At 46.6% G+C, this 72,089-nt stretch overlaps 1 protein-coding gene across 1 annotated transcript; it reads left to right on the forward strand.

The window, feature by feature from the left end:
* The first annotated feature begins 1,738 nt into the window (after window positions 1-1,738).
* Window positions 1,739-24,450, forward strand: LOC144768209 (uncharacterized). Its single transcript, XM_078651703.1, has 2 exons — window positions 1,739-3,017; window positions 23,447-24,450. The coding sequence occupies exons 1-2, from the start codon at window positions 1,739-1,741 to the stop codon at window positions 24,298-24,300; spliced, it is 2,133 nt and encodes a 710-aa protein (XP_078507829.1). The 3' UTR covers window positions 24,301-24,450.
* Window positions 24,451-72,089: the final 47,639 nt, after the last annotated feature.

The following is a 72,089-nucleotide window of genomic DNA, read 5'->3' on the forward strand; positions in this document are numbered from 1 at the left end:
ACACTAGGGCATGATTTCGGCCATCACACAATACAAAGACAGTGCCTCTACCGATTATGGATGAGCTGAAATGGGAGCAGGAGCCAACGCTTTGTTCTCATTAGATCTCTCTGCTGACGTCCCACAGTTGAGTACTCCATCTTGGGGAATCATGTTGAGGCTTTGGGCTTCGGGTGCTAGGCGCTAAAGTGGTTCACATCATTCTTTACAGGCTGAACATGTATCGCCAGATTGGTCAACTTTTCGTCCAACATATTGCATAAATTCCAGAGTGACTCGTGAGTCCTCTATCTCGCCCCATTTGTTCACCAGCTATGTAATCCCACTTGCTGAAGCTTTACTTGAGAGAGGTGTTAGAGCACTTATCTGTTCTGATGACACCCAGATCTTGCTGTGTTTAGACAGTTAAATCTCCCCTCACCTCACATTCCAAGAAACAATGCCTGTCCTACAGCAGTTGCTGGGTTGTAATAAACTAAAGTGAAACGCTGAGAAGACAAAAGTTCTGCTTGTTAATGGCCATAATGACTAATGGCTTGATGCCTACTAGCCTTCGGAGATGGGCACTCTTCCTCTCTTTGCTCAAAATGTGCAGTGCTTGAAAGTAAAGATCAACAGTTCTTTCTCGGTCTGGCTAGGTCTGTGAGTCGTGTCTTTGTGCATGTATCATATTAAACGCCAGAAAGAGATTGCCCCTTATTTGACACTAGAAAACAGGCGCCTTGTAGCAGCAACATAGGTTTGGTCCAGTTTGGACTAGTAGAACATCCTCTACTTACAGTTTCCTACACTCCACAAGAATGCTTATTTTGAGAGCCCAAAACATGGCCAAGGCATCCTTCTCAGTAGTGGAATGTCTACATTCAGCCTCCAGCAAAGCCCCAGATGCAAAGGCAATCATGACTTTCTTTCCGATCATGCCGCTGTTTCAGTTCCATCCTGGGCCCTTGTCTCTGGCGTCCGTAACAACGCAATGGGGCAAAACTATGCAGACTGTGAGCATTCACAAGACTCTCCTTAACATCTGCAAATTCTTCTCGTATTCCCTACTCCACACATAGTCTGCACCCTTCCTCAGCACGACTCACATGGCAAAAGTTTATGGGTCTAGGCATTTCCTGTGTGGCTTTAATTGATTCATCTTTGGGGCAGACCACATCCGCAGAGATTATGTGACCTAGGTAGCTCAATACCTGACCAGCAAATTTGTATTTTTATCTGGGAATTTAAATCTATTATTCCTCAGGGCTCAATTTCATAGAGAATATCTATTATGGTAATGCGTACCAAATTTTAATTAAAAAAAATATAGAATTACTAAAACGTAATAAGTCCGTTAAATTATAGGGTTAGGTTTGATGAGGTCATACTGATACATTTTGAAGCTTAACAGATCAGCTCTGGATAGGGAGTCCTCTCTGGCAGGGCAGAGTGACCTGCATGAAATCTCACCATATCACGTAAGGGCAACACTGAGCGGGGTTTAGATGTGTAGCACTGTAACTCCTGATGTCCTCGAGGACAGCCGGATCTTGAACAGGGTAGATCCTCTCCAGCTTTTGAGACAATTTAGTTCTTTGAGCCATTAGCTGGACTGAATAATTTTTATTTAAAGCTTAAACAACGTTTGGTGTGACAGGAAGGAGTAATTTGACCTAATTGTCCTGTGATAATGTGTTGTCTTTTCTACTTCTTTCCCTTCACAGACACCTGAGGACTTGAACATCAGAATTTCAGAATGGAGAAAAGGCAGGTTCCAAGACGAAAAGGAGAAGTGCAGTATTCACCTGAACCTGTAAGATCCACACTCCCATCTTCTCCTATCCATAATGTGCCTTCTTCAAGAACCCAAACTGATGCTCAGAGGGACTGTGAAATGGAACCTCTATCAGGGAACCTGCCTAACATGATCCTTTTATCTATGTTGGAGCAGTTGGAAGCCAAACTGGATAACTTGCAGAATACCCTAGAGTACGTGCCGTCAAGAGTCGCTGGGCTTATGGAGCAAATCTGGATAGCAAAGGGTCTGGATTACCTTGTAAATGGGGCTGTGTCTTTGGAGATGGCCAGTCCGGTGGTGGTTAGAGATTATCCTCTCAGCAGGTCCCCTCCGATCAATTTTTCAGTCGGGGCCAAGGAGGTGAACCAATGCCTTCAATCTACATCTCCCCCTGGTCGTGATCCACAGCCAAATCAGTGTCTTCAACCTTTGTCTCCTCATGGGCATGAAGCAAAGCAGAGCCAGTGCCTCCAACCTCTGTCTCTGGCTAGCCCTGGACCACGGCAGGATGGTACTGGCTCCAGGTGCCCTCCTCCAGATGTTCAAGTCATCCCAGGTGAGTCAAGCCTTCGTCTTCCAGCAAGGTTTGATGATGGGCAGGAACCACAGCAGGACCAGTGCATACAACGAGAACCAGAGGAACACGAACAAGAGGAGCACCTGAAGAAAGAACCATTGTATGCAGATAGTTGGGACGCACAACAGAACGTCTGCATGCAGCCACTGTTTCATGAGGGACATGAGCTACAGCGAAACCACTGCAGACAACCAGTGCTCCCAGATGGGGAGGGACCAAGTGAACAACTGAAGCAAGAGTTGTTGTGGTTTGATGGTGAGGGTCAACCTCAAAACCTGTGCAGACAACCAGCATTTCAAGAGGACCAGAGTCTGCAGCTCAACACATGCCTGCAGCAGGTGCTTTCTGATACACATGAACCACATCAGAACTGCAAGACCAAACCAATGCACCTTCAGGCACTCAGTCCAGATCGCGGATATAAGCTAGAACCACTGAGTCCTGAGGACTACGATCAGAACTACAAGCAAGAACTACTGCACCTTGAGAACCGAGATGAGAACTCTGACCTACAACTAACATGTGCTGATGCGCAGGGCCCATCTGAAGCTTCATCCTTCCTGCCACAGAATGCTGCTCATACTGATGGAGCTATCGCTAGAGACCCACTGGAGAGAGGAAATACAGACGCAGATGGATTGCTGCTCAAAGCCATCCCAGGTATTGGTTTTGTACTGAATGACCATGCAGAATGGCGAGTAACTTGTACAGTTCTGAGGGAATGTAGCATAAAATATCACCAAAGTGAATCCTTCCAGATTTTTAATAAGACCTGCAGGGGGCCAAATCTGAGTTGTGTGGATGGGTATCTTTTGGGGGGCCTTGAGTACACCAGAAGCGGTTATGTACCTAGTATCACCTTTATTTTCGCAAAGGAGTTTCTCCTTCCTGTTCAGTGATAGGCTAATAATTGGGACTCTGCACATGAAAAATGACCTGCATTCTGGTCCGTGCATGAGACGCCCCATTCCGGGCTCAGGACCTCTGAGGAATTACGTGGCAGAATCTGTGATTTCAATCCAAGCACCGCGATACTCACCATCCCCTAAGTGTGAGGTGAAAGTGAGGTGTTATTCACCGAGAGTAACATTGCCCTTTTTTGTTGCTAGAGCAAACTAAAGCACTTTAGAGATCGGGCTGGGTCTATGGGATGCAGTGTGAAGAAGACAAGTAATCTGTAAGTCAGGTCTGTAGTGGTGGAATGGGTAAGGGTAAGAACCACGGCACCCAAGAGCATTCGATAAGAAGTGGTAGTTTTTCTGCTGGGGCCTGCAGGTCAGAGAGGGCCAGTTTTATTATAACATACTACAGCATGTAGAAAAACGTACAAGGTCAAGGGAGGTTCAAGATTATGTGTGGTCTGTAGGGTTAGGTGCACAGTACAAGGTGGTCTGAATATCAATGGGTTAGTTGTATTACCGTATACAGGATTGGGTGATATATTTTGTTATGTTTATTTTATCTAATATGGGCCCCATTATAAGGCCTCAACTGTGTCTCCATAATGTCTCCTATGACATTTCCCTCACTCATTCCTCCCTTTAAGTCAGCAATATCAGCGATTAAAGAAACTCTGCTGGAGGGTGGGTGAAGTAAATGGTGATTGCTCTGAGATATGTGGAATTAATGTGGAAATTTGGCATCTGATTCCCCCAGTAATTCCAGAGTACTATGATTGCATAAGATTATTATCTCTGTGATTATGTTTGTGCGAACAATAGCTTTACAATATCACATTTATCTTTTGAAGCCCAATTCATCTTTCTTCCTTCTTTATATAGCTATTGTGTCTCAGCCCCTCTTTAGACATTTCAGTGCACATTACACGGTCCAAATCATGCAAATGTCCGCCTCTCTGCACAAAATGGTGCAGTGCAGTGTGTTGTGATAAGCTGAAAGCATAGCCCTTGCAGCATCTTCCACTTTGATACCGGCCATGAAAAATCCTGATTGACCAATCTGTTCATCCTCTCTGCTTGGCCATTAGTCTGTGGGAGATGACGACTAGCACATTTATCTTAATACCAGTTTCATCCAAATACTGCTTCATCTCGAACAAGACAAACTGCACACCATTATCCGATACCAATTCACACAGAAAACCCTTACTTCCATGTACAAACCATACTTTCAACCAATTTGACATGTACTCCCCAAGCACAATGGCATATTTCTGATGCACAGGAAGCATCTGAAACAGACCTAAAAAATCATTACATTCATTGGCCCGCACTCTGTCAGGAAAACCCACTTCTGTTATAAGCAGAACTCTGTATATCATCATTTTACAAACAACTGGTAACTCTCTCTAATGAGTTTTTCCACATCCCTGTCCATGGCAAGCGACCAGCATTGCATTGTCAGTCGTTTGTTGCTAGATATCACACCTAAATTTCCTTCATGGCTCCCCTCTGACAGAATGAACTTGGCCATCGGTCTGCAGTTCACACAACAAATCGTTTTTCATTTGGCCATTCTTTCCTCGTGAAATGAATCATTTTCAGTAAAATAGAATCTTCATCCAATGTCATTCTATACTTTTGCCCCCACACACACACACACACACACACCCACACAGTCTTTACCCGGCCAACAAATACTTGCTTCAATACATTCCACATCCTCACAGTCATTCTTTTTGTTCTTATGTTCCACATCTTCCTGCCCTCAGGGCAGTCGGGGCAAGCAATCAGTATTTTTGTTCCTCTCTCCTGCAGTGTGTTCGACCTTAAAATGATGTTTCAAAAGTTTTGAACGTAACCTCACCAAGTTGGCAGTAGCCTGCTGGTGTTCACATTATTACCATTCAAAAGAGATTGATTATCAGTTCATATTCTGAACTTGTTCCCACACAACGATGACTTAAACTTTTCAGTTGCCCACGCACAGTCCTACATCCCAAGCTCACTGGTCGAGTGTTTACGTTCATGTGGTCGCAGTGTGTGTGATGCCATTGCACATTCCTCATTTCCTTTGCCTTGAGTCACTACAGCAAAAACAACAAGTGATGGACTGAATGTGGATCAATGTCACACACTCCCCCAGTCAAAAGATCTGGGCCCAAATCCATCGTTTTTTTGAGTCACTACAGCGCCATTGCCAATGCTACCAGTATCATCAGTGATAGAGCCCTCATTGCCTGGTAGATATGGACTCAGAAGTGCTGCATTGAGCAGTTTTCCCCTAATCTCTGCAAATGCAACGTCCTGTCCCCAACCCCAGACAAATCAAACCTTCTTATTGAAAAGGTTGTGAAGTGGTTCAGCAATCACTGCAACATTTTCAGTACATTTTGAATAAAATTCATACATTCCTGTGAGGAGGACCCCGAGAGTAGGGCCCTGAACCCCCGTTACCCGTCATGGAAACTGGAGATACCACGGAAAACCAGGGGGCGGCAAGGGTTAACCTGTTGCTCCAGACCTCACCTTGCAGGAAGAAGGAGGTGGCTTTACGGAGAAGGACCAATCAGGAAGGCCGACAAGAAAAGAAAAGGCAGAGACGGAAGACGCGGAGAGACCCAATGAGGAGATGGCTTTACGGAGAAGGACCAATCAGGAAGGCCAACAAGAAAAGAAAAGGCTGAGATGGAAGACGCGGAGAGACCCAATGAGGAGGTGGCTTTATGGAGAAGGAGGTGGCTTTACAGAGAAGGACCAATCAGGAAGGCCGACAAGAAAAGAAAAGGCAGAGACTGAAGACGCGGAGAGACCCAATGAGGAGGAGGCCGGAGTGTGCATCGAGTTGTAGCAGCAGGATGCCAGAGGAGAGAAGAGGGAAGAGACGTTGAGAAAACGGGACGACGACGGCAATGATAAACCGTACGAAGTAGAGGAGTGGAGCGAGGATTGGCGGATTCCCCCCTCCCCCAGGAGGTGCGAAAATGCCGCCGCAGCTCAGGAGAGCTGCGGCCAGGACAGTGAGCGATCCGGGCGAAGTGAGGGCACCAAGCTAGAAGGGGAGAGCATATTGAGGTACAGGGAGGAAGTCAAGGGGTGGTTGTACTGCACCAAGATAGAAGGGGAGAGCATATTGAGGCACAGGGAGGAAGTCAAAGGGTGGTTGTACTGCACCAAGCTAGAAGGGGAGGGCATATTGAGGCACAGGGAGGAAGTCAAAAGGTGGTTGTACTGCACCAAGCTAGAAGGGGAGAGCATATTGTATTGTATTGTACTGCACCAAAGTAAGCCACATATTGGACCAGATGTAGGTAATTCCTATTTACCGACTCTTAAATACCGACTCATACCGAATCGGTATTTAAGAGTCGGTAAATAGGAAGGAGGCAGATGTAGGTAAAAAATTACTGATTCTGTAAGAGTCGGTATTTACCGAATCTGTAAATACCGATTCGGTATTTGACATGGATTCCTATGGGCCTTGAAGCCCATAGGAATCGGTAATCGGTAAATACCGAATCCTGCAAGGGTTGCAAAGGGTGTCACTTTGACACCCTCTAGCACCCCAAGTACAGGCATGTGTGCCATGTGGCACACATACATGCCCTAAGGGCATGTCTGTGTGTTACATGGCACAGGTGTGCATGCACAGATGTGCATGCACACATGAATTCGGTATTTTACCACCCAATAGGATTGGGTGGTAAAATACCGACTCTTAAGGGCCTGTGGCACTCTTAGGAGTGTCACCTACATATGGATTTACAAAATCGGTATATTTACCGATTCGGTAAAATACCGAAGTGGTAAATTTACCGAATCGGTAAATATACCGATTCTGTAAATTCAGACCCACCTACATCTCAAAAGCCAAATACCGGTCGGTAACGGCCGAAATCGGCCGTTACCGATCGGTATTTGGCGACCTACATCTGGTGATGAATAGTTATCAAAGACCCCCTGATTACAATGGATTTGGGATTCCTAGGTCAGGGAAAAGCAATTAATCAATAAATAACAACCTAGGCAATCATGATAAATAGTTCACGATCAACATAAGATTTTAAAAGGAAAAAAGAGCTACTAATGAATTCAAATTCTGATATTTATTTACACATGTATTAAAAAGTTAACACAAAATTATATATACATAAAATAAATAAGCAATAGAACATAGAAAAGAATTTATAAACATCATACATAATTCACAACTCATTGTGAAAATTCATTAAAACAATAGAAATGGCCTAATAATTCTCGACGCGCGTTTCGGCGACCAGCGCCTTCTTCTGGAGAAGCCAAATCTGTTACTTCAAAACGAACACATAGGCTGAAAAACGGGGCTGCCTCAAAAGATTTCCTTTCTTTAGAGTATTTCATTCATTTGATCAAAAATATTCAAAGCGAAGGGCAACTAATTGGACACCTGAATTGATGTCTACTTTGAATATCAGGACTCAGTAAATAAGAGGAGCACGGGTTTGTTCTGATATAAAGGTTTGTATTAAATTTGTAGTTGTTCTTTGGAGCCGGGTCTGGTGGAGTTGATAGAACGACTTTCGTTTCTCGCCGTCAACAGGGTTAAAAACACTGAGTACGATGTGTGCCTTTGTAGGTCCCTGTATGGGTATCGATGTAACTTTAAATATGCAACCTCTCCTGATGTGGGGAAGTTCCTTTCTTTTAGTTTCCTGAAGGGGCTACTAGCGCAGTTTTCGGTGAGGCTTAACAGTCTGACGGCGAGAAACGAGGTCCCAGCGGCTCCAATCGTCAAAAAGCTTTTTGACGATTGGAAAGTCGTTCTATCAGTTCTTGAGGAGCCGCGACCACGTCAGCAGGGCTCAGGGTGTTCCACGAAGGTCTTTAGCGTTCAGGGATGAACCGCGACGAGGTCAACAGGGCTCCGATGTTCCAGTTCCTTCTTCACGAGGATGAGCCGCAACAGCGTCAGCAGGGCTCGATAAGTTCGAAGTTTCAGTTCTCCCCAAGGGTTAAGCCGCGATCAGATCAGCAGGGCTCTCTTGTCCAGGATACAACTGCCCGCTAGTTCTGGGGCGGGCCTTGATATAGTCCAGGGGCCCTTTGATGTCCGGACCCTCGCAAGCGGAGGTCTCATGCCTCGGGGGCTGGTCGTTGGAGAGGTCCGTCGGTTGGCCCTTTGATCCTTTTGAAGACACGTCCGGGAATTCCCAGACTCTCAGCAGGGTCTGGAGCCAGCTCTCGGGGAGGCCAGAGGTGCGGTCGAAAACCGGCCCACGGGGAAGGCCAGAGGTGTGAGGGAAACCAGTCTCCCAGGGAAGGCCGGAGGTGTAATCGAAACTCCTTGGTCTTATCTCACTCAGGGAGCCCTCTACCCCCCAGCCGGGCATGGCGCGTCTGGTGCCTAAGTTCCACTCGGGCCGGGGTCAGGCGAGGCCTAGGGAGTCAGGGACCTCGAGCAGGGAAAATGGCGGCCGGGGGCCCTGTGGGGTGATGCAGGTTCTGGGCGCCCGGTACCGGGAAGGAGGATGGGGGAATGCAGGGCTGGTCGTCGGTTGGTGGGTTGTGTGGGGGAGCGGGATGGACAGAGAACGGGACGACCAGGGGATTCTGGGTTTAGAGCTAGGCTAACGGGGTGCTGAGGAACGGGGGGGAACCACGCCATGAGGCCAGGTCCAACAAGCGTCCTCTGTGTTCGAGTGTTCGGTGGGTGGTCTGAGAGCGGGTTTGCGTGTAGTTAGGCTTCGGTGATTTTGCTCTAGCAGCGGCGGGGGATCTGTTGGGTGTGGTGGTGTGTGGTGGGTTTCTGGAAGGCAAAGTGGATGCAGCGGTGGTCGGTCCAGAGGAGTTCGGTGGTGTGGCTGATGGAGACGTACGGGCTTGAGGAGAAGACGGGGTCGAGTCTGTGGCCAGCAGAGTGGGTGGGCATTGTGACGAGTTGCTTCAGTCCGAGGTTGGCGACGTTATCGATCCGATCTATTATGGTTAAAGGATGATGTAGGACAGTGCCCTTTTTGTATGGTCACCCCTGCAACCCCACACTTTTTTCCCAATGCTGATGGTTTTGACTCTGAAAGTGCACTGAGACCTGCTAACCAGACCCCTGAGCCAGTGCTCTCTCCCAAAAACTGTTACATGTGAATTGGTAACCCCAGTTGGCAAGGACTTTAACCCGCTTGTAAGTCACTGGTATATGGTCCCTGTGGTACCCAGGGCAGGGCCATTAAAGGGATCATTAGGGCCTGAAACTCTGTTTGTGCCACCCTGAGTGACCAAACTAATCCGATGTTAGCAGGTCTGCCATTACAGACTGCGGAAGCAGTGCAAACCTCTCAGACTCGACTTTGTTTTCCATGGCATCTTTCTTTCTCTGTCTCTGTTGGTCTTTCCTGCTGTCTGCCTCTATCATTTCCACTAACTTTTCATCTCTATCTTTTCCATAACTTTTCTCTGCCCCTCTCTGTGCCCCAGAATCTTTGTCTTTTTCTCTGCACCTGTGTCTGCCTCTTCTCTGCTTTTCCGCTTTCTCTCTCTCTTCCACTGATGATCTCTGCCTCTCTCTTTATCTTTCATTGATGGCTGTGGGACAGCCTGTCAGGTCTAAAAACAAACCACAGAAATATTTCCTTGCAGTTAAACAGCACTCCCATGCAACAACTTCACGTCGCACAAACGAAAACACGCTGGGGTTAGTTCCAGCAAACGAGAAGAATATCCTCTTGTCAAAATCAAGGCCTATTTATAATTCCTGGTCTGTGGATTTAGCACTTTTATTTTGAAAATAATTAGGAAAGTAGCAATTTAGTGAAAATGCAATAAAAGCTGGGGGTGCAAAGTCAGATTTGCTTGCCTGAAAAATAATTATTTTTAATACCCCAAACAGCTATTAAAGCTTTTCCTGTTGAGCGAATAGAAAATGAAATGTGAAGATCCATTTTTTTAAAATAGCTTTTTTCAGTCTATGCTGCCCAGCATTAGTAAAGACTATTGGTCCAAACAGCAAGGCCTATTGTCTGTGCCAACACTTTTTTTAATTGGGCTCTGGATCCGCGAATCTCCGCCGATTCACACGGGGGGTGCGCGCTGACGGGCGTGGTGGATCCTCCTGCGGCAAAAATACAATGTTTTTGGACAATTTCCTTCCCAAGAGGGGTCCCCCACAGACCCCTAAATCAGTCGCATGGGGTCAGGTTACACCTATCCTGATACCTCATATCCTATTTACACTTTATTGCTCAACCCCGAAACCCATGTCCCAATTCACAAAATGGCGGCTGCAACTTTTTGCTAAGGTTCCAGCCAGACAATCACAGCATTGCTGTTGGCGCGTGGATCCGCTCCCAAGATATACATACATCTTTTTTCTTAAAGAACTCCAAAACTACTGAACAGATTTACACCGAAAAACAAAAAGCACTTTCTGGGCCAAGATGTAGATTTATGCCAAATGTGGTGTAATTCCGTTCAGCGGTTTTGCTGTAGTGCTGTCGAAAATCCTATGGGAATTTGCATGGGGAAATCGTGTTTGGGAACGCCCACTCCCCTTTTTCTTGCTCCCTGCTTGACGAATCACCCCAAACCTATCTCTCTCTTTCTCTCTGTCTTAGTTAGGCGTTGAAATAAGGTAAAAAGGAACAAAAAACAAACCTGAGTTCACGAGGTATAATTTACTGAGCTAACCATTACATGTGCCCCCACCTCTGCTTTTGCCCCCACATATTACATCAATCATTATATGTTAAATTACATCATTGATGAGATCACATTTGACCTGTCAAACAGCATTACTGATGACATCACTGATGACATTATAGTCATAAGCAGCATAAGGTGACTGAATGTACATGTGGAAGTCAATAGCATGAAAATAGTCTAAGCCCAAGAGACACGTGTAAATGTGCATTTTAAAAACTATACTGTGCATGCTTTTCAAATCACTGAAGTTCAGATGGAAGAATTACTCCATGTTGAAAAAGGTAATATCTGAGTGCACCTGACGTGGGTTACAGAGGTATATTTGAAAGTAGGTTGTGGCTTTAAGCCCATTCAAAAGAAAATCTGTGAAAAAGGCCAAAGTAGCTGTTGACAATTCATTAACAATCTGGATTTCTGGCCCAAGTTAAGTAGTTGTGATACAGTGGTCCAGAGACATTTTATAAGCTGTGCATATTTATTTGTAGAACTTAACTAAAGATTTTTAGGCATTACAGATTATTGAATAATATAACATGTAGGGGTGTCCCACTTAGATGGGTTTTATCTCATTCTAGTGCTGTAGGCATGACTCTAAGGTTGCAGCTGTGATGCCGATCTCCAGGATGTGTTCAGTGTATTTGACTTATCTTCTTAGCATTGTGCCCAAGGAGCCCTACAGAAGCAAACGTAAACTTGTCAACCTCTGGACTTAAAATTTTGATCCATCCGAAGTCTTTAAGTTGATAATAGAAAATTGTCAAGCATGTTGAATTACTTAATGTCAACACACTCAATAGTACTGTGTCATAATATCTGTATGGTGTCATCAGTGATGTCATCGATATTGTTAGATGTGATGTAATATATGAGGTCATAAGCAGTGCATGGCGGGGGCTCAAGTTATACTTGGTAAATATTAGTGTTTTCGTTATTCAACATTAGTTTTTGTAGTATTTCAACATCTAACTATAATGTTACTTTTAACCTTAAGTCAAACAGGATTTAAGTTATTAGTGATACGAAAACACTCTTACTATGGAAACTCAGGCCTAACTATAACTGCTGCCACTGCGCTGTGTGTGTGCAGACTCGTAACTCGTATTTCCTCAACTCCCCACAAAAGAGGTCCAAGCCAGTACTCCTAGACGCCTAATTTGTGTTCAGCAAGAGTCGTAGTGATGCATTGTAGCTTAACAACAAGCCTTTGTCTACCTCAAGTGAAGTGCCCTAATCTCCATAGACTTACATCTTTTGGTCCGCGATAGACAATCAATACTCATTGCCTACTTCTTTTTCACAATATCAATCACAATCATTTTTAGGATGCATTTGTTTTATGCACCAATGCAGCATACAAAAAACAGGTTCATTATAATCATCTTTGTTCATTGATACAGTGTTTAGAGCTTTACAATCATTTTCATGGTATTCGGTATCCCCTTTGGGTCTGTCATTAGTTAACATAGAAATGGGACTTAAACTCGACCTGTCACAAATGTATAATTAAATTATCGTTTCTATAGCATGCAGCAATTTGTTACTACTATGTAAATGCATGTGGGTTCATCAGATTATGTCATTCTTTTGTGGTGGATCATAATGAGTCCAAGCAATAGAGCCTGGCCCTTAGCAGCTTAGCAAACTAGGGGGGGGGGGGTGTGAAATGAGAACTAAGGCAGGCAAGTATCACAATGTATTATTCGATACTCTGTTCCATTGCAGAAGAGTAGAACCCTATTTATGAATATATCGCTTGGGACTCGACAGTGAGGGTATAATTATACAATGCAAGTCATTGCGGTAATACCAGAGCGAGAACGCCAGTGTGCACATGATTTCTGACAATCACATATTCGCCCACGTGTACACAGCATTCATACTGGATCAGATCCTCTGATGTATTCAGTTTCACAGATCCAGTGGGCTCTATTCTGAAAAGCAGGCATTGTTCAATTAATCCGGAGTTTGTATAGTGCAGCTACTCACCCCTGAGGGTCTTAAGGCGCTGAGCGGGGGGGGGGGCTACTGATCCCTCTGGGCGTGGAGGTTCAGTCGAAGAGCCGGGTCCTGAAGCCCTTCCTGAACTGGATCAGCAACGGGGATTGCCTGAGGTGGAGGGGCTGGGTGTTCCATCTCTGGGCGGCGAGGTAGGAGATGGCTCTTCCTCTGCTTTGGTCTTTTGCATCCATGGTACGGTGGCCAGGGCAGGTTGGGCGGGGTGAAGTCGTCTGGCTGGTACGTATAATGTGAGGCAGTGGTTCAGGTATGCTGGTCCTATGTCCTGGATAGCTTTGTAGGCATGTGTGAGGAGCTTGAAGGTGATTCTCTTGATGATTGGGAGCCTGTGGAGTTGTCTGAGGTGCTGTGTTATGTGGCTGCAGCAGGGGATGTCTAGGACCAGTCTGGCTGTGGTGTTTTGGACGTGCTGTAGTTTCCTGAACTATTTCTGAGTGACGCGCAAAGTAAAGTAAAGTAAAGTCCAGATTTGTAAAGCGCACAATCACCCGCAAGGGTCTCTAGGCGCTGGGGGCCGTCGGGAAGATTAAGCGAGCTATTGCCCAGAGTCACATGGTGCTGGGCTAACCTGCCGCCGGAGCCGGGGATCGAACCGTGGTCCCCAGATTCCAGCGTCAGTCGCCCTGGCCGCGGCGCCACACCTCTCCCCGCAAGTAGAGTGCGTTGCCGTAGTCCAGTCTGCTGGTAATGAGTGCATGGGTGACAGTCTGTCTAGGTTCCGCGGGGATCCACCTAAATCTCTTTCAAAGCAAGATTAGGCTACAGCGTTAATTTGATGGTTCATTGTGAGCGAGGAATCGAGTATGATGCCGAGGTTGTGTGCGTGGTCCATAGGCTTGCCTGGCTAAGGAGTTTTCTTACAGATCGGACCCAGACTGTCATCATGGGCAAATACAGATCAACTGAGGTGGGGATTACGAAAGGGGTGCCACAGGGCTCCTGCCTGAGCCCAACACTCTTTAACATCTACGTGGCACCCCTGGCAAGAGTGATGCGCAAATATGGTTTCATCCCCGTGTCATATGCGGATGACACGCAGCTCCTCTTCCCATTTCGTAACCTCACCACAGAAATACGAAACTCCTTCTCCGATGGCATGAAAGCCGTCGCACTGTGGATGTCCACCAACTTCCTACAGTGCAATGTCAGCAAGACGGAAGTAATGCTGTTTGGAGACGCCAAATTACTGTGGACCCCTGACTGGTGGCCCTCTGATCTCGGTGTTGTTCCAGAGCCTAAACAGATTGTCAAAAATCTGGGGATACGCCTTGATCAGGACCTTTCGCTCAAACAGCACAGCAATGTGGTAGCTGGCGCATGCTTCCACATCATAAGCATGATGCGTAGAATTTTTCCACTGCTACCGGACTCCTCCAGAAGAACATTGGTGCAAGCCCTTATATTGAGTCGTATTGACTATTGTAATGGGCTACTCCTTTCTGCCAATGAAGGAGTTCTAGACAGGCTTCAGGTGGTCCAGAACACGGCAGCCCGCCTTGTTCTAAATGCTCCCCCTAGAACAGCATCAAAACCTCTGCTGCAGAAACTACACTGGTTGAGCATTAGACAAAGAGCCAAGTTCAAGATATGTTGTATCATTCACAAATGCCTGAATGGAAATGGCCCTACATATCTGGAGCAGAAATTTACCTTCTATACTCCCTCCAGATCGTTGAGATCTAGTGAGAATTTTCTGCTGGCTGTACCTCGTGTAAAAAAAACTAGACATGGAGGGAAAGCCCTATCTGTTGCGGGGCCCATACTGTGGAACAAACTGCCCCTGACCCTTAGGCTCTGCACAGATCATTTAAAGTTTAGGAAGCAACTCAAAACTCTGCTATTCACCGATAAAATCTAGACCCATTCTCTCATCTGCATAGTGTTGGACTCTATCTGGTATCACAGCGCAGAGATACTCCGGTTGGAGTCGATTCCAGCGCTATAGAAACCCATAAATAAATAAATAAATAGGGGTAGGAGGGGTTCCTAGTGTGGCAGACCACCAGGAGTTATCCCAGGCTGAGGGAGCGGGTCACATGATAAGTACTTAGGTCTTGTCTGAGTTGATCTTTAGGCAGCTGTCTTTCTTCCAGGTGGCATCGGCCTTAATTCCGCTGTGAAAGTTAAATCAGGCGGCTGTGGGTTCGTTGGTGAGGGAGAGGATCAGCTGGGTGTCATAGGGGCAGGACTCGATGTTGAGTCCATAGTTTCTGACGATGGCCGTGAGGGGGCCATGTAGACGTTGAAGATGGTGGGGTTCAGGGAGGAGCCCTGGGGCACTCCACAGCTGATTTCTGTAAGTTCTGAGAGGAACGGGATAGTCTGAGACACTGTGTTCGACCTGTCAGGAAGGAGTGGATCCAGTCCAGTGCCTTGTCGGGGACACCGGCGTACTGGAGTCTTGTGATTAGGGTGCGGCCGAGAGGTCCAGTAGGATGAGGGCGACGGTTTCGCCCCAGTCGAGGAGGGACAGGATGCCGTCGATGTCGGCGATGAGTCCAGTCTCGTGCTGTGATTACTTCGGAAGCCGGCTTGGGAGGTGTTCTGGATGTGGTTCTTTTCGATGAACTTTGAGAGTTGAGCGTTGATGGCTTTTCAATGACCTTGGCAAGAGAGGGGAAGAGGGTGATAGGTCTGAAGTACTAGAGGTCTGTCGCGGTCGGCAGACTGCTTCTTTAGCAGGGGGTTGATCTCTGCATGTTTCCAGTCATCGGGGAAGGTGGCAGCTTTAATGGATCAGTTGATGGTGCTGCACCTGCTAAATGGAAGATGTGATATGGGCAAAGACCCAGTGTTGCAGAGGTCTTAGGGAGGGTGAAATGTCTGTGGTCTCGCTGTTGGGCCTAGCGAACTCCTTGATGATGGCGAAGACTTCTGTGCTTTTGTGTTCATAGACATTGGTTCTGTCTTCGAAGGGCCTTTTTCTTTGTGGTTTTGAGAAGAAGGTGGTGTGCGTTGACAGCAGTTTTGAAGATTGCGGGAGTTTCTGTGTTGTTCCTCTATCTCTTCTCGAGTTGTCTGCTGGTATGTATGGACATATGGAGGGCGGGAGTGACCAGCTAGCTTTCTTGAAGTTTTGCTTGTTTGGTGCCTTTTTGAGGGGTGCCTGCGCAGTTGGAGATCCATTGGTGAAGGTTGTGTCCTGCGGTGTTGGTGTCTGTTGGTGGTGTTGTCATGCTGAGAAAGTTGATGAGAAGTTCTACGGTGGGCTTGTTCCAGCTATGACAGATGGGGTGGGGGCGGCGAGGGTGGTGGTGAACGGTGGGAATGGCGAAGGTGAAGTACACACAGTGCTGGTCGGTCCAGAGGAGTTTGGTGGTGTGGCTCTAGATGATGTTCCTGCTGAAGGAGAAGACGAGGTCGAGCGTGTGTCTGGCTATGTGGCTCAGTGCGGTGACTAGCTGCCTGAGTCCAGTGTTGGCGAGGTTCTCCAGTAGGGAGGAGGTGTTCTGGTCACTGGGGTTCTTCAATTGGAATTTGAGGTCTCCGAGTAGGATGTAATCGGTGGATGCGAGAGCCTGGTGTGCAATGAGGTCTACAATGGCGTAGTTGAAGACCACGCTGGGGACTGAGCCTTGAACGGTGGTGTTGGGGTTGCTCTGGATCTGGGAGGGGCGGTGTTTCATGGTAGTCGTTGGGTCGTTGAGTAAGTGGTCAGTTGGAGGTTGTTCTTGTGGACGATGGCTTTGCCTCCTCCTGGTCCGTCGACGTGGTACTTGCGGCTAATTTTGTAGCCTTCGGGGATGGCGGTGGCATCACTGATTTTAAGACAAACTTCTTGTGCCTTCGTGGTGAGCATTATCAATCTAGTATGACTGTATGAGGTATACCTCCCTTACCCTAAGTAGTGCACTGAGAAATGTAAAGAAATTATATATTTTTAATCTTGCAAGGAAATGGTTGCTTTTTTTTTAACATGTGTTCTAGAGTGTGTCAGTAGTGGGAAAGTGTGCAGATTACCTAGCATGTGTACATATATGTACTTTCGGCATCAGTAAGCATCCTATGTGCACGTGTAATTCCTCCTCTTTATTCAGGCCCTTGGCTTCCTCGGTACCCAGCTCTGCATTATATCTTAAATCGATTCTTTTAAATTTCTTCTCTTGATCACCTCCTCTGTTTTAAGGCCAAAGAAACTGAGCGAGTCTACAGTACTATCATGGCATTTTTCAAAATATCCAGACACTGGTGAATTTAATTCCGCGTGTTTGATGCCTTTCATATGCTCCATCACTTAGCAGTAGGGAAAATCAAGTTGACTGCATAACTTTTTCTGTGTGTACATTCTTTCACGTATACACACACACAAATCTGTGCTACAGGTTATGAATTGATTGCTTTTTCTTCCTGTTATGCAAAATAACTTTCTTTATTTTGACACCAGATTTGCAAGCCATACATTTCCCTCATTTTCTGAAACCCTTTAGATTAGATGGCCCCTTTCTTTCATTGGACTATCTATATAGCTATGGGCTTGTTGGTCCTTTAAGGGGATCACTGACATAATAACGATAACACAAATATCGATGTAGCAAAATATCGAATTAAAAATATAGAATACAAAAATATCGAACTCCTATCTCCAAACAGGTAAGTGTAAAAATATCGAATCAAAAATATCGTTGTAAAAAATATAGATAGTCAAAATATCGATTTTTTTAAATGTCATTTGTAATTGAAAAATGATAAAATATTAAATATAATTAACTTAAACATACTTCAAAAACTTAAATAACCTTAAAATTAATACATAATTAATTTAAGTTAAAAATAAATAAACATACAATTCAATTTTTAAATACATACATATATATAAACATAATATTAATAAAAAAGATACCATATTTTTACCATAGGTTAGCGGGACAGTGAAATTAACTATTACCACTCCACTGAGTGCAACAGTAGAGAAAGCGTTGGATAGCGTAGGGGTAAAAATTACTATTCCCACTCCAGGGAGTGCAACAGTAGGGAAAGCGTTGGATAGCGTAGGGGTAAAAACTACTATTCCCACTCCAGGGAGGGCAACAGTAGGGAAAGTGTTGGATAGCGGTAGTGTAAAAATGTATATTCCCACTCCAAAGAGTGCAACAGTAGGGAAAGCGTTGGATAGCGTAGGGGTAAAAATTACTATTCCCACTCCAGAGAATGCAACAGTAGGGAAAGTGTTGGATAGCGTAGGGGTAAAAATTACTATTCCCACTCCAGGGAGTGCAACAGTAGGGTAAGCGTTGGATAGGGTAGGGGTAAAAATTAATATTCCCACTCCAGTGAGGGCAACAGTAGGGAAAGCGATGGATAGCGGGAAGGTAAAAATTACTATTCCCACTTCAAAGAGTGCAACATTAGGGAAAGCTTCGGATAGCAGGAGGGTAAAAATTACTATTCCCACTCCAGAGAGTGCAACAGTATGGAAAGGATTGGATAGCATAGGGGTAAAAATTACTATTCCCACTCCAGGGAGTGCAACAGTAGGGTAGGCGTTGGATAGCGTAGGGGTAAAAATTACTATTCCCACTCCAGTGAGTGCAACAGTAGGGAAAGCGTTGGATAGCATAGGGGTAAAAATTACTATTCCCACTCCAGGGAGTGCAACAGTAGGGTAAGCGTTGGATAGTGTAGGGGTAAAAATTACTATTCCCACTCAAGTGAGTGCAACAGTAGGGAAAGCGTTGGATAGCATAAGGGTAAAAATTACTATTCCCACTCCAAGGAGAGCAACAGTAGAGAAAGTAAATACTTCATATATGATGAAAAATAAATTAAATATTAATACCAATTGCAAATTAATTAAAATTAATTACCAATTTAATATAATATAATAATTAATCAATTAAAAATTATTAAAAAAAATAATTACTAATAAATAATTACCTATTAATACAAATTAATTACCAATAACAATTAATTAATTAACAATTGAAAAATAATTAACAATTAATTCAAAATAAATACCAATTAATAAATAAAAAAATTAATTAATTACAATTAAATTACTTCCCACCCAATTCCCCTATAAACCCACAACCCGCTACTGAAAATAAATTAATAAATTGAACATAATTATCAATGAATAAAAATGAACTACCAATTATATTTTAATTAATTACCAATTAAAAATTAATTAACAATTAATTCTAAATAAATACCAATAAATACATCAAAATATTTAATTAATTATAATTAAATTACTTCCCACCCTATTCCCCTATAAACCCACAACCCGCTACAGAAAATAAATTAATAAAATTAACATATTTATAAATTAATCAATTAATACAAATTAATTACCAATTATATTTTAATTAATTACCAATTAAAAATTAATTAACAATTAATTCAAAATAAATACCAATAAATTAAAATATTTAATTCATTATATTTAAATTACTTCCCACCCTATTCCCCTATGAACCCACAACCCGCTCCAGAATTATATTACGCAAAAATTAAATACCATAAAATTAATTAATTAAAATAAATTATAAAATAAAAATACACTTTTAACACATATACTAACATAAAAAAACACTTACATATCATTAAAAATATAAATATTAACTTACTTACCTAAAATTCGATATTTTTGTTGTCTATATTCTGTCCATCGATATTTTGCCCATTCTATATTTTGGATTCGATATTACTTCTATTCTATTCAATATTTTTGCAGTCTATATTCTGTCCATTCGATATTTTGCCCATTCTATATTTTTAACTCAGTGTTTTGCCCATTCTATATTTTTTACTCGATATTATGACTGCATACCCCTTTATGGATAGGGGTTTATGATACGTGATGGAGGGATGTGAGGTAATATCGTGTCCAATCACCTGATCAGCTTTAAATATTTTCCACTGTTTAGAATTTGTCTTGCTGCTGTGTACCTCGTATTGTTTGCAGTGATGAACCTTACGGTAATAACAGGTCCCTCCTTTGGTGTCTCTGATTTGAAAGTAGTTTATTCATGTTCTGGGTTCTCGCTTGGCTGCCGGCCATGTACTTTTTTCTTCCTTCTCATACATTTCTTGGCTATCACAGTTTCTACGGGTCCGTAGCATTTCACCGTAGGGGATACTTTCTGTCAGTTTCTGTGGATGCACGCTATTCACAACGCCCTGCTTTTTCCTTTCTATGTAGGCTTGTGACCATATGTGCTTCTCTAGCTCAGTATGGATAGCCGGTTCATTTATAGATTTATTTCTGATCTAATGAGTGATTTTTCGGTTGAGGTCATTTTTTGTCTGTCTCTAGATTAATCTTTTAGACATTTCCCTACTTCCATCCCACAGCAGGTCCCCGATCCAAATCAGCGCATGGTTTGTCATGTTTTCATTCTGTGATGTCCAGACCACCTGTTATGTACCCGGGCTAGGCCCATGTAGCGAAGTGGCTCATTTCATATATTGTCCAATGTTTTACAGGAACATTTCTGCTGTGACCTTTTAGACATATTTGCATGCACGACAATGTTGGATTTGTTTCTCTGGAACTCCTTTGTTTACACATCTAGCTTCGCACAACATTACCACGATACCTTGACCACTAAGTACAAGGCCTCTTGACGCACTATGTACAAATGTTGTATCTTCATCCACAGGACGACAGGGCTATTTACATATCTATAACATTGTCTAATCTATACGTACATTACAAAGATGCTTTCTATTATAAATAATGAGAATCCCAATAGATTAGTAGAGGAGGCGCTACAGCTGACACTCAGGGATGAGACTTCACTATGCAGCGGGCTGGCATCTCTGTGAGGAGAGTTCAGTTTGTAACCAATTTGTGGCCTGCATTCTCTCCTGTCATGTCCCTTAGTGGGGATTCTTGACTTCACACAAACACACTCTAGGTACACGCAGAGTAGGGAGTGCATAGTACGAGTTCGCCTGATTACTGCCTTGTTTATATGCCTGCATATATACACTGTTTTAGCGCCATGCTACAACTATATCTACTATTTACGTGCTTGTAATCACTTTCAGCTGCTTCAGTCTACTGATTATTGCAGCTTATGTATTCTATACAAGAATAACGTTGGTTCAATAAATATACTGAATACGTCCCACTGTGTATTCTCTGTATATTTCTGTGAGAGCAAGTAAGCTTGAGTGTCTGAGCGAAAGGTTCTGTTCTGTTTCCACGATCTCTGAGGGGTCAGGGTTGTCACGTTCAGTGGTTGCCAGAAACCATTTCCTTCCTGGTAAAGTTAGGGAGTCTTATGGTGGCACTGTGAGCTAGCTGGTCTCTAGGCCAACTCATCCTGCGGACGTGCCCAGAGCCAGTCTAGGCACCTCATCCAAAGTTTATGTTGTCCAACAAACGTGCAGGTCCTACGGATTAGTGGGAACGACACGACACACCTGTTCCTTCCACCAGACCACAAATACATTTGCAGAGCTGGGAGAGCAGGTGCCCATTGCTGTCCCTGAGATTTGTCTGTAATATCTATCTTTAAATATGAAAATTTTAATATTTTGGCAAAAGTCATGGTCCCAAGCATCCATGTATAGTCATATGGAGATATTGGTCTATTGCAAAAAGCATTTTTGGAGGCTCTTAGACCTTGCGTGTGTTGTACACATAATTAGCAAGATCACATCCTAGGTAATTGTCAAATATGATTGTCTCCTGTGTGTATCTTTTGTGGAAAATTCTCTCTATCTTTACAATATGATGGGAGGCTCTCCACAAGAATCAGCAATAAATGGTTTTAGTTTATTGCTGTGTTTTCCAGTAAGCTATTGTTGGAGGGCACTATATGCCACCCTTGTTCTTGCATACATTTGTTAGAAGGTAAAAGCATGGTACAGTAGAGGGTAGTGTTTTACACAAATGAAAATGTTGCCATTCCCATTTCACAACAACCCGTATTTATTAATTATTGAAAAGTCTTTTGTTCATAATTGCAAACAATCATTAAACCACATTCTTGCCCTTTATCGTATGACATTGGTTCTTATGTTGTCATTACGGGATGTGTTAATGGCCTCCCTTTGTCCATTACTCAAGTTGGATCTGATTCTTCCCTTCTTGCCTTGACTGGTGAACAATTTATTTGAACAAGTCTTTGGCCACCGAGTCACTAAAGACATCCTGATTATTATGAGGCAAGGAGGAGTTATATGTAGCTTGCTTTTTGAAGCGAGTTAGGCTTCCCTGATCTATCTGTGCCCCCTTTCCCAGCAATGCTTCCCGCTCTTTCGTAGCACATATATTTCCATTATCCAGACCAGCCAACGTGAAATTACCCAAATTCCACAAATTCCGCAAGTGGAACTGAATTTCCCGCCCAGGCCTAGTGGAGACACCACATACCATAGGCTGAGTCCACGTGTGATAAAGATGCAACCGTGGCTTTTCTACCCAACATACCTCTAGTAGATATTTGTAAAGCAGAAACATGTGGTTCTGTGCACCCTTTCATAAAATATTTCCCTGGTGACATCAATGCAAGGAAGAAGCCCAGAAGTGCTTAATTGTTCTAAGCATATTAGTAACTCAATTAGCAATTCTTTCCTTTCAATCAATCAATCAATCAGCGGTTTATAGAGCAAGCTACTCACCCGTGAGAGTCTCAAGGCGCTGGGGGGGGGAGGGGGAGCAGCTCCGGGTCAGTCGAAAAGCCAGGTCTTGAGGTCCTTTCTGAATGTGTGGAGGGTCGGGGAGCGTCTGATGTTGACCGGGAGCTCGTTCCAGGATTTGGCTGCAATGTAGGAAAAGGTTCTCCCGCCGGTTCAGTTTCTGCGAGGGCGAAGTCAGTGGAGCAGAGGTTCCTCTTGGGTACCTGGAGACATACTCGGTCGTTGAGGTATGTGGGTGTGATGTTGTTGAGGGGTTTGTTGGCATGGGTGAGGAGTATGAAGGTGATCCTCTTCTCAACGGGGAGCCAGTGGAGGCTCCGTAGGTGTTGGGTCATATGTTTCTGGTGTGGTGTCCCTAGAAGGAGCCTGGCTGCGGCGTTCTGGACCTTACAGATTCTTTTAAGTTATTGTACAACCTGTGATGTGCCACAGCTGCTGCAAATGGAAAATGTTACTCTCTTGCAAATACTGTCAGTTTGTCATGTTGCAGGCTCACATGCATCACCCACTTGCTGTATGGTTGGAAAGTATTTAGGTTGCTCAGATTAAGCAGTTTATTTTTTTGATTTTACTCATATAAGCAGTCGTACTCCGATGGAGAAAACAACACAATGATTTTAATTGGAGTCTGCGCGCTAATCCATTATGCCTTTCTGGTATGGGATTACGAGCCGTTCTCCAGATCAAAACTCAATCTTAAATACATTTCTTTTTAGTAGTCAGAACCCAACCCATGAGAGATCGCCACATGTGAACTGTAGAACTACAAGCAGCAAATGATTGTTTACAGGTAGTAACATTTTCCTTCCTTCCTAGATATTACTGTCCACCTTTCTCATATTATAACTTTGCATTTCTTTCAAGAAATATTTTCCATGTATAATTCTCAGTGTTCATTTCATTCTGCAGCACAGCAGTCGCAGACAGAAAGTATGAATGGGAAAGAGAAACGTAGAGCTTCTGGAGGAAGGAAGAATTTTGCTTATAAAATGAATGAAAGAAAACACCAAGGAATACACAGGAGAGAGAATTTTAACAATAAAACACTACTTGCAAGGCAGAGAAGAATACGCACCGGCCTAAGAGCTTATGCCTGTGCTGAGTGTAAGAAGACATTTACTGGAAAGACGCATCTTTTACTGCACAAACAAACACACACAGATCAGTATCCCTACACTGAGCATGAAATGAGGTTTGCTGATAAGGCAACACATGAAAAAACTCACAAAGGAGAGCGGCCTTTTCACTGCAATGTCTGTGAGAAAAGTTTTACTCAGAAGGGAAATCTTCTACAACATCAAAGAATACACACAGGAGATAAGCCTTATCACTGCACTGTGTGTTCCAAACCCTTCTCTCAGAAGGCGACACTTGTACGGCATCAAAGAACTCACACAGGAGAGAGGCCTTATCACTGCACTGTGTGTTCCAAGTGCTTTTCTCATCAGACAAACCTTATGCTGCATCAAAGAACTCACACAGGAGAGAGGCCTTATCACTGCACTGTGTGTTCCAAGTGCTTTGCTCGTCAGACAAACCTTGTGCTGCACCAAAGAACTCACACAGGAGAGCGGCCTTATCACTGCACTGTGTGTGAGAAGAGGTTTTCTCGGAAGGCGATCCTTGCACGCCATCAAAGCGTACACACAGGAGAGCGGCCTTATCACTGCACTGTGTGTGAGAAGAGGTTTTCTCGGAAGGGGACCCTTGTACGGCATCAAAGCGTACACACAGGCCAGAGGCTTTATCACTGCACTGTGTAGCAAGAGATTTGATCTTAAAGCAAGCCTTCTACGCCATCAAAGAACACACAGGTGACGGCCATGACGCCGTACAGTATATGGAAACTTCTGTAAACAAAAGGTGGTGCTCAGCAGCCTCAAACAACACATACAAGATGGAAGCCTTCTCAAAGCACTGCACAAAAACCTTCATTTAAAAAAAGAAATGTGATCTTTTACATCATCTAAGAATCTACAGCTGAAGTTAGACCTCCCATGACATCTAACGATCCTTCTGGGCTGAGATCCTCCCTTTCCTCTGAATGTCAGAAGAGCTTCGAGTTAAAGGACAAACTCCAACGTTCGCAGCGTCTCCAAACAGAATGTAGCTTCTTCAACGTCACTAACGTCCCTTCACCAAGCAACGAACTTCACAGAGGCTGCTTCACTGCGATTAAACCTGTCAGACTCTCATGAAATGTGTGCAGTGTTGAAGACATGTTACCAACTGTGGATCATAAACTATCCTGATAGACATAACTTCTAGGATTCAACAAAAAAGTATTGAAAGACCTGAGCACATGGGAAAAAGGAATCAAAAACCACTTGAGGACAAAAAATATAAACTCCTTTCATCACTAAAGCGGGAACATCTACTCCCTATCAGTATCTTCAGACCGGCTGTGTAAATATTCTGAACAACCCATCCAGGCTGAGAGATCAAAAGAGGATTCATGGCTGTCCAGATTGTAACAACTTACAAAGGTGGCACCAATCATATCATTCTGCAGTTTCAATTGCCGAGACCGTTATACAATTCAGAATGTTTTGAGATGGTTTATTCTGGTCAGAATTTTTTTTTTTTTATAATCAATTTTATTATCATTTTGAAAAACAAACAAACAAAAAGACAGCATACATCTTACACAGTAAAGCCAATTCCATCTCCAACAGACAGTAAAAATCCCCACTGTGTGGGTAGGAGTATTTATGCAAGCCACCCAAGCTGGAAGCAGCACCCAGTTACACGGGAGAGCCAAAGCTGGCAATTTAAAACAGTAGGATCAGCCATTTGCCCCAAACCCTATGGAACCTCGCGGGACAACCATGTGTCTCAAAGAGGGGTTCCTCCTGGGCCGCGCCCCAATCCACTCCCCGGCGCCACTTTCGCAGGGTAGGGGGGTTGGGCTGGGCCCAGGCCACTGCAATATCTCATTTAGCCACAGCGACCTGAAAATGTTTGTCTGCTCTAGAGTCATCCAAACCATCAAATACACCCAGGAGAAGACTTAAGGGATCGTGTGGAACCTGCCAACCCAAGGTCTGTGTGAGCTCAGATTCCACCTCGGACCAGAATGGGTCAAGGCCTGGGCAAAGCAAACCATATGGTAGAAGTCGGCCGGAGTTTGGCCGCTATTCTGATGAGAATTAAATACCCAAAAACTAACTTTCACATACATTACTAAACAAAGCATATTGTTAGATCAGATAAAGACACTGTAAGGAGTATTTCATCGCATGCTGTGATGTGTTTTGTGAGGTCAGTTGTGTCCTGTTCTAGTGTGAGGGGTGAGATTGACAACCAGACAAAGGACACTGCCGCAGTGAGCTGTTTGCCAAGAATGACTTATTTTATGCAAAATAAACTTTGCCAATAAACCAATCTGCCTGCCTGTTTCCTGTGGCGATGAGGCGGGTGATACTTCAAACTTATCAGTACGTTTAGTGTCTGTTTTCTATCTTGGTGATTAGTCTGTCACGGAAGAGGGTGGGGAGGGACTTACACCCCCTGCAGCCCATCCACCACCAGCCCCTGAGATGTGAGGCAAGCGTTACAAGTACAATTTGCACTGTTGATGTTTCCAAAGACAAGACAACTTTTGAAGTTTAATAGTGTAATTGCTTTGGGAACACCTTTGTCCCTTGGACCTTTTCCTTCACTGAGCGTATTGATTGGCTTAAAATAGTCCGATTACTCTGGACCCTGTGCCATCTGTGAGGGCACAAGGCTTGCCTCTAAACTATTATATGGAAGCAACAGCACTAGTATAAGAAGTCTTGAATCATCCTGGTGAATGTTGTGTGTCTCCCACAAGATCAATACATAGTCATCAGTGACCATGATGCCTGATGTGAGGCTGCTCTGGGGTCATTCAGACACCAGTGCCCACGTCGCCACCCCTATCTCCGACAGTGTTTAACATATACGTCTCTCCTTGGGCCTGACTTATCAGGAGGCATGGATTTGCCCTGGTCTCATATTCTGATGATTCTCAGCTTGTTATCTCTATCTTCAATCAGCCTGAGGCCACAGCCGCCAGGTTTCATGCTTGTCTCACTGAGATCATGACCTGGATGAACCATAGCTTCCTGAAAATGAACACTGACAAAACGGAGGTGATAGAGTTTGGCCCTGGCCGGTGCCTGTGGAATGACTCCAAGTGGCCGGTTGAGGGCGGGGAATGCCTGTGTCCTGTCCCCAAGGTCAGGAACCTCTGAGTCATCTTCGATGACCAGTTTAATTTTTCTGCCCAGGTAAACAGTCTCCTCCTGCTTCTTTTTACTAAAAACCTTGAGAAAAATCTTCCCTTTTCTCTCACAAGAATTGCAAAAGACGGTGGTGGTGGCGCTCTTCCCGTCTGAACTGGACTATTGCAATGCCCTTTTTTTGGGCATTGATAAGACCCAGCTGAGAAAACTGCAGTCTCTACAGAACACTGCAGCAAGATTACTTCTAAACATTCCTAAAGGACAATCGACCTCTGCAGGAATTAAGTCACTGCACTGGCTTCCCATCCAGCAGTGAGTGGAATTTAAGGCCTTATGCCTGGTGCACAAAGCACTTTATAGTGGCGGTGCTAAGGATCTCCAAAAATTATTCCTACCGTATACCCCCCCAAGTGTCCTTAGATCTGCTAATTTGGGCCTTATCCAGATTGCTAAGATCAGACGGGCAAGATGGAATGGCAGGACTTTATCAAGTTGTGCATCAAAGTTATGGAATGAAATGCCTATGGCTATGAAATTTCAATCTAATCTGCAGGTCTTTAGGAAGGACTTGAAAACATGGCTGTTCACTTCCACATAGTCCCCCGGTAACACAGGCCATACTTCCTTTCTACATACACTAGCGCCAAGACGCCACGGCAATCGAGCGCTTTATAAACATATATCCTATCCTATCCTATTTGGGCAAGCGCTGCAGCTTGCTGTGGCTGGTAGCAAGCCCTGGATCTGCAGTGACGTGTGGATCTCTAGGAATGAACTAAATAGCAATGGTGGCATGTATGTGTGTGCAATGATGAGACGCCCTGGGTGCTAAGTGGATGATGAGACTAGGAATTGGGGGCCTCAGCTGAAGCTGTGATACTGGATTATTGTCAAGAGCAAGCCAGAGGGTCACAAGATTGTTACAGCTACGTTGGCACATTTACGGCATTTCAGCCAGACATAAAACGTTATTCTGCTTACATAGGCTCTGAAAGTACAAGTTACTAGCATATTAGACTCAAAATTCATTTACTAAATGTTGGACTTTGGCCCTTAGGGCAGGTTCACCCCTAGACTTTTTGCTTGAAATGGTGACCTGGAGATGGTGATTTTTGGATTCTGCGCACTTTCACTGTGTCCCAGTGGAAAGTGCGTGCGCACTCTGAGTGCATGTGCTGAGCTAGGCCTGCCCGCCCATAGGAATGCATGGGGAATGTATGTGTCCCTGGTAGTTCCTGATGCGTGGGGTGTACAGGCTTGAGTCTGGTATGTGTGAACTCGTGTGAGTGAATGCTGCGCAACGGTGTATGCAGCATGTATGTGTCTAGTAGCGAAGCGCCATTTCTAGACATGGCTGTACATGTGCTGTGAGGGTGCTGGCGTGTGATTGGCTGGAGCTGGCTGGCATGCCAGGCTCCAGGAAGTCTGGATGGGTCTGCCCGGTGGTGAGTGGGAGATTAGCATGAGTGATGTGTGGGAGGAGTGTACCTGTGTCCTGGATGGGCTGGGTTTTCCCCACACAATGCTGGCTCCGCCCCCCTGTGGTGTGTCTAATGACCCAAGCCCTGCCAGTGAATAGAGAGGGTGGTTGAGGTAAACAGAGTACTCAAGAACCAGCTGCGACTGGTTCCGCCCCCACTCTACACCCTTGAACAAAGGAATGCACTGTATAAAAATGGGGCTGTGTCCCCACAGAGGTTGTTCTCTTCCAGGATCCTGAGGGGGCTGCTGCTGCTGGGCCAGAGGACCGCCACTTGGGCTGTCTCCCTGCCTGGAGACCCAGTGTGCTGGCTCTGGGCCCAGCTTTGCCCCTTTGCCTGCCTACAAGGACTTTGCTGGGTCTTTTCCTGATTTATAGCGCTAGGAGCGCTTGGCTTTTCCTCCTAGCGCTTGGAAGCGCTTTGTTTCGTCCTAGCGCTGGGAGCGCTGTGGTTTGTGCCCCCTAGCGCTTGAGAGCGCTTTATATAGACCACGAGGCGCTTGGGAGCGCTTTTGTAAGGCAGGTGCCCACCCTGCATTTTGCCTGCTCTAGCGGCTGCCCACGCCGCATATTTGCGTGGTTATCGATCTACGAGGGAGCCCACTCCTCGGATCATCTGGGAAGCCGCCTGCCTGCCTAAATCGGGCCGCCGCGCTGCCCGCGGTGACCCGGAAGTGAAGGGCCGACCGGCCAATCGCAGCGCGGCCCAGGAAAGGCCGACCGGAAGTCCCGCCTCCTCCGACGAGCCGGGGAGAGAGAAGCTGCCGGCCGGGTCCCCGAGGCTCCCGTGTGAAGAGGAGAGCCCCGGGACCAGCGGGAGAGCCCCGCCGCCCACAAGAGGAGAAGTGTGGTAAAGGAGCCCCCGAGGAGCGGGAGCTCCCGTGAAGAGCCGCCGGGCAGAGGAGGCCCCCGTGTCACGTCCCGGTGAGTGCTGGGAAAGAGGAGAGGGGGGCGTCGGGACACTTTGCCGGTGTCCGCCCCGCCCCCTCTCCATAGCGCGACCTCGCGCCTGTGATTATTGAGAGCCTGTGAGGCTCTTGGCAGCCAGTTATGGTCTAAAGCCCTGAGGGGCTCCGGGAGCATTTCGGAGAGCTCGAGTCCCCCGAGTGGGACTCCGGCGACCTGGGCATATCTGTCACGAGCCCAGAGAGGCTCAGGGGGCCATTATTTCACGAGCCCTGAGAGGCTCAAGGCGCCCCAGTGTTTAGAGCCTGCGAGGCTCTTGGCCAGCATTATTGCTTTGGGTCCCCAGAGCGAGGGACCCCCCAGCCCAGCGAGGCTGTATCTTTCTGTTGCTGGAGCCCTGAGAGGCTCAGCAGCCCCCCTTGCTGGTGAGAAAGCCTAAGAGAGGCTCACCAGTGCCACAGTGGTGGTTCTTTGAGCCCAGAGAGGCTCCAACTTTGCGCTAACTTTCCCTGCTCCAGTTGCCCAGCACTTTGTGGGCAACTGCCACGTTTAGGCCCTGACATTGGGACACCAGGACAGTCACAGGTGGTGACTGGTGAGTTTGGGGAAGTTGGTATTTGTTCTGCACCTCTGAATGTATTGATTATGCGTCATGTGCCTTACACCTCTGAATGTATTGATTATGCGTCATGTGCCTTACACCTCTGAATGTATTGTGATGCATCATGTGTTTTCCTCTTTACACCTCTGAATGAATGTTATGCATTGCATCATGTGTTTTCCTCTTACACCCCTACAGGTATTGTAATACATAGGTGGTTGTTTTCTCCCTAGTACAGGTGGTGCTAGTGAGATCCTGGTTACCAGTGATTACTGGTTGTGTGCTATTTTGTGCTATATTCTATGTACTAAGTGCTATTTCTGAAAGTGCTACTTCTGATTCCTGACAGTGGTCCAGGTGGCCCTGTCTTGTACATATCCCCTTGTAAATTCTGCCCGTGCCTCTGGCACATTGTAAAGTGTGTGTTTTATCTAATGTGTTTTGGTGTAATACAAAGGCTATTTTTATATAACCTTGTGTGGAGTTTCCTTTGTGGTGGGCCTTTGGTTGTTGTTGCTGGGGTGCGTGCGCAAATACTTAGCCTACATCGCCTCCAAGTTTAGCCTTGCTGCTCGCGCCACGTTACCTAGAGGGTGAGTAGGGGTTATCTTGGCGTGTAACTCCCTTGCCCTGACTTGGGTGTGGTGGTCTCTGACTGACTTTGGCAAAAGCCCTGGCCAGCCGGGGATCCCATTTCCAACACTAAAACACAGTGATTTTTTGGCGACAGATGTTTGTCCCGCGCAGTAAAATCACACAGTGCAAGATGGCGCTGCATCTTTCTGCCGCTTGAGTAGAAGTTCTACTAGAGCTGCAGCTTCCTCAACGTGAATGGAAGGTTTCTCGACATGAGTGCGAGTGCCCATCCCCTGGCAGCCGCGTTGAGAAATTTGGCTGGGAGATGGTCTAGTGCTGGATTTTCCTTGCTCACGCTCTTCAATTTAACGTTGGTGAGCACAAGCAAGGAAATGTTTTTCTGAACTCCGAATGCTCTGCGGAGTGCGAAAAACTCCACAAACTCTACGAACGGAGCGGAGTTCACCGCCCAGACCTAATGTTTATGTATCTGTATATAAGTGTTGAGAGAAATTTTATATGAGCTATCACATCAAGAATTAAAATTTGTATTAAGCACATATTGGTGGGAATAATGCTTCTTTTTCTATTACTGAATTTGCACAGCAACAAATCAACAGTACACTTAAAAACTACATTTCCCATGATGTCAGTAACCACAATCCACAAATCACTGCCCATTATGCTCAGGTATGGGCAGCACCATCTTACTGCCTCGTATTTGAGTATGCTCAGTTTCAAACAGTTCAACCACAATATCCTAGTCCTAGGTGGGATTACCTTCTTTGTCTAACCTGGAACACTGCAATAGTTGAATAAACGTCACTCAGCTGAAGAGCTGTAAAGCTCTAACTTGAAGTCTGTTACCTTGTCTAGTATCCAGGTGTCTTGAGACAACATGTCCCAGTTGTTAAAGAAATATCTCACTTTTCCCCCCACCCAAATGTTATTTGACATGGAATGATCTATACCCTGAAAAATAAGCATGGAGGGAGGTCTCGCTCTGGGCGGTCCCCCCTTAATTGAATTATTGTAGTCCTTCTCAGTGGTAAGGGCATCAGGGGCCGAGTACCCTAGTACTTGACAGCTACTCTCTGTCGACAAATAGTTTTGATCTTGCTGGTGCAAACTCTGGCCTCATTTACAAGAGGCCTGCCCAGCTGGAGCATCACTTTTTTTTAAAGCTCGTGTGGTTCAGGCCTCTGAATCATATCTACAAGGCGACGCAAAACGCTTCATAGATATGGAGTAAGGCTAGGAAGCCCAAAGCGCTGCGTTGGCTTACTCTGCATCAAGGAGGTGTTCCATGGGTGTTGCTGTGGGTTTTCCCACGAAACACCCATTTATTTTGACACCGCCCCAGATTTAGACACTCAAGCAAACCTGGGGCAGTGCCAAAACCTTACACCTCCCCAAAGCAGGCATAACGAGGAGAAATGTTTTCATTTCTCCTCTTTTATTCCTCTTTCCATGTGTGCCACGTTCTTCAGCAGACATAGACCCCAGTGCACCATGGTGCAAGGGTGTCTGTGTTGGTGCTCGGCTGCAAAATGTGCACCTGAAAGGCCAGTAATGCGCTGTGTCCTGTATGGTGCATTCCTGCCCTATCGATTGGTGCAGAGCAGGGCACCAAAAAAGACTTGCGATGCTGCTGTATGCCAATTCTTGGTAAATGAGGCCCTCGGTGTTCCCCGATCAGTGTATGAGGTGGTATTGAACGTGTCTTGTTGGTCTAATTATCACAGCTCGGCCATGGGCTTATCGCTCGTGCAAAGCGGAGTGGGCACACAGGGGCGCGTGCATCCAAGCAGGCAGTAGAGGGCTGCGCTCCTCCGATCAGAGAGGGTGCAGTCTGACCCAAATCTACTGCTCCACAGATGAAAACGCTGTGGCAATTACCCACCGATTGCATCGCTCGGCAGAAAAGTGTAGTAGCTTCTCTTTCAATTACATTAACAATCAAATAAAAGAATCAATCAAGAAGCAAATACACCGTACATGAGCTTATATAAGAAGATCAGACCACAACCAGATATATGAATGATAACTGTAGGAAACTGGCTCTTTATATAGTATACCAAAAAGAGGTATACTGTGCATGGAGCCCAGGGGTTCCCGTATGAGTGGACGGGGTTTGCTTTAGCAATCTTCAAGGTGTTCTTCTATGAAGTAGTGAGGTCAAGCAGCTTTAGGCTTATCAGAGAGGAGTGTCAGACATCTGCGATACGCACAGAGTCAATCAATGGTACACACGACTCAATAAAGAGAGCCACACCAATGTATAAAAATAACGCATATCTTGGTATATATATTTAGGCACCAGAATCAATACGATCAAGTAACAGTGCAATTTTCATAAGGGTCAATGCTATCCTATGGAGGATAAACAAATGATTCATACAAGTTATTTACAGCGACTCAACTGATCACTCTCTTGGACTTAAGGTGAGTATGGGGAAAGGTCCAAGGCAGCATCAACAGGTCACCCCCAGGGGCACTAGGGCGGCCGGGTGCAGTGGTGCAATTCAGCATCTGGTGCCCAATGTTAATCTACGGGGATCGGTCCGGAGTTTTCTCAGTCCTGTTTGGGTGCCTGCAGGATGCAGGGAAGCAGCTCTGCTGCTCCATGGGCGATCCTGGTTTGTGGGTAAAGTGCTGGCACGGCAGCTGCAGGAAAAGTGGTATTTTACTCACAGTTGTCAAGGACAGCAATCCGGTTGGCACCAAGTCAGTTAGTGTCTTCTGTTCCTTCTTGCGAATCTTCATAACCGTCTTCTTGTTTCAGGTCATCAGGATCTCATTTCATGGTGCCAGGAGCTCCTCTAAATACTAGAATTAGGGGCTTTAGGGGAGTGAAGGGTAGTAGCCAAATAGTCCTGAGGGAATTGGGTATAACTCTGACCCAGAGTTCCTAATTCTGTCATCACAAAGAGGACTGAGATTTCACGTTCACTCAGGTAGCCCATTTTAGGGGGGAACTATCCTGAAGGTGAACACACCTTTCTGACTACTAATTTTCCCACCTTGTCCAGGCGCCGAGCAGACCCTGGCAAAGAGGGATCAGCATCCTCTCCTGGGAGCGAAGCCAGGTTCCCAAAGGCGGTGGGCTCTTTGAAGCTCCCTGCCTTGGGATGCTAATTCAGAGGTCATTCTGTTGGAGGGGTTGTAAACACCCTCTGCCTGAGCGGGCTTTGTGCCAGACCTCCTGAGAAAAAGGCCGTCACTCTTGGGTGCCAGAACCTTGTCTGCGGTGGCAGGCTGGCTAGGACCAGTCAGCATAGCACACTGGTAGTTGGTAGGTTTTGTAAGGTGCCCTCTGGGTGCATGTATTAATAAATCACCACTGGAATCAGCGTGGGCTTATTAACACAAGATGTTTGATACCATCATGTAGTTGGGGAACTCGTTTTCAACAGTGTTCTGCACATGCACTTACTTTTACAGGCAGTAATTGAACTGACCAACATAGTGCCATATCTGCTCAAGCAGCTATGTCCACACATGTAGCATAGTGCTCCCTGCCTTAGGGCTGTAAGTCCCGCTGTAGGGGTGACTTACCCACACTGCATGCAGGGTATGCTGGCATGGCAGACAGGGAGGTGAGCGATGTGGTGTTTTCACTTTTGTCTGCACCAAGACCTGCAGCCTGCAGTGGCAGTGTGTATGTTTTTGCTGAGGGGTCACTTAGGATGGCACAATATATGCTGCAGACCTTAGGTACCCTCTTTATCCTCCTTGCCCTAGGTACCTGGGGTACCATTTACTAAGGACTTACAGAGGGTGCTAAAGGTATTGCCACTTGTGGAAACAATAGAACAGTTTTGGGAAAGAGATCTGGCAATGGGAACCTGGTTAGCAGGAACCCAATGCACTTCCAGTCAAAATCGCATCAAATACTAGATAAAGTAGGGGTGACCATGTCAAAAAGGGGCGCATTCCTACAATAACGTCTGCACTCAAATACTTCCGCATTAATTTTTGCTGCCGAGCAGCAAAAAAAGAGGTAGTCAAGATGATGCCGGCCATATTCGAGAAGAATAAAGGGCAGTGATTGGTAGGCAGTGGTTACTGATATATAGTATATAAATCTTGTTTTTGAGATTACTCTTTTATGATTGGCAGCTGTGAAAATTCAGTAAAAAAAAAAAGTAACATAATCGGAGCCCTGGGCCGCACATTATTGCTCTCAGGTTTCAAATTATCATTTTAGAACATTTCAAACACTAACTCTTACACTAACTATCTGACCCTAACTCTTACACTATCTAACACTAACTTACACTAACTATCTAACCCTAACTCTTACACTAACTATCTAACCCTAACTCTTACACTAACTGTGCTCTATACACAGACACACCATAGAGATCTGGGACCTGCTCACCACCCTCTCGCCAGAAGTCGCCTTCTTCACAGAAACACTGACCAATGCCTCCTCTGCCCCTGACATTGCCACCGGCATCCCTGACGGATTCAAGAATCAGAGAAAGGACCTCCCCCACGCCAGATGGAGGACTCGCCATTGCACACAAGAGATCCAGAACAGCCCCAGAACCACGCTGCATGAGACCCTCGTCTACAGACCACCCTCATGCCTCTTCTGCCACCACCATTGCTGACTTTGTTGCACCCCACACCATCGCCTACATGGACTACATGCTCATCGGAGACCTGAACTTCCACTTCGACAACCTCTCCAACCTCGGACTGAAACAGCTGGTCAACACGCCCACCAACAGAGCCGGACACATCCTCAACCCCATCTTCGCAGGAGGGACAAACATCCACTTCAGCCACACCACACAGCCCCTCTGGGCAGACCACCACTGTATACACTTAACCTTCAACATCACCACCGCACCCAAATCCGCCCTGTGCCTGCCACGCAGGAACAGGAGTAAGATCACAGAGGAACACCTCAGCACCAACCTCCTCCACGACCCCTCTCGCCACAACCAACGCGAACTCCGCAGTCAAATAACTACACCGCTGGATCTCCAGCTGCACAGACAAGCTCGCACCCCACCGCCACCCTGTCAAAGAATGCCCTCTGAAGGCCACCTGGTTTACATCTGACCTCCAAGAAGCTAGACGCTCTTGCAGATGTATCGAGAAACTCTGGAGGAACAGGAAAACCACCAAAGATCAGAACACCTACAGGAATGCCATGACTGAATACCACCAGCGTATAAGAGCCACCAAGTGGACCTTTATCAAGAACAAAATCCACACCAACGCAAGTAACGCAAAAGAACTCTTCAACGTTATATAGCAGTTTACCAAATGCCCCTGCGAATCCACGGACGTCTCACCATCCCAGGACCTCTGCAACACGCTCAGATCCTAATTCCACCTTAAAATGAAGGCCCTCTATGACAACATCAGCGAACAGACTCTAGACACCACCCCCCTCCTCACGACCAACAACCAGCCCACCATCACAACCTGGAAACCGGTCACCACCGAAGACACCGCCATGACCATGAAGAACACTCACTCAGGAGCCCCACAGACCCCTACCTACCGCATATCTACCACAGAGCAGCCGCCACCATGGAATCCGAGCTAGGCCGTACCATTAATGGCTCCTTCAAATCCGGCATCTTACCCAACATCTGGAAGCGGGCAAAGGACAAGCCCCTCCTCAAGAAACCCTTGGACGATCTTCAACATCTACATGGCCCCCATGCCACCATTGTCAGACAGCATGGACTCAGCATAGCATCTTACGCCGACGACACCCAGCTCATCCTCTCCTTCATGAAGAACCCCTAAGACACCAGACTCTGCTTCCAGGAAGGAATGAAGGACGTCGCAGCCTAGATGAACAACAGCTGCTTGAAGCTCAACTCGGAGAAGACAGAGGTCCTCGTCCTTGGGCCCTCTGTCAATAAATCCTGTCACACTATCCTTGGCTCGTCAAGGAAAGTGTGACATGATTAGTCTTTTGACAACATACATATTGTCAAAAGATTAATCATTTCGCAGTAATTCAACAATGAATTAACTGTTACCAGTGGTTTCTTTCATTATTCATTTTTTGCTGTTTTTTGTGACCAATGCTTATTTGTATATTGTTTTCCTTTTTAACATTTGTTTTTGCCAATGCTTGTTGAAAGTAAGGAGATAGGGGAGCGCGTGCATTTAAATGAGACAGCTGCTCTGTGCAGCTTAAACATGTGCTTGGTAACTGAATTGACACGTTGCCAGAACACGCCCAGACAAAGCCCAGTATCCAGGCTATAAATAGCCTTGCTCTTCAAAGCACTGGTTGCTCGGCTCTTTTGATTCCTGCACGTCGTTCAAGGATTCCACAGAGCCCTGCGTCATTCAAGCCTTCAAGGAAGAATTCCCCAGAGCCTTCTTCTCTTCAGCAAGCACTGTGACTCAGCCTGCAGGCATTTCTCCCAACTTCAAGTTCAGACAGAGTTGCAGAGCCCGTGAATCACTCGGAAGAGCTGCATTTTCAATCATTGTTTATTTTAACTTCGTCTCCTTTCTGCTTCAGTTATCTCTGTCTTAATTGCTTTGGACTTTACAGGCATTTTTGATGAGTGGGCATTTTGGGACAATATTGATCTTCTTAATACTATCCTTTATGAGGACAATAATTATTTTGTTTTTATGACTATTGCCTAATGTAAATGCTCGTTACTGGGCTGAGATTAGGCAATAATTATTCTTTTTCTTGTAAAGTGTGTAACCCTATTTGTACTCGTATTTGGCAGCGTGTGTGCAGAGAACAGATCTTGTACAGGTCGCCTGATTTAGGCATACATGTTTATTGTATGTTTTAAAAGTGACTTTATTTAAAGGCGAGAGTAACTCTCTCTAAAGGCGCGCCCCAAGTTGTTGGAGAATCCTGGCAGCGTAATAAGGACACTTTGGCCAAAGAATTACATGATTGACATTAGGAAACTTCTTGCATACATTAAGGTGAGATCATGGGGTGAAATAAATCTATTGCATAAAATCTCATGTAATGATCTAGATTACTCAGTCTAATACAATACCGGTTTATGTTATAGAAGCAAACTGTATATACCATAGTCTTTACTGAGAGACGAACTAGTTGACAAGGCATCACACAAGAAAGGTAATGTGAACATTAACCCATGTGTATGTGTTACATGTAGTCCAACGAAATTGGGGAATGCAATGCTTATGCGCTTTGTGTATTTTTTAGGATATATCTCAAGTAGCTTGCCGAGTAACCTTCCAGAACCTGGCTGGCCCAGACAGCACATCCTCCCTTTGGTGAAGCACGAAGGGTAGCAGTCTCTCTCTCTTTGTCTCTCATCCCAAATCCCCTTCCCTCTTTGGGCACCTGCCAGGGATTCTGTTTTTATCAGCAGCACTGAGAGGTGCTCAGGGTGGGTTGAGGAATAGTCCTCGCCCTTGCAGACGGACCTGGTTTTCAGGTGAGTTGCTCGACTCACATCTTACACCCTCTCCACTGCCTGGGACAACACTTAGTGGCCTCCTGCCCTTGGAAACCCACCCACTCCATCAGACCATGCCTGTAACCTATGCATCATTCTAGACTCCTCCCTCTCTATGACCCAACAGATCAACGCCGTCACCTCCACCTGCTTCAACTCCCTCCACATACTCCGCAAGACCTTCAAGTGAATCCCCCCGAATGCAGAATGACCCTCACCAAGACCCTTGTAACCAGCAGACTGATCTACAGCAATGCCCTCTACGCTGGAATAAACGTAAACCTGCTTCACAAGCTCCAAACCATCCAAAACACCGCAGCCAGACTCGTCCTCAGAACCCCTCGACAAGAGCACATTACAAACTTACACTAATTATCTAACGCTAACACTTACAGTAACTATCTAACGTAAATTATTACACTAACTATCTAATGGTAACTCTTAGACTATGTATCTAACGTAAACTATTACACTATCTAACCCTAACTCTTAAACTAACTATCTGACCCTAACTCCTACACTAACTAACCCTAAATCTTACACTAACTATCTAGCCCTAACTCTTACACTAACTATCTAACCCTAACTCTTACACTAACTATCTAACACTAACTTACGCTAACTTCTTACCCTAACTCTTACACTATCTAATCCTAACTCTTACACTAACTATCTAACGCTAACACTTACACTATCTAACCCTAACTCTTCCACTAACTATCTAATGTTAAATCTTACACTATCTAACGATAACTCTTACACTAACTATCTAACGCTAACTCTTACACTAACTATCTAACGCTAACTGTTTTGGAATGCTGATATGGTATGCAATACAATTACCTCTTAACTCCATTGGAATACCTTAATACAGTATTATCTTGCCAAACTAATCATGAACAGAACATAGGGCAGGGCGCAGTGTATTTACATAGTTGGAGATGTACTTTAAAGTTTTACATTTCCTGGTAGTAGAAAACCCACAAATTCATTGTTTCACCACAGTGAGGCCTATCTCTCACAAAGGATAAGATTGGATTACCTTTTTACCTTTAATAAGAGATAAGGTTTGTTTGGGAGGGGGTAGTAATGGCATGTTTGGCGTGTGAATAATTGTGCTATAAAACCCTCTGTAGTGGTAAAGTCAGATTATAAGACACAATTCTAGAAATGCCACTTTTAAAAAGTTGCCATGCAACAACAACTGGTTCTTTAGGGAAGAGAACAATTTATTTCAAGCTAGAGGATTCTGGTCCTGATTAACTAAGATGTGCCAAATAATGGTGTGACAGAAAAATGATTTTTAAACACAGCAAATTAAATTAATAAGCACCACAGACTTAGAAAAACGTATTATCCCAATAAATCTAACCTCATGCGATTTCTTCTTCAATGGTTCCTTTTTCGAACCCTTACAGAACTTGGACACACTTGATCCTTTGTCCACCTCTTTACCAAGTGGAGGGATACTTCCCAGTTTATACTTTGATGAGAACCTCAAGCAACACGATGTTCGTACTTTGACCGGGCTGTATTAATGTTTTCTAGTCCTGAGGATGACCAGTTGTGATGTTTATGAACAAACCTATTTCAGGTGGTCGAAACGTCAATGATACAAATAGGTGTTCCATACCAAAACCTTACATATGTACTGCCAAGAAATTAGGATGTTTGAACAGACTAAAGAGTTCTAAATGGACACCGCATTAAGTGATTTTTGTTCTTGTATATTGTTAATTGTTTGTTATGTGGTATTACTTTTCATGTGACCACATTTTTCGTATGGTACTGATTTATGTTTATTATTATTATTTGTTCTGAAAAACAGTCCTGTGTCTGTGATGTGCAGCACTTTGCATTTCTGCATTATGTGAATGTTATGCGGAAAGTCACTTGCACAGTGGTGTCCCATATACCCAGGGCCTGTAAATTAAATGCTATTGGTGGGCTTGCAGCGCTGCTTGCGCTACTTACCGAAGTAGTCTTTCAAACCTGTCTCAGGCCTCTGTGACTGCAGGGCCTGCGTGCGCAGTTTACTGCCGCCGTGACGTGGCACGTAAAAGGGTTGCCATTTCTGCAACTTCCTTTTACTACTTGTAAGTTATGTTATGTTATGTTATGTTATTAAATCTTTTCTATAGCGCTCGGCTACTCAAGAAGAGTGTCCCGGCGCTTTATAGGAGAAAGAGAAGAAACTGCGACATACTAACATAACACCAGATAAAAAAGAAGAAGAATCAGCCAGAAAATTTACAAAAGACAGACTACTGAGTGAACATCACCACTAGGGTAGGCCCTAGCTAGCCCTAAAGAAGGGTGCTGTGTAGGTATAAGGTAGGACATGTGCTTTAACTGTGTGGAATGTCCTGGTAGTGACAAACAGCCGATTTGTTTTCCCTCTACTGTGGGGTTACCCTCTCATAGGGATACATTGGGGATTCCCTGATATGTGCTTCAGTGGTAATTTCTGATCTGAGAGGGGTAGCATGGCCATGTCTGGTATGTTTGGAACAGTAGAGATAAATCCTGCTTATTGGCGAAAGCAAATTTATTATTACTATTTTAGAATGGCACTTTAAGAAGTAGGAAGTTCTGTGTGCTAGGTATGTTTGTGCCCTGTCTGGGTGTATTGACCGTCTGGTACTCAGTGACATGAGACAGGGGATGTGCATTCACTCCAGCTAGTCCCTGGTGGGTTGAGGTATGTCCTGCCCTGCCTGGGTGACGCAGCTGTAGGCTGAATAGACGTTGGCTGAATTCAGAGTGGCAGTAGGAGTTTTCCCTTGCACCCTGAATTTGCCTGGTCTGCATTTGGAGTGGTGGGAGGAGTTGTAGCTGCACCTGAATAGGGCTGTGCCTGTCTTCCATAATGCTGGCTCAACCTTCTGTGGTGTGTCAGGGGCTGGGGCTGCAAATGTGAAAGGGGGTGTTGTGCACTTCAATAGTGTTTGAAGTGCCGCCAGAACAAACACATTGCACTATAAGTACAGGGGTTGTGATGCCATGATGAGAGAGAAGACACTGCGTTGACTGCTGCGCGCCAGAAGGAACCGCTGTTTGAGACTAAGCTCCTGCCCTCTGGGAGGCTGAAGGCACTGCCCTCTGCTAAGGGACCCCATGTGCCGGCCTGCCTGTGCCCTGTCCTCCGTGTCGCACCCGAAGGAAGTTACCTTCAAGCACTGAAACCCGGAAGGAGCCTACATGACTCGAGGCGGGCTTGTGGGTGACGCGCCACAGTTCTTGTCCGGACCTGAGGAGGCTGCTACGGGGGCACCCATCATTGCTGCATTGGGTTCCTGTTTTGTTTTTGTAGCAGCTTCGTGTGTTGGAGGCAGCTGCTCCTGGGCATTTCCCATGAGGGGGGGACGAGTGACATCTCCCCGCAGCAGTGGAAAGTGGGTGTGCCCCCTCCGGCCTCTTGGTGACATATCGCTTGAGGGCGGCACTTGTCCTGGTGTTAACCTTACGGTGAGAGCCCTGGACGAAGGCCCCAGTTCACCGGCGAAGGAAGGCCCCGAGTATGACATTACTGCATTCCCTGTGGTAGGTGGGTAGGTAGCCCAAGAGCCTATGCAGGGAAAAGCAATGTTGCAGTACTGGTAGCAGGAGCACAGGTGCCGCTCTTAGTTGTGGTAACCCATTGTCAGGGTTGCACCCTACGTACAGTACAAGAATGGCGATCTGCAGCGATGGTGATATGCCGAAGGTGGGCATGACGTGGTTATTATATGTGCACTGTACAAGTGGCTGCTATAGTGCACTGCTGATGATGTTTATACCTAATGCTTTACGAGAAGCGCAATCCTGCCAGTAGTTACTGGGTATCCTAACTGTAATGTTTATGATGGTGCCTGACTGGCCAAAGGATTGATGTAATTCCTGTGAAGTCGTGACAAGTGCCTGGTGGCACAGTAATATATGTGATTGTAATCTAATGTGTTTTAGGGATAATACAAAGAATATTTTTATATAAGAGTAAGTCCTGCCGGCGTTCCAAGGCTTGGTCCTATGTTACTGTTATTTTTAATTGTGCTTCATTTTAAACATTTTTGCTGCCACTCTTTGTGTTGTTGCACATTGGGAGGGGGGCTAATATTGCTGTTCGTATTTTTATTGCTGCTTCATCTTAATAACCACTCACCGGGATTGTCGCGATCTTGCCCCGGTCCGCCGCAGCTGTGTGCTGTTTGTGCAGAGGGCATTTTTATCGCGAAGTCCGTTCCGGCAGACAGAGCCAGGTCAGGACCCCCTACTTCCGGTGGTGCTCGGTCTAGCTCTCCGCCATCACCATATTTAAATCACACATGGTTAGGACACGCAGCCAAAGGCCTGCCCGTCTGCGCCTGGACCGGGCCCAGGGCATTACCCCCTGGCCGGTTGGGCCCCGGTGTCCTGCAATACTCTAGTTCAGAGTTTTACAATCTTAACAAACATGAGCTTAACCGAAGCTGTACCAGGTGTGAGTTGGATAAGGATGCTAGGCCCTATCAATTGACCTGTCTTTGTGGTTTCTCTTTTTCTGGCCTCTATCAGACCAAGTTCAGTTTGATAGCTGCCCCAGACCCTAATCCTGCACAGACCCTTAGACAAACAGAGAGTCACTGTGGTATGATCAATGTGAGGTCTCTTGCGAAACACAGAGTGGAAATTGCGGACACCATCTTGCAATATAATTTGGATATGCTGTTTCTCACTGAAACTTGGACAGATCCATCATCTGACCCCGACCTTTTGGTCGCTGTGCCTCAGGTCTTTGTTGTATCAAGACTCGACAGACCCTTAAAACGAGGGGGCGGCCTTGCCATCAGTTATTGCGAACACTTTAAAGCCACTTTTTCCTCAGTGGTTAATCCTTTTTGCGAAGGATTACATTTTGCGATAGAACTAAACTGTAAAAATACCTTTAAAGGAACCTTACTGTACCACCCGCCAGGATCAAGGACTAATTTCGGGGCGAATCTGGATACATTGCTGGAACCCCATTTTACGACAAAGGGGCTTACTATCTTGCGGGACTTTAATGTACACCTTGACCTGACGTTAGATAAAGATAAAGTGATGCTCACTGAATTCATGGACACGATGTGGTTCAGCCAGTTGGTTCATAAACCCACACATCAGGCAGGGCATACCCTGGATGGTATTTTTACCTCAATCACTGGAGTTATAGTAAAAAACATAGTCCCTATGGCCTGGTCAGATCATTCTCTGATTCTATTTGACTACCCTGCCCAAATGATAGCGGAAGCCTGTTTTAATAAAGATCAGGGAAAACTTTCAAAGCATGGAATAAAATAGATACTAATCTACTTGAACTCTAACTTAATCAGACATGCCCAAAGATGAGTCAACAGGTAGATCAAGCAGTTGAGAATTATAACGACTGGCTGAATAAAGCCTTTGCGACAACAGTCTCAAATGGAAAAAGCACGGAAGCTCTACGTTTAGAGAAACAAAGATGCCGTAGACTGGAAAGGCGCTGGAGAGAGAATTACAAAGACAAGGAAAAAGAGAGTTATAAATGTGCATTAGCTAATTACAAAAACCTGCTAACTATGGAGAAGAAGACCTACTTCACTAAACAAATAGAGTCATCTAAAAATTCAGGAAAAAAACTGTTCCAGGTTGTGAAGAAGCTTACAACTCCTCTCAACAGCCCACTTTCCGAGAATAGCCAATCGCTATGTGACAGTATAGCTAACGCTTTTAGGAATAAAGTCAACGATATATACAGCATCTTCACAAATATCTCCAATAAGGTAGATGAGCTGCATCCCGCTGTAGGGTACCACAGAAAAAACAAGCTGTGCACATTTACACAGGTTTCTAATGAGCTAGTGGAAAAACTCATTCAGGTTATCAAATCTGGATCACCACTGGATCCTGTCCCCCGGCAGTTCTGAAAAGCATTGCAGGGGAGGTAAGCCCAATTTTAACTAACATTTTTAACAATATCTTTTTATCTGGAATTTTTCCCGCCGTCTGAAAGGACGCAATCATTCTTCCTTTGCTAAAAAAAGCTAATCTAGATCCGTCCACAACTAGCAAAAATCGCCCGATTGCAAGGCTTCCTTTTCCCGCCAAGATGGTTCAGAAAATTATGAACAGCCAACTGACACAATTCATCCAGGAGAATGAATTACTCGACCCTTCCCAGTTCGGATTCCGCTCGGGGTATAGTACGGAGACCGCTCTCATCAAGGCCACTGAGGAGATCAGGGCAGTGATGGATAAGGGTGGTGCCGCTGTCCTGCTTCTCCTCGATCAATCAGCGGCCTTTGATACCGTGCATCACGACATCTTACTTGCGCTCCTTGAATATCTGGGGATCAGGGACCCTGCCCTCTCATTACTGTCATCCTTTTTGAAGAATAGAAGGCAGAGAGTTTCCCTCGATCACTATCAAGCAACCCTGTATGTACTTCCTTGCGGGGTCCCCCAGGGCTCGTCGTTGAGCCCCACGTTGTTCAACGTCTATGTCTCTGAACTCTCACCGCTAATGCAGCAGTTTGGCTTCAAACTGACATCTTATGCCAACAATACTCAGATCATCGTTGCGGTTTATAAAAATACTTTATCCCCAGCAGTACAGTTTCAATGCTGCATGAGGGAAATCAGTCTCTGGATGGGAACACACTGTTTAAAGCTCAATTCGGATAAGACCGAAGTGGTTACCTTCGGTTACTTATAGCCAAAATGGGATGTGCTATGGTTGTCGGCTGAACTGGGACAAACTCCTGAACCAGTGGTGAAGGCTAAAAATCTTACAGTTCTGATAGATAAAGGTCTCACTTACGCACATCAAATTAACGCCACAGTTTCAGCTTCTTTCTACCTGCTGAAGAAACTTAAAAAGGTCTTACCATTTATTCCTCAGGATCTTAGGAAAACAGTGGTGACTACCTTGGTGTTGCCCAAGCTGGACTACTGTAACGGTTTATATATTGGGTTACAGAAACAACATCTTAAGAAGCTCCAGATGGTACAGAATGCTGCAGCCAGGCTACTATTGAAAATCCCTAAGTATCAATCGATTAAAGGAGAGATACGGAATCTCCACTGGCTGCCTGTGGTGCAACGTTCCAAATTTAAAGCACTCTGCCTTGCCCATAAATCCTTGAATGGGGCAGGCCAGGTACCTTTGAAACATCTTATCTCATGGTACCACCCAGGTAGGCAGTTAAGATCAACCAATGCCAGATTAATGCTGGTACCTAAGATCCGTACTGCTAGCTGGGGAGGCCGGAGTACGGCCTATTGTGTAGCAAAACTCTGGAACGCTCTCCCTGCATCTTTGAGAGGGCTGAACTCCCTCTCCTCCTTTAGGAAACAATTAAAAACCTGGCTTTTTTCAAACTAATCGCACTGCTCTCGGTGGTCTCCGGTTCTACTCTGGTTTAGCGCCAAGACACAACCGAGTATTCGCGCGCTCTATAAATCTCACTAACATTAACATTAACATTAACATGCCCTTCTCATCTGATCAAAAGAGACAGCAGCGATCAGGACAATGAAACAACAGCAGCTTCAGCAAAAGGACCTCATCGAGTTTGTAAAGGATCCCCTTCTTCTCTTTTCCCACTACAGTGTCCAGGGCTCCCCCCTAGACATTTAACATTTTCAGGCATGTCAGCAAGACACTTCCACTTTCTGGGATAAAAACATCCCCTCCATCTTCTGAAGGCCACAGCTTCCTGGAAAGACCCAAGGCCTCCATTGCTGCTCCAGACTCAAGGGGGGGGGGTGTTTGAGATGCTCCTGCAGGCCATTAAAGATGTTAAATCAACACTGGCGCCCAAACTAGATGCACCAACGATCGAGTTGAGTCTCTTGATCACAGGAAGCTACTTGGCTTTGTTGACAGCACGGAATCCGCTCTGGTGACTATGTGACTGACCGTAACAGATATGCAAACTCAAATACAAGAGCTGAGTAAAATTGTGACTTTCCTGGAAGCAAAAGTGGATGATGCAGAAGGCCGCTTCAGGGGCATCATGTGCCTGTCGTAGGGAGTGTAAGGACCCAGCATGAAGCTGTACCTTGAAAACGTGTTAGCGAACATGTGTTTGGGGGGGGCAAGGGGAACGGGGGAGAAGTTGCTTTTTTTTCCTTGTTGGAGCAGGCAAATAGAGGCCCTTCCAGACAACACTTGCCCGGGGCAGTTGAACTAACATGACAGGGACCACTTCATACAAGTCTTGAGAAGTAGAGGCCCTTGGCAGGTGGACCATGGTACTGTGCATATATTCCTGGAATTCACGAAGGAGGTTCAGAAACACTGCAAGTCCTTCCATGGACAATAAGTGAAAACTTTTGCCACCTTGGCATACAATACTCCCTTATGTTCCCAGCTAAACTCCGGGTGCTGGATTCAGAGAAACTTTCTTCTTTACATCACCATCAGAGACATGTGATTGGCTGGAGAGGGCAAAAGGGGTAAAAGTGGACAACCGCCCGCAACACAAGATGGCTGAGAGTGGCATAAGGCATGGCACAGATCAAATACGGTTGCAAGGGGTAAGCCCTCAAAAGTGATAGCAGCTAAAGACAGCCACGGTGGTGGCGTAACTTGAACCGCACAGCTGCGTAAATATAACTCCACTCCAGACTATAGGATACCCCAATGAATGTCGCTGACAACCTGACAAAGGAGGCCATGCAGGAGCTGCAACTGGACCAGACATTACCCTGATGCCTTCCATATGCATCATTTAATTAAATTGTTGATTTCCTTTGCATATCGAGCATAGTGTGGTTAACTTATGCACAGGGGCAGCAGAAAGGGGAGGGGAGCAAATAAACTATGGTACTGAGACGGAGGGGAGACATGGTGAACACGGACTATCGCAGGTCACAGTGGGAGGCGCCAGAGCTGCGAGTTGATACGATTAGGTCTACCACACAAGACTGGGATGGACTGACTGAAAACTTACCTTGGATTGGAGTTGTATTGGTCGACTCGCCATTGTGAGCTGGGCCTGGGGAGGGGATACCAATACCTCCTATGGTGTAAAACACATGTTAATGGGTGTATTTGATGTGTTGGAGTGTCGAATCAGGGCAGGTGAAGTTGGGGGTGGAGACGGGAGCAAACACACTGAACTGCGCCGAGAGTACAGGTCTATGACGAATCAGCTTGGGTGGATAGACTACAGGGAGTATGATGCCTGACATCACCATGCAACAAGTTGACCAGCTCTGTCACCTTCGGCGTGCTAACTGTTCTGCTCAAGCTGGTTTGTGATCCCTTAGATATGTGATCATACTGGTCTATCTCGCTTTTCAATACCGATTGCAAGATATCAGACAAGGCGCTAGCAAATAGGCTGACCCCGGTGATGCGTACACTTGTACACCAAATTTAAATGGGTTTATCCTGGGGAGCAATGCATTCCTCAATTTACGGTGGCTATTTTTCGATCATGGATAGGACATCGGGAGATGATGCAGCACCAATGGGGATGTCTTTGGACATTGAGAAAACATTCGATACAGTGGGGTGGCCAGACCCGAAGTCAGTGCTCGAGTGCATGAGGTTTGGCCCGGGAATCAGTAGTTTGCAATGGCTAGGGTATGCACAGGCAGAGAAATTTCCATAGGCTTCCCTATAGGTCCAGCTACCAGACAGGGGTGCCATTGGCACCTTTAATATTTGTACCACTTGTAGCACTCTTAACAGACAAGAGCCCACGTTGGTGAATACCAACCAATGGTGCCTGGGACATTTTATCAGATTTCTGGATGTTGCACTTCTCTATCTCCAGGATACACAACAAGCTCTCCCCACCGTACTGACCATGATGGAGGAATTTGGGGAGGTGTCTGTGCTTAAACTTAAGTCTAAAACATGTTTGTCCCCACTTAGTAACCTGAGTGACTTCGAGAGAGAAGGATTGTTGGACATAGGGTTAGAATTGAGAGATAACAGTTTAAGTTCCCGTGGGGATGTACACCCGGACTGGGACCTAATGCAAGGGAACATGACCAGGTGGTAATTGGCACTGGACAGTCTACGGTTTTGCATTCATGAAATGTACAATTCATTCAGTGCAACAAGGTCGTGTTGGCGAGCTGTGCGAGTGACAATGTTTTGGCACTAACCAGCCAGCTCAAAGTCCGGAAGAGCCCAAGAACATCAATTCACGTCCACTGAGGCCACCCCAAGGGTCCAGGGCCTGTAGGGCACCACTGGCACCTCAGGGGCTGGCTCCAGCTGGATTTGGGTGCTGGTTCAGTTGGTTGGAAGCCTGTTATGTCCCTGTGGCTCTGAACAGGATGCCAGCAGACTAGTTCTTGGAGTCACTCTGGGAGTCCTGGGTTCAGATTTAGGTCCAATCAGTCTGACTCACACAGGAGGGCAGCTGGGCAATAGGGCAGAGATCCAACAAGACAGCAGTCGGGCAAGGAAGAAGTCCTGCAGGGAAGCAGGGGGATGTAGCTCTTTGTGTGGAGCAGGTCACAGCATATTCAAGTGGATGTAGGGCTGTGCCCAGCTTCATCCTCCCATCCTGCCAGTGATGGCCCATCCAGGGACACCTAAGCTTTTTATTATGTGTGGAGGAATACACAAAGCCCAACTGTCAGCTACACCCAGTCATGTGACCCAGAGACAGGCGGCACAAACTAAATGGTTAAGGCAGGAAAATGCCAACTTTCTAAAAGTGGCATTTTGAAAATTGTAATTTAAAATCTGACCTTAACGTAAGAGAGGATTTTTCATTACAATTTCAAAGATGCAACACATAAATGGGATACCTGTTTCTATTTGGAAGTTATGTAAATGTAAATGTAAATGTAGAGTATTTATATAGCGCACTTCTGCCTCGTAGCGCTGTATTCATACCGCTGGGGAACCCATCCTGGCTTTCCTGTGAAATGTCCACTCCTGGGCACCCCCAAGGTGAAACCAGGCATCCACAGCGCTGCTGGGGCCGTTGTGGAGATTAAGCAAGCTATTGCCCAGAGTCACAGAGTGGGACCCATGATTAGACTAGGCACCGAGGCGATAATTATCAGGTCTGGGGAAATTGAGTCCAAGAGCCGCCGAGGCGGGAATTGAACCCTGGTCCCAGGCCGGACCTCTGCATCAGGGTCTGCCGCTCTACCAATTGAACCACGCTTCTCCAAGTTACAGATAATTAAATGTAATAAGGTAATACCAATGTTTTCCCATGGGAGAGGTAGGCCTTGTACCGCCGAAAAATGAATTTAAGAGTTTTTTACTACCAGGACAAGCAAAATTTAAAAGTACATGTCCAAATTTGAAAAATACTTAACCTTGCTCTCTGAGCTCTCTAGGGCCTATCCTAGTGGTGTTTATGCAACAACGCTCCGGACAGTGGACCACTCAGACAAAAAAAAGGCACCAATCCTGAAATCACCAAACAAATTAGTCTTCAAATTCCAGCGTGCCCTTTCCAAATGCTCCCTGTCCTAAGAGCATCACCCAAAACTGGGGTAAAAAGTCAATTTTTTAACCAATATGGAAAGGCACCGCTTTGCAAATTAATCCCATCCAAATCGAAGAAACTAACAACTTTCTTAGTATCTTAGTATCTTCTCACACAGATGCTGAGTCTTGATGTAAATTTTGAATGTTCATTTAATGATCCATTTTAGGAAAAACCAGCCAATGCGTTTCGTTCTGACAACAGAACTTCTTCAGGGCGAAATCGTTGTTCCGAAGCGCATTAGATTCCAATCTTAAGGGGTTGCAGAAGGGGGATAGAAAACTTTATATCCTCATACTCCTTTTCTGTTCTTTCTGTTATGAATTTCCCCAAATAGAGCTCCAAGAATGGGAGAATTGTGTTTACCCCACTTGGAAATTGTTCCTTGTATACGTGAGTCCGTCCTATGCCATATGAAATGTATGTTTTATAATCCAAAGTCAATAAATGTCAAACCGGTAGTCACCTGTATTGTTGATCCCGATGCATCAACACTGCGGCGTTCCGCCGTTTCAAAAAACCGCCGTCTCCGCTACCCTCTTAGGACGGACTCACATTCCTAAGATCTTTGCCATTATATATAAAACATCTTTTGGAAACTAACTGATTTCTAGCACCTCTATGTATTAATACAAGGAAAAATTACAGAATCCTGAGGCCAGCAAAACACAATCAACAAAATGGAGGAGGAAGGCAAAAGGTTTGGGAGTGATACTGCTGAGGGGGCCAGTTCCAACACTTTGGGCCCGAATCACAGAACTAACTTAAGACAAAATCCTAAACGTACTACTTTTGGTATTCACAGAAGGCATTTAGTAGTAGTAAAGTTAGGATTTTATCTTAAGTCTGTCTTAAGTCTGTCCTAAGTTTGTCTTAAGTTTGTCTTAAGTCTGTCTTAAGTCTGTCCTAAGTCTGTCCTAAGTCTGTCCTAAGTTTGTCTTAAGTTTGTCTTAAGTCTGTCATAAGTTTGTCTTAAGTGTGTCTTAAGTGTGTCTTAAGTCTGTCCTACTACTTTTGGTATTCACAGAAGGCATTTAGTAGTAGTAAAGTTCGGACTTTGTCTTAAGTTTGACTTAAGACAGACTAAAGACAGACTTAAGACAGACGTAATACAGTGTTAAGACAGATGTAAGACAGACTTAGGACAGACTTAGGACAGACTTAAGACAGACTTAGGACAGACTTAAGACAGACTTAAGACACACTTAGGACAGACTTAAGACAAAATCCTAACTTTACTACTACTAAATGCCTTCTGTGAATACCAAAAGGGCCCTTTGTCTTGCCATGTTTTTCTCTGCCCCTCCCATGTTGTTTCTGCCCTCTTGTTGCTTCCCCTGTCTCCATGTCAGTCTATCTCTCTATGAGCTTCTGTGCTTCCTCAGTCTCTGTGTTGCTCTGTCTTCCCGTGTGCTTCAGTGCTCCCCTCAATTGTCTCATCATGTGCTTCTCTGCCCCTTCCATGTTGTTTCCGTCCCCCAGGTTGTTTTCCCCTGCCCTCGTCCCAAATTTCACTTCTGCATTGGGTCCCCTGTTTGCTTCTGCACCCCCCCTCTACCCCTGGGCTTTTTTATTTCTTTTTAGTTACTGATACAACTCTGTAAATATCTAAAAAATCTTTTTGAGGTATGCACACCTTCAACATGACGTGGCTATCCACATCAAAAAAAAATTTACATTTTAATTTCTTACTTTATTTAATCTTTAAAGTGCATCCACAGGGGGCGTGGCCAAGATGGCGGCGGAGTAGGACGTGCTTTACGGTCCCTCCGGCGCCTGCCTAACTTTAGCTTTGTAAATCTTCCCTGAAAGTGCCCATCCCAGCAAGTGGGGGCAAGCGGGGGTGCTCCTTGCCTGCACCAGAGTGGCTTAGTGGCTCCTTTGTGTATGAGGGGGCTCGAGAGCGCTGCAGCCCGGCACGGCCTTCCTGACTCGGAGCTGGGCGGACCACGAGGCAGGCCGGAGAACAGCGGGCCTTTCCCTGACAATCGGGAGTGGAGACAGACGGCGGTGCAGTCCGGCCCGGGAGAGATTTCAGCGCTGCGGCAGGGTCTGAGACGGAGGCTGCAACAACGGACGGAGCGGCAGAGCCTGGGCCGGGGGCGGTGAGGGTGGCGATCTGATGGCCCGGTGCGGCCGCGGTGGTAGAGATGCCACCATCGCGGGTGAGTGCTCCCACGCAGTGCCGCGAAGCAGACAGCGGCGATAGAGGTGAGAAGAGCAGGGGCGGTCCCCGGGGTGACACAGCGTTTGGGTCCACGATACGGCAGAAGGTGAGGCCTGGCAGCGGGAGTGGGAGCCTTTGGGGCCTTGAGGTGCTGCGTGACTTTGTCAGGTTTCAAGGTCAACTTCACCAAATCGCATATCCTCAATATGTCCGTACCTGAGGAGGATGTCCTGGATCTGAAGCAGGACTTTGAATTCCAGTGGGCACCATCTGATATTCAGTATCTGGGTGTCCACCTGGCACCTTCGATCCCTAAAACAGTGTCCCTGAACTATAAGATGCTGGTTGAGCAGGTCACCAAGGCTCTATCGGCTGGCCTGGTATGGAAGGCTGGCAGCTTTGAAAATGACTGTTCTCCCCTGAAATATTGTACTTGTTTCAAATGCTGCCGCTGACCCTGTCGCAGGGCATCCTGCGGAAACAGCAGGGGCTCCTTAATAGATTCCTGTGGGACAAAAAGCGGCCGCGACAGGCATTGTCTGTGGCGGTTGCTCCGAAGGCGGCTGGGGGACTGGGTTTTCCCCTACTGTCAGCCTACTTCCAAGCGTCCACCCTGCGTTACATAGTGGAATGGAACAGGCCCATGTCCAGTAAACACTGGTGGCCTCATTTATGAAAAGTAACTGTTAGAATTGGGGGTCTCTGGTTGGCACAAGTATTCACTTGTGACAAGCAGGGGCCCTCTCCTCTAAGTCAGGGCGAAGGATGACCCCTTAGAATGACCCTTGCTCACCCTCTAGGTGCGTGGCGTGAGCAGCCAAGGCTATTCTCCAGGCGTTTCTGAGTTAAGCATTTGTAATAACACACACAGTAAATGTACCAATCCCCCCACAAATGGACACCAGGCTGTAGATATGTAAAAATATGTTCTCTTTATATAAAAATATATATATGCAGGTAAGACTTATCACAAGACCAATATAACGATTTAGTTTGGGCCACAAGATTCTAATTAGGCAAGCGTTTCTTAGTTACAGTTCAAAAATGGTTCTCTTAGTGCTTTAGAAGAAGCTCTTAGGCCCTGGAGACCTCTCTGGGGCTCACGGGACGCTTCGTAGCGCTTCACGCGCTTTCCCGGGTGAATTGTGCCAGACCCTACCGCGACCCACGCATCTAGCTTGAGTAGCGTACTCAGCGGTCCGTTTACTTCAAAGAGATACGAGGCATACAGTAAGGCAGTTCAGATGCGGTGCGTACAGTTTCTATGGTGAGATACGGGACGCCCAGGTACTTGCAATCAGGACCGCACAATCACTTGTTGGTAATATGCGAGGCACACTCACTTACTGGAAATGCGACGCGCACTCACTTACTGGCAATGCGACGCGCACAGGCGCTGATCTCACGTTGGAGTACGGGGAAATAAAACGTGGCGGGCCCCGATCCTGGTGAAGATGTCTTGGCACAGTTCAGTTTATCCGGGGAAGCAGAGACGGCCCGCACTCCTTCAGTGCGCGGCGGGGGGGAACCTTCGGACTCTCAGTGGCGGCGGCTCTCGTGAGGCAGGTGCGGCCCAGGTCCTCCAGTACGGTCCGTACTGGGGGCGCTTCAGGGGGCGGCACGGCCTCTTTCCAGGTCAGAGGGCGAAGCGGGCGGCCGGATATGCTTGAGACGTACGGCGGCTGCCCGGGGCATAGATCACGCTCGACAAGGAAATTCCAGCGGGAGGGGCGAGCGAGGGCACACAGCGCGCTCCAGTGGCAGGCAGGCGACAGGGGAGCAGGCGGCCCAGTCCACGGGGAAGAGAGCGACTCTGCACGAGCGGGGCTCTCACAGGACACGGGCGGGCAGGCTCCTGGGTGTCACGGCCCTACGAGGGTGCAAAGGGGGCACAAAGTCTCAGCTCCAGCAGGAGAAAGCTCACGGATTAGATGAGAGCGAGCGAAGGCACCAAGAACCCACTAGTCCTGGGGTTCAGATCAGGGGGCAAGCTCAAACAAGCCCTTGGAGAAAGTTTCTAGCACAAGTCAGCAAAGTCTTTTCATAAAGTCTTCTCCACTCCTTCCTCAGCAAGGCAGACAGCAGGCCAGTCCTTCCAGCTTCTTCTTCTCCTTCTAGTTGGGCAGAGGTTTGTTGTGGGAAACAGGATTCTGATTTACAAGGAGCAGGGCTCCTACTTTTATACAGCATTTTCTTTGTTCTTGTAGGCCAGAGGGGCCTCTGCATAACTTCTTTCAGTCTCTGAGCACTTTGTTGGGTGCATTCTGCTCTCTTCTTTCAGTGTGAGGGGCAGGCACATCAGACCCTCCAAAAGTAATTTACAAGAATACAAAGGATTTTTTACAAAGTGGGTGCAGCCATTGAGCAACCCAACCAGGAATGAGACACGATCGGTTCGGTCTCCTATGAAGAGGCTTTCTTGCCCTGGCTTGGAAAATATCGAGCAAAATGCTCAGATAAATGAGTATTTCTTCACATGTCCCTTGACACTGGGCACTGCCCCCTGGAATTAGACATTGTTTGGACCAAAAAATCTGGCCATAATTTGCCTAAAGATTTTCAAGACAATGCATATTATTTCTCTGTCCTGAAGATGATGCCAATCATTTCAAAATGGGCATCGAAACGTCGACATATTAGCGTCATATGTATAAAGAAAAGTATAAAAATTTATACAATGATGCTTTCAAATGTATTTTCGTCTGTTCACTGAACTACTAGTATACAGACCGCCTTGCTCGCTCTAACCCTTATCCCCTTGTTTTGTCTTGTTCCCGGTGGGTTGCTGGCTGCACCCACTTTGTAAAAAATCCTTTGTATTCTTGTAAATTACTTTAATTAAAAATCCTGTCCGGCTGGACAAAGGTCATACATACTACTGAGCGTATGTCTATCATTTTGCTAATATCCCTGAACTACTAGGGACCCTTTTTTTTTTTAATACGTTACTGCCCAAGGTCCCTAGTGATATACCTTTGGGTTCCCTTGTTTTTCACCAAAAAAAGCTTTCTAAAAGTAGCATTTGCAAACACAGGATATTAAAATAAACTTTACTAAAAGAAGTATTTTATTATTCTGAGTTCAGGCATACTAAACTTTACTTTCTACCATGTTCCCTGAGCCTGCTGGGAATTTAGAGTGTAATAATTCCAGCAGCCCATCTTGGCCTAAGAGAACAGGTAGCCTTACAATAGTGAAAAACTAATTTGGCTGTAATTCACTATTAGGACATGCCACATACATCAGAGCATGTCCTACCTTACACTTACAATGCACCCTGCCCTTGGGCCTACCATAGGAGTGACTAATATGAAGTTAAGGGAAGGTTTAGAGGATGGCAAGTGTGTGCACTTGCCCAGCCAGCATGACAGTACCAGACTGCACGCACATTCTGCAATGGCAGACCCTAGACACATTTTAAAAGGCTGCTTCTGTGAGTGGTGCAACCAGCGCTGCAGGCCCACTAGCAGTATTGGCATTTACAAGCCCTGGCACTCCTGGTGCACTTTACTGGGGACTGACAGTAAATCCAATGAGCCAAATCATGGAAATCAATCACATATACATTTTGCACAGGGAGAGCATATGCACCTTAGCACTGGTCAGCAGTGGTAAAGTGCCCAGAGTCATTAAACCAACAAAAACAGGTCAGAGAGAATATTGGAGGAAGGCAAAAAGTTCAGCGATGACCCTGCCAAGAGGGCCAAGTCCAACAGTGACGTATCGGTGCGTGAAAACAGCGATGCGTCACTTTTCATTGCGCCCTCCTTGCGACACCAATGATGCGTCATATTTACAGTATGACGCATCATTGCGCTAGGAGTTACAGATACGTCAGTATTTCTGACTTATCTGTATGGTGCAAAAGTGACCCATTGCTGGAGTGTGTCACAAATGTGACGCAACTCCAGCAATGTGTTCTTTCACATGGGGCAAGCCCCATGTGAAAGGGCCTGCGTCAATCTTACGCCTGCTGTGAGGCAGGCGTAAGAAATGTACGCATTTGCGTCCTAGAGGTGGCGCAGTGAAATCTTATAGATTTCACTTCGTCACTTCTATGACCCTTTCTTGCGTCAGAACGCCCCCCTGCATACATTATACCTGGCGCAGGTATAATGTGGTGCAGGGGTTTACAAAGTGACGCATCTACCTAGATGCGTCACTTTGTAAATATGGTGCAATAAGGCACATTTTTTTTGCTGCTGGTGCGTCACAAAAAGTGACGCACCAGCGGCGTAAAAGTGTGCATAGCTTCATAAATGAGGCCCTGGAACTTTATGGACCAGACGGTGGTGGGTTGCAATATCTGACGGGAGCTGTGGCTGCCCCGCAAGCATAGAGTCTAGGGACTCTACTCTTCCCCGGTGATGGGACCAGCTGGCGCAACGAAAGGGGTGGACCACGTTTCCCTCTCCGATGACTCCTATTGTTGACAATCCGGACTTCCCGCCGGGCCACGCGTACCCAGTCGTCCATCGCTGGCGAGAGGAGGGCTATAAGAGGGTGGGTTCCCTTTTTGACTTGGATGGATTGGTTCAGTTTCCCCGGCTGCGAACGGAGTTCTTCCAGTTGCCGCTGGCGGACGCTTTTTCTTACTCGCAAGTGGCGGATTGGGTTACCCAACCCACTAATGTAGCTGACATGTCTCGCCCGCTGACGAAGTTTGAAAAATGGTTGGTCTGTAAGAAAGATGACCGGAGGCTCATCTCGGAGTTGTATGCTATGATTCTCAGAAATCCCAAGAGACAACGCACCCCTGCGCAGGTCCGCTGGGAGACGGAGCTGGGACGCCCACTATCGAAAAAAGAATGGGAGCATGTGTTTTACCGCACGCAGCACACAGCCTCCAATACCGCGGGTGCCGAATCAGGGTATAAGGTAGAGGCCTAATGGTACTACACTCCGGCGCGCCTCATTGCTTGGGATGTCACTAAGTCAGGTCCCTGCTGGAGGGGGTGTGGGTTAACAGGGACATTGGCACACTTGTTATGGCACTGCCCAAAGTTGGGGAGGTACTGGTCCACGATCTTAGATGAGCTGGATGAGGCGTTTCAGATTACATTTCCCCGGCTTCCAGAGCATACTCCTCTGGGGCTTCCCCATTCTAAGTTCTTCCCTCTGCGCTCGCTGAAGGGTAGGCAGATCGCGCTGACGCTATTGGCCGCGAGGCAGGTCCTGCTGGCGAATTGGGGTTCCCCGGCGGTACCGGATCCCCGAGATTGGTTCCAACGGCTCTGGCACATATTAGCAATGGAAAGGCTCTTGATGGGTATGGATGGGAAAGGCTCGGAGTATGCTAAATTGTGGGGCCCATTCTTGCATCTCCTGTCCAAGGACCTACGAGAAGTAACTTGCCCGAAATACCTTTAGATCCTACAACTCATTCCCTTAGAGTCGGACAGGGCTAACCCGGGGGGTTGAACCTTCCCTTGGTGCATTGCTGGATTTTGTAGTACTTGTATAGCTAAAGCTGATGCGGAGTGCGGGTGGGATAAGGAGGGGGGTGTGTGTGTGTGTGTGTGTGTCGGGGGGGAGGGTGGGAGGTGGGAGAGGGTGTTTACGTTCTCATTAGTTCATTTCCTGAAAAGGCGGTGGCCTCAGCACAGGCGGGGCGGTTCATAGCATTTCACGGGGCCGTCCTCCGGAATGTAGGTCCAGACGCCGTGTTGATGTGCTGTGTTTTGCCCTGCGGCAAGTTGATGTAGGCAGCTGGGCTGTGTACCATATGTCTTTCCGCATAATAAAAATGATTGACTCTAAAGTGCATCCACATATTAAACTTAAATACCACAACAATCAATCAATCATAAATACAGTGAATTGAAAATACATGTAATTAAAACAATACAAAACTTGATTATAGCAAGCAAAATACATTGTAGTGAATACAAATAGGTCAATTTATATTAAGAAAGCACCCACAAACCTAATTAAATGATAACAAATATTCACAGAGGAAGGGTTTAAAAAAAGTTAAGTGCTTGTTTGTGTGTTACTACAGAATACCTTAATATCACAGGATAAAAAAAATATTCTGCAGATAAAAAAGATCAGGACAGAATAAAAAGCACATTATTCAAATGATGTTGAACAACTCCACAATATTGATAGCCTGAATGTGGAGAGACCCCATCCCTCTAGATCCACACATTATCACCCAACAGCATGTGGTTACCTGAATATCATGAAACATCCACGCCCAAGGGGACAATGATGGACTTTAAATACAATTGCATCTCACCACTTCGTGCTAACATACAGCCCAGCTGTAATCTTCTTATTTCTGGACAATGTTCCAAGTCAAGCTGGAAACTTTCATTTCTAGCATGCTTTTTTAAGTGACATTTTAAGGCGCTACTATGTAGTCACAATAACACCCCATCATGATTTAAGGCAAACTTTGGTATACAATAGGAGTAAACAACCCAAAAGTATAAATCTTTTTATTATCCCATACAAGTTCCCACAAAGTTACATTTTTCAATGCCTTTATTTATTGAAAATATTAAATTATATGCCAGTAGGCACGGAAGGTAATACCCATCAAGCCCAGCTCAAGACAGATCATGCCAACAGAGCTGGAGGAGCTTACACCAAGGTAGCTCTTCCATGAAACAGATTCAATATTGGAGATAAACGAAGAAAGTGCCCTTGCTTCTATTCAATATAAAGCAACAGAAACCATGCTAGCAATATTCACCTTTAACAGTAAAAAAGATGTCCCTCCTTCTTTGTACAATAAAAACACGTAAAAGGCCAATTCTCGTAGACTTTGCAGCCTGAGAGGTATTATATGGGACCCAAGAAACATTATTTGAGATGTTTGCACGTAAATGTGTGTTTACTTTTACCACCTCCAATTTTTTCAATTCCCAAATCCGATATAACGAAGAAGAAGATGAGTACAGAGCACAAAAATGAGTACATAAAAGATTTTCGTCAATAGAAGTTGGAGTTTCGATGGTGAGCTCTACCCAAACTTCTAGTTAATATGAGTCAGAATTTACACATATCGCAAGAAGAAACCGCAGACTGAAGATCAGATCATAACTTTGTGTCTTTGGTTGATTTATTAATTTTCCTTTCTAACTCAAAACATTTGGTAGCTCTATATCTCTGTGAGATATCCAGAGGCCTAGGAGTCCTGGTATACATTTTTTGTTTCATTACAAAGGTATCCGGAGCAAGCACAGGAAGGCCTCAAATTTAGTGACATCCAAAGACGTCTGGGGATATTACTTGATCGGCACCTTAACTATAAGCAATATTTAGTATCAAGGCAAGTAAAAGCAAACCAGCTGCTATTTGCATTCAAAATCTTACAAAAAACTCAAAGACTGTTCAAGAAATGATTTGCTGAAGGTTGTAGCAGCTAAATTCTTGCCCTCAATCTCATACGGATCGGAACTGCTTAAAACTCATGATGCATCAGGTTTGAACACCACTCAATCTAGCTTTTTCAAGAAATTAGTTTTGGTCCCACGATGCACATAACAAGCTCACATCAGGCTGGAGTTCGGATTAAAAATCCAGATTCAGGCAAGATAAGGCGCCCTGATAAAACTTTACTGGAGAACGAGGGAAGAAGAGGAAAACTCCCTCGCCCATCATTGTTGGCTAGAGATCAAACAACAATCTACACAAAGGAACTCAGCTCACTTTGTTCTACTGCAATTACTTTCCTCTCTAAAGTTAGAAGAGGCTTGGCACACAGTATGGGCCTACTCCGAGTTCAAACAAACTACTAACAAAGCCATCAGGCTGCAATAACTTATAATAGACAAAGCAACTTTGATGAACAAAAACTATGCGTGGGTGGCAATGCCAACATATAAAACTCTAAAACCTCAACTGCACTTCCTGGACCACTTCTCATGATCAGAAAAAGTGCAACCAGATGTTAATGAGGTCAATCAGCAACCCTATAGCCACTGAATAGAAAAAGAAATGCAGAGAGGCGCTCTGTTCACACAGCCAACATCAAACCTGAACAAACCTAATGCGCAATCAGAGAACTTGCACAGGGACACAAGCAACCAACACATAGGCACCCCAACGAGTTCTTAGAAAGCAGACCCGTAAGCTCTTGGGAGTTCTCCTACCACAGGATTATTGATTTCTCCAAGAACTCATTTTTTATGCATGATTCGCTTTTACTTACAGGTTCATTCCTGACGTCTTCCTCTGCACGACTTTACGTCAATGCTAACATTTGAAGGCACCTACCAGGTATAAATATACCTTCCCTTGCCCAAACAAGTTGGAGGAAACCTCGACTTTAGAAGAGCCCGTGTCCTGGCTTGACGCACTGACGAGAGGCGATGTCATCGCTACTCCCAGAGAATCCAGCTTCCAGTGTTCTGACTCCCTTCGCGGGGTGTTAGAGTTCGAGACGCGGAAAGATCAATCAATCAATCAGGAGTTTGTTAAAGCGCGACTACTCACCCGTAAGGGTCTCAAGGCGCTAGGGGTGGGGGGGGAGTTGGGGGGGTGCAGGTTCCATTCCATCAAGGAGGGGGTCTGTCGAAGAGCCAGGTTTTGAGGTTTCTTGCGAAGATGGGGAGCGATGTTGTCTGTCTGAGGTGGAGCGGAAGGGCGTTCCATGCTTTGGCCGCGAGGAATGAGAAGGAGCGGCATCCCGATCTGGTCTTTCTGGTGCGGGGGACCACAGCGTAGGAAAGCTGGGCTGATCGTAGGGTCCTTTGGGGTGCGTGGAATTTGAGTCGGCTGTTCAGGTATGCTGGTCCGGTGCCGTGGAGGGCCTTGTGTGCGTGGGTGAGCATCTTGAAGGTGATTCTCGCATCGACGGGGAGCCAGTGGAGTGTGCGCAGGTGCTGGGAGATGTGGCAGTGTTTTGGCAGGTTGAGGACCAGTCTTGCGGCGGCGTTCTGGATGTTCTGTAGCTTGAGGATGAGGTTTTTGTTTATTCCGGCGTAGAGTGCGTTGCCGTAGTCGAGTCTGCTGGTGACCAGGGCGTGAGTGACTGTCTTTCGGTGTTCGAGGGGGATCCATTTGAAGGTCTTACGAAGGAGGCGGAGGGTGTGGAAGCAGGAAGATGAGACAGAGTTGATCTGGCGGTCCATTTTGAGCTCGGAGTCCAGGATGATTCCCAGGTTGCGTGCGTGGTCTATGGGGGTTGGCGGGTTTCCGAGGGCGGTGGGCCACCAGGTGTCACTCCAGGCGTCGGGGTTTGGGCCCATGATGAGTACTTCTGTTTTGTTGGTGTTTAGTTGTAGGCAGCTGTTTTTCATCCATTTGGCGACGGCTTTCATGCCTTCTCGAAAGTTGCGTCTGGCGGTGTTGGGCTCGTTGGATAGGGAGAGGATGAGCTGGGTGTCGTCTGCATATGACACGATGTTGAGTCCGTAGGTTCTGACGATGGGGGCAAGTGGAGCCATGTAGACGTTGAAGAGCGTCGGGCTGAGGGAGGAGCCCTGGGGGACTCCGCAGGTGATAGGTGTGGGGTACGAGAGGAAAGGGGGAGTCTGACCCGCTGCGTCCTGCTGGAGAGGAAGGAGCAGATCCAGTCGAGGGCCTTGTCCTGGATTCCTGCATCGTAGAGTCTGCGTATTAGGGTGCGGTGGGAGACTGTGTCGAACGCCGCTGATAGGTCGAGGAGGATGAGGGCTACTGTTTCTCCTTTGTCCAGTAAGGTGCGGATGTCGTCTGTTGCGGCGAGGAGGGCGGTTTCCGTACTGTGGTTTTTTCTGAAGCCGGATTGGGAGGAGTCGAGGATGTTGTGTTCTTCAATGAATGTGACGAGTTGGCTGTTGATGGCTTTCTCGATGACTTTCGCTGGGAACGGGAGCAGGGAGATGGGTCTGTAGTTTTTGAGGTCGGTGGGGTCCGCTGAGGGTTTCTTTAGGAGGGGGTTGACCTCGGCGTGTTTCCAGTCGTCGGGGAATGAGGCGGTCGCCAGGGAGCGGTTGATGGTTTGGCGGAGCATGGGTGCGATGGTGTTGGCGGCTCTGTTGAAGATGTGGTGGGGACAGGGGTCCGTGGGGGCCCCTGAGTGGATTCACTTCATTGTCTTCAGTGTGTCTTCGATGGTGAGGGCTGTCCAGTCATCAATCGCTGGTTTCCGGATGTCGGGGGTGGTTGGTGAGGGTTCAGTGTGTTGGTTGTCTTCGTCGAAGTTGTCGTAGATGCTCTTGATTTTGTGGTGGAAAAAGATGCTGAGTTTGTCGCAGAGGTCTTGTGAGGGAGGGATGTCGGTAGACTCGCTGGTCGGTTGGGCGAACTCCTTGATGATGCTGAAGAGTTCCTTGCTGTTGTGTGCGTGGGTGGAGATTCTGTCTTCAATCGCTTTTTTCCTCGTTTCTCTGATGAGTTGACTGATGAGTTGATGGTGGGCGTTGGTGGCGGCTCTGAAGTTGTTGTGGACTTCTGTGGATTTGGTGTTTCTCCAGGCCTTTTCGAGGCGGCGGCATGTGCGCCTGGACTCTCGAAGTTCGGTGGTAAACCATCTGGCTTTCTTGGCATGGGTATTGTTGTTTTTCTTGAGGGGGGCTATGGTGTTGGTGCTGTCCGAGATCCATCTATGCAGGGTTCGGGCTGCGGTGTTGGGGTCGTCGTTTTCCGCGATGGTTGGGGTGGAGTTGTTGAGTGAGGAGGTGAGCTGGTCATCGGTGATTTTGGTCCGGTTTCTTTGTGGAAGCAGGTGCTGGTGTCTGTGGATGGTGGGTGTTCTGAAGGTGAAGTGGACGCAACGATGGTAGGTCCATGGGAGTTCGGTGGTGTGGCTGAAGGTGATGGAGTTTCCTGTAGTGAAGAGGGTGTCGAGGGTGTGTCCTGCTGAGTGCGTGGGCTCGGTCACGATCTGGCGGAGTCCAATGTTGTGGAGGTTGTCCAGGAGGGATGTGGTGTTGGGGTCCAGTTGATTGTCGAGGTGGAAGTTGAGGTCTCCCAGCAGGGTGTAGTTGGTGGATGCGATGGCCTGCGGGGAGATAATGTCCGTGATGGAGTTGGCGAAGGGTCCGCGGGGTCCAGGGGGTCGGTAGATGAGGGTTCCTCGGAGGGCTGCGGTGGGGCTGGCCAGTATCTTGAAGTGAAGGTGTTCCATCAGTTCTGTGGACTCGTCAGGGAGTGTGCTCAGGCGGAGGCTGGATTTGTGGACGATGGCGATTCCTCCTCCTGGGTGGATGGGGCGTTCCTTCCTGGAGATCTTGTATCCTTGGGGGATGGCGATGGCGATGTCCGGTCCCGAGGTGGTGTTGGTCCAGGTTTCGGTGAAGAATGCTACGTCTGGGGTTGTGCTGTCGAGGAGGTCCCAGATTTCTGTGGCGTGTTTGTGGAGGGATCAGACGTTGAGGAGGATGCATTGCAGGGTCTTCGGTTCGGTTGTGTTCTTGTGGGCGGGTTGTGCTGGATCCGTGTTCTTGGCGGTGCTGCAGGTGTGCCGGCAGCGGTGACAGCTGAAGGGTCCATGGGTGTCGGCTGGTGATGCTAGCTTGCAGTTGTTGTTGCAGCCTGGGTTGAGTGCGTGGAGTGCTGCTGGGTCGTAGCGTTGGCGGGGCGGAGGTCCAGGGTTCCTGGTGCTGGTCGCGGACGGGTCGCAGACGGGCGCAGACGTGCTTGCCTTTGACGCGTCTTCGGTGCACCAGCGGCGCGCCAGCAGTGGCCGCCATTAAGTAGGGGTCGGGGAGGGCTGGACAGCTGGGAGGCGGGAGCGGGGAGGGGAGCTGGATTGGGCCGGTCGTGCTGGGGGGGAGGGGCCGCGGGGGCAGCAACGGCGGGGAAAGGTAAAGGGAGGAAAGAAGGGATAAAGAAAAAAGGGAAAATAAGCAGAAATAAGGCACAAAAGAGCAGAGATGCAGAAAAGAGCAGAAAGGTGAAAGATAGAAAGGGTAAAAAAACGAGTGAAAACGAGTGAAGGAGCAGAGGGAGAGAAAGGGAAAATGGGCAGAAATAAGGCACAGAAGAGCAGAGGTGCAGAAAGGTGAAAGATAGAAAGGGGAAAAAACGAGTGAAAACGAGTGAAGGAGCAGAGGGAGAGAAAGGGAAATGGGCAGAAATAAGGCGCAAAAGAGCAGAGGTGCAGAAAGGTGAAAGATAGAAAGGGGAGAAAAACAAGTGAAGGAGCAGAAAGAAAGAAAGGAGACAGAGGTCCACTGGACCACCAGGGATGAGGTGCAGGGAAACCTGCGGGTGGAGGAGGGCCTCGATCACCAACACTCAAGAGTGCAGGGGCAGGGGCACCTCACTTAATGGTGGAGCTGCGAGGGTGGGAGAGCAATTTCACTGACAATGAGTCAGTGGTCCCACCTCTCTCATTCTCAATGTATGGAGCAGACTAGAACCTAGAGGGACTCTTCGCATGCCATACTATAGCATACCATACTATAGCATACCATACTATAGCATAACATACTATAGCATACCAAACTATAGCATACCAAACTATAGCTTACCAAACCATAGCATACCAAACTATAGCTTACCATGCTATAGAATACAGCACCTACTTCTTATCTTGTACTACACTTAGGTTTGGTACACCGGGGTATAACTAGTTAGAGAAGCATCTTATGAGTACTCACATTTTAGCTTCTGTTATTTATGTATATGAATATGTGTCATAGCTAAAAGATAATGCTAGTGCAGTATTATTTCTTTCTACTACTTACCCTGTACATAATATATCTCGCATACTGTCTTACGATTGTAACAGCTCATATCTCTTACACGAGAAACAAGATTGTTAATTTAATATACTCGATAGGGGCATACTGACCTTTGTCCTATGCCCAAACTATAGGGTATATTATTCCAATGCGCAGAGCCTATTAGGGATATAGGAACTACAGTACAATGTCAAGCCTCAGCTCTTTGGATTGAAGGACTCAAGAGAACCACGTGACTTCTCCATCTAAGACTACCGCATCATGCACATCGCAAGCAGACTGGGTTTCTGTGGTGAAATCAGACAGGTTGCACGGGTGCACTTTTGTTCCGGCGTTCCCCTATCACTTGGATTGTAGTACTGGTATTGACGTTTTTCATCAAGTCATTCCCCATATCATATGTAGAAAACTACATTTTATACTCATTGCTCAGTCCAAAACCCAGAGAACAAATGCACCATCGCAATCCAAGATCCCAGAGCTCTTTGTGTTAATTTGCATAGTTCGTGATACGATCGCAAAGAATTGGCGCAAAATTACCCGGGCGCACAACCAGTCTAGTTACACCGACCCCTTTGCACTTTCAGTACACTTTGTTGATATTATCAAATGTACTGGTACCCAGAAGATGCAAGGCAGAGCTTCCCATTGTGAGAGTCCATTCTGTGAGCTGCACGTGTGTTTACCTCAGCAGCAGGCACTCCAACAATTCGGCTATGTTTACATATGTATTGATAATGCAAGCTTTCACTCCTTGGACATCTTGGCACTGAATAACAGACTTTTATTGATTCCATACTTACTCGTATTCATTGCATTGAGCTTGGAAGGATGAAAATCTGAGTTGACCTTCCAGGACCACAAGGCCAAAGATATCTGGGTGGACGTATTCCTTAATTGAGTAACCGGGCCCGGATGTACTAGGTTTTTGGATGCCATGCTGCTCAGCACAGGGGCTGTTGATACACGACCAAGCCTAGTTATCACATTTGCCCATGATGGTCTCACTAGCGAGGGGGTGCCCTGTCTGCCCCGGTCATAATCCAGACAAAGACACCCAAAGGTTGTGTGCCTTGGGCTTCTGAACTTGCAACACAGGTAGCACAATAGCAGAGGACTGCCCATGCCTTTCTCTGAACTTTCCATTCTGCCTGAACTCTGAGACCCTTTGCCCTCCTTACCCCATCCCAGAGACAAGGAGGACAGGGGTTCTGCAGAAGGCTTGAGTTCCCAGCCGAGGGGACCCTCCCTCGTTGGCATCTCGTCTCCTTGTCCCTAAGGGCCGGTTGCAAAAGATGCACAGACAGTATCTGCAGATGTTCGAGCGATGCCTTGACCTCGGGCACTGGCATGAACCATGACGACAGGGCGCTGACTCTGCTTCCTGGCTCTGCTGAAGACAACCTCAGGACATCCTTTAAGATGAAGGTTCTGCACCCATGCTGCATGTTTAAAGGGCAGAAGGAGTGAAACTGCTAGGGCACTGAGAGTTGTTTCAAAGGCCCACCCTTCCAATGAGAATGGAAGCCTTGGCAGCCTGCAGAGCCGTGCTGCAGCTCTACACGTGAAACATGGTTATTTTATGCAAGAGTTTTGTTCTGGAGCCATATTTTATTTGCTAAACTCGATACCATTTATTTCAAGTAATCTTCTCACACATTAGGAAGTTCTCACAACAACCGTGCATACTGATGGAAGGGAATACTTTAATTAATCTTAGTCACTGTTATTTACTCTAGCTGCCATTCCAATCCATTGTTTTACAGCGTGTCTGTGCCATTACTGACTGGAGTCACAAAGCGGTACTTATAATGCACAGGACAGTTATAAGAATACAATACATGGTGGAAATCTTGTTTACAATCTTGGACACTACACCTTTCTGTTCCCAACCCCACTAATGGAGTTGGCAGTCAGTAATCCCTGGCCTCTAATCTTGGCAACTGCACTGATTAGGCACAGGCTCTGTTCCCTCAGTCAACCCCAAATCAAATGCACTCCACAGTTCAGTTCCCTTTTCTCTTTGTTGATTTATTCTTAAACTTCGGTCTGCTGTTCAGTCTTTGTTCTCACATAGTTTTCAAGCCCCATGGTTACCTGCATTTGCCAAGTCTTGCTGCTCTGATGCAATTGTATTCCTCTGTGAGAGTCTTAAGCTCAGCAGACTTGAATCTGGCCTTCGTTCCCCATCAGACAAGAGCCAGAGTGGCTGAAATTCTTTTCCATCCTTGCTCCAGACCTATAGAACTCTTTGCCGGCTTCGCTAAGACAGACTTAAAACCACTTAAGTTTTCAGAAGCAACTAAAGACCTGGTTGTTCTCCTCCTTGGCCTAGCCTGCCTTCCTCTTCTGCTGTTGTCTTACTTGTGACTGGCACCAGGAAGCCCCATTCTGGGGCAGCGATGTGCTACAGAAATCTTTTTAACATAACATTACATTTGCATGTTGCAGTTTGGGCAGGAGTGTGATGCCAGCGTGCTAGGGTCCTGCTCTTGCAGCTTCTGAGCCTTTAGGACTGAGGTGGTGACCTCGCATGACCATAGCACGTTACACCTCACAGACCGTAGAAAACTCAGCCACCAGCCTCGTCCTCAACATACCAGCCTGCATGCATAGCACGTTACGCCTTGCAGACCGCACAAAACACAGCCATCAGTCTCATTCTCAACCTACAAGCCTGCCTGCATAGCACGGTACACCACACAGACCTTTCAAAACTCAACCATCAGCCTCATCCTCAACCCACCAGCCTGCATGGAAAACACGTTACACCTCAAAGGCCTTACAAAACTCAGCCATCAGCCCCGTCCGTAATGCAGCAGCCTGCATGCATTGCACGTTACACCTCAGACCTTACACAACTCAGCCACCAGCCTCATCCTCAACCCACCAGCCTGCATGCATAGCACGTTACACCTCAAAGACCTTACAAAACTCAGCCACCAGCCTCATCCTCAACCTACCAGCCTGCATGCATAGCACGTTACACCTCACAGACCGTACAAAACTCAGCCACCAGCCTCATCCTCAAACCACCAGCCTGCACGCATAGCACTTTACACCTCACAGACCTTACAAAACTCAGCCACCAGTCTCATTCTCATCCTACATGCCTGCCTACATAGCACGTTACACCTCACAGACCTTACAAAACTCAGCCATCAGCCTCGTCCTCAACCCACCAGCCTGCATATATAGCACGTTACACCTCAAAGACCTTACAAAACTCAGCCGCCAGTCTAATCCTCAACCCACCAGCCTACATGCATAGCACGTTACACCTCTCAGACCTTACAAATTCTTACCTTACAAAAAAAAATTCTTACTTGTACACATTTCTCCCCTGAGGCGGAAAGCCGGGGGATCTTTGTTTCACTCTCTTGTGCCTGACTAGACGCTGCTGATTGATAGAGCGTTTTTTACACACTGTAAATATTTTAATCAGGTCATTTTTAAAATACTGCCCCACCTCGGCGCGAGATTTGCGTCGCACCGAGGCTAAAACACAGGCTCCTCCTGTCCACAGCGCATCTGAACCTACGCGCCGACACACCACTCGACCCACCTTAGCCGCCATCTTAAGGGAGGTAAGGGTTGCGGTCTAGTGGTTGGAACCCTCCCGCCCTCCCAGATTACTTAAGGGGGAGGAACCTTTTCACTTGCAAAATTCTTACTTGTACACATTTCTCCCCTGAGGCGGAAAGCCGGGGGATCTTTGTTTCACTCTCTTGTGCCTGACTAGACGCTGCTGATTGATAGAGCCTTTTTTACACACTGTAAATATTTTAATCAGGTCATTTTTAAAATACTGCCCCACCTCGGCGCGAGATTTGCGTCGCACCGAGGCTAAAACACAGGCTCCTCCTGTCCACAGCGCGTCTGAACCTACGCGCCGACACACCACTCGACCCACCTTAGCCGCCATCTTGAGGGAGGTAAGGGTTGCGGTCTAGTGGTTGGAACCCTCCCGCCCTCCCAGATTACTTAAGGGGGAGGAACCTTTTCACTTGCAAAATTCTTACTTGTACACATTTCTCCCCTGAGGCGGAAAGCCGGGGGATCTTTGTTTCACTCTCTTGTGCCTGACTAGACGCTGCTGATTGATAGAGCGTTTTTTACACACTGTAAATATTTTAATCAGGTCATTTTTAAAATACTGCCCCACCTCGGCACGAGATTTGCGTCGCACCGAGGCTAAAACACAGGCTCCTCCTGTCCACAGCGCGTCTGAACCTACGCGCCGACACACCACTCGACCCACCTTAGCCGCCATCTTGCGGGAGGTAAGGGTTGCGGTCTAGTGGTTGGAACCCTCCCGCCCTCCCAGATTACTTAAGGGGGAGGAACCTTTTCACTTGCAAAATTCTTACTTGTACACATTTCTCCCCTGAGGCGGAAAGCTGGGGGATCTTTGTTTCACTCTCTTGTGCCTGACTAGACGCTGCTGATTGATAGAGCGTTTTTTACACACTGTAAATATTTTAATCAGGTCATTTTTAAAATACTGCCCCACCTCGGCGCGAGATTTGCGTCGCACCGAGGCTAAAACACAGGCTCCTCCTGTCCACAGCACGTCTGAACCTACGCGCCGACACACCACTCGACCCACCTTAGCCGCCATCTTGAGGGAGGTAAGGGTTGCGGTCTAGTGGTTGGAACCCTCCCACCCTCCTCCTCCTTCTTCATGTATAAAAACATCAGACCATCCCGACCGCGCAGCGGGCGGGCGCAGCGGGCGCAGCGGGCGCGCCGACGGCGCGCCGAAGGCGCGCCAAAGGCAAGCCCGTCTGCGTCCGTCCGCGCCGGGACCGGGCATAGGGCCAGGACCCCTGGTCGGTTACCAGCCAACCATAGCCGGCGGTATTCGCAAATGTCCTTATTGGAGCTTCGACCACAGTCTAATTCGAACTGTCCTAGGTTCGACTTTGCTGCTGCTCCAAACGACCCCCCTATGCCCTGTCCACACTGCAAACGCATCATACCTTTACATACTCCTCCTGTAAATACTAACCATCTACAGAATATTAAGGAGGAGGCCACGGTAATGGCACTCATTAACGCCCGCTCACTATGCAAGCATAGCCAGGAAATAGCTGACCTAATTACGGACTATAAACTAGACATTCTATTTGTTACTGAAACCTGGACCGACGATTCATCAGACCCAGACCTAGTTATTGCAGTACCTAACGGCTACAAATGCTACCGGCAGGATAGAGTACGGAAAAGAGGAGGTGGCCTTGCCATTATAGCCAGAGAAAGACTCACAGTTAGAACCTCCCCCATTCTATCGACTTCTTGTGAGGCAATGCAATTCGGCATTAAGCTATCCGCAGTTTTTAACTTCAAGGGGATCCTGATATACCGCCCCCCAGGAATAAAAACGGGCTTCCTTGCTAATATTAACACTATAATGGAAACTTTAGCCACAGAAAGTTCGCTCACGGTCCTTGGAGACCTGAACTTTCATCTTGGACAAGCCAATCTATCCGATACGTCTACACTTATTTCCGATATGGAAACATTGGGACTAAAACAACTAGTCTCCTCCCCCACTCACCTAGCAGGGCATACCTTAGACGCCATATTCTCTAATATAGACGGTCTACAAATAACGGAAATTTTACCGATGCCGTGGACCGATCATTATGCCATATTCAGTAAAATCACAGTTAAGGCCCAGTTAAATACAAAACCCATCCTTATCAACCAAAGTTCTTTCAAAGATTAGAAGAACATTGACCAGACTGTTTTGAAAACACAGCTTGACCTTACCCGCCCATTGGTGTCCACGGATCCTAATATGGCAACTCAACAATTCCAGACCTGGCTTGCACAGGCCACAAATCACGCGGTCCCCTCCAAATCCTTCTCTAGGAACAGATCCAAACCTACTGCTCCTTGGTACACCGACGAGTTAAGATCACAAAAACAAAAGAACAGTGTTAGACCTGTCTGGCCTTTTGCGTAGTCCCTCTAATTTATTATTTATTTTGTCCCCTTTTAGCCCCTCATGCCTTTATTTATTTTTGTGTCTACTAGATTTTTCAAGGTGTTGGTCTAGGGGATAGGTGCTCTTTCGCCCTCATAGTTCTTCACCTCAGGCCTAGAGGCCTTTCCTGACAGAAATTCCCTTGGAGTCACAAAATGGTGGCTACCAACTGTCACCACTGACAAACCTAGAACCTGTCCCATAGGATAGAGTAGGGCATTCCAGAACCTTCTGGTCCCTTCTGGACCTCTGAGGGTCAGCCTATAAAAGGCGGAATGCTGGTCAGCCATTTTGTCTTACCAGAGAGAGTCAGCAGGAGGACAGGCTGTAGCAGAAGGTGGGGGTAGGATAGTCAAAGGGTTGACCTCCTAGTCTAAGGACGCTGCCTTATTGATTCAACACCCTTCCTCCCTTGGATTACTTGACTTGCCCCCGCTGCTTGGGATTACTGGAGACCCTGGGCGCCTGACCAACCCCTAGTCTGGAAGTACGGGGGGGTGTGAGAAGGAGAAGGAGACTGCGACGCTGTGGAGCGCAGTCCTCTGCCTAGCTGGAAATGACTGTAGACAGACTCTGTTGAGGGTTGCTAAGAAGAAGGGGAGTACCATCTAGCCCTTCCAATCGATCCTCCCTCCTCTGGTAATGTGGGTCTGCACTGTCTTGAGATCTCCAGAGTGATAATCCTGCACTGGGACGATATTAAGGATAGTGCCCCAGAGCAACTCGACTCCCGAATTTCTCCTTACCCTCGCTTGTGTCAAAATCCTGTGGGTACTGAGGGAAATTATCGTGCCCCTGCCGGGCGCCCCCTGCCTTCACCTCCAGCGGATTACTGGTTTATGGCAGAGAGGCTCGGAGAAGCCGTCGAGCGGTAGTGTCCTGGTACCGCTTCTGCGTGGAGGAGAGGGAGAAGCGTCTCTCCTTGGTGTCAGCGCAGTGGAGGCGGGTCCGGTGGGAGTGTCCTGAGGGCCGAGGTGAGAGGCGGCGCCAGCGTGGGCGTCCCGCGCATGTCAGGAGGAGTAGTGCTTCCCTCGACCGGCGTGAAGGAGAGGTGAGGAGAACCACCGGAGGAGTCTGTGGGGAAATCCCCTCGCGGGAGCTCCGCGAGAGGAGCGGCTGACTGGGGACGGGAGCGGAGCCCTTCCCACCCCCGGGAGAACCAACGCCGAGATCCCTGGCACTTGTGGTAAAAGGACTGAACTCTCCCGCTTGCAGGGCCGATTCACTGGCCGGAAGCCAGCCAAAGTAGCGGAATAGGTGAGGAGAGGGAGGGAAAGTAACGGAGGAGATCTGCAATCCTTTTGGTAACTGGTGAGAGTGAAGATTCTCCCCCAAAGCTTGGAGTGGGGAGGACTTATAAACAGCGACTAAACTGTCCTCATGTAGTCAGGCCTATAAGGAATTGGGCTAGATAACAGTCGATGACTAAGAGAGGTTGATTGCATATACTCTGTAAAACCTTGGGAAACAGCTGAAGGTTGAATTGAACTCTTGAAAATTACTGCCAGAAGTATCTGAAGTGGCCAAATAGCCCTGATTACAGGCAGAAGGAGGGAAGTTAGAGTTGAGAAGCTGTATATGCTAGCCTGTATTTATGAAGGAGCCAAATCTAGAAAATATTCCTTTAAAAGTATAAAACACTTCACAGAAGTCAAGTCTAACAAATTTTGGAGTCTAATGTAATGTGCTGTTGGTGCTGATTAATGATTTAAGTTACCAACTTTGAAAGTATTATTATTTCCATGTCAAACTGTAATGTACTAAGCTGTGAATTCTAAAGACGAGATCAAAGATTATTTTTATAAACAAGCTCATATTTTTCCAAACATTGGTGTAGCGTCCTTTTTGAGTGAAATTGCGTTGATTTACTGCTGGGTGGTTTGCAACCTTTACACATGTGCCTCTAAGTGATAGTGTCTTACCCTAGGCCAGGCTACCCTAGGTGACCTGACATATTTAAGTTCCAACAAGTTGGTGTCTAGCGGTGGGATCCTGACTGTGGTTGCAACTACTCTGTAGTAATTGAGCGTAATTCACTAGCCTACACCAGGAGTTTTCTCCTAGCGGCCCTCCTAATTCTTATTTTTTTTTTTTTTCAAATTTG

This window comes from Lissotriton helveticus, chromosome 1_1 (assembly GCF_964261635.1).
Source record: "Lissotriton helveticus chromosome 1_1, aLisHel1.1, whole genome shotgun sequence".
Taxonomy (NCBI): domain Eukaryota; kingdom Metazoa; phylum Chordata; class Amphibia; order Caudata; family Salamandridae; genus Lissotriton; species Lissotriton helveticus.

Bases quoted from the DNA above. Each gene is read 5' to 3' on its own strand.
- LOC144768209 (XM_078651703.1), top strand. From the start codon at position 1,739: ATGGAGAAAAGGCAGGTTCCAAGACGAAAAGGAGAAGTGCAGTATTCA. The intron at 3,018-23,446 runs GTATTGGTTTTG...TTCATTCTGCAG, and splicing joins GCTGCTCAAAGCCATCCCAG to CACAGCAGTCGCAGACAGAA.